At 41.4% G+C, this 70721-nt stretch overlaps 4 protein-coding genes across 13 annotated transcripts; 3 read left to right on the plus strand and 1 right to left on the minus strand.

Annotated features, from left to right (window-relative positions):
• Window positions 1-4385: 4385 nt before the first annotated feature.
• On the plus strand, window positions 4386-47690 carry frmd4ba (FERM domain containing 4Ba). 9 transcript variants are annotated; one of them, XR_013972729.1, is made up of 25 exons: window positions 4386-4665; window positions 23076-23141; window positions 23255-23349; window positions 23496-23588; window positions 23860-23944; window positions 25243-25299; window positions 25684-25706; window positions 29655-29738; window positions 30501-30566; window positions 31180-31237; window positions 31665-31751; window positions 36612-36688; window positions 40013-40151; window positions 41317-41458; window positions 41557-41690; window positions 41770-41886; window positions 42278-42506; window positions 42646-42702; window positions 42790-42925; window positions 43730-43894; window positions 43990-44753; window positions 44860-44983; window positions 45358-45590; window positions 45966-46113; window positions 46562-47690. XR_013972729.1 is itself a non-coding variant. In XM_080890997.1 (24 exons), coding segments are annotated over exons 2-24 (3045 nt in total). In that variant the 5' UTR covers window positions 4387-4665; the 3' UTR covers window positions 46563-47690. The 9 variants fall into 9 exon arrangements, 7 of the variants coding, with proteins under 7 accessions (XP_080747123.1, XP_080747124.1, XP_080747126.1 ...); XR_013972730.1 differs by having other exon boundaries at window positions 4387-4665; window positions 44857-44983; XM_080890997.1 differs by lacking the exon at window positions 45966-46113 and having other exon boundaries at window positions 4387-4665; window positions 44857-44983; window positions 45358-45600.
• Window positions 47691-51300: 3610 nt separating this feature from the next.
• arl6ip5a (ADP-ribosylation factor-like 6 interacting protein 5a) lies at window positions 51301-56021 on the minus strand. Its single transcript, XM_080891350.1, has 3 exons — window positions 55796-56021; window positions 52228-52445; window positions 51301-52054 (listed from the first exon to the last, which is right to left on the minus strand). The coding sequence occupies exons 1-3, from the start codon at window positions 55969-55971 to the stop codon at window positions 51894-51896; spliced, it is 555 nt and encodes a 184-aa protein (XP_080747476.1). The 5' UTR covers window positions 55972-56021; the 3' UTR covers window positions 51301-51893.
• A 63-nt stretch (window positions 56022-56084) lies between these two features.
• On the plus strand, window positions 56085-65515 carry trnt1 (tRNA nucleotidyl transferase, CCA-adding, 1). Of its 2 annotated transcripts, none has more exons than XM_080891349.1 (8): window positions 56085-56225; window positions 56410-56539; window positions 58439-58632; window positions 59564-59702; window positions 60360-60486; window positions 60602-60795; window positions 61560-61813; window positions 64256-64685. In XM_080891349.1, the coding sequence occupies exons 2-8, from the start codon at window positions 56410-56412 to the stop codon at window positions 64310-64312; spliced, it is 1095 nt and encodes a 364-aa protein (XP_080747475.1). In that variant the 5' UTR covers window positions 56085-56225; the 3' UTR covers window positions 64313-64685. The 2 variants fall into 2 exon arrangements, with proteins under 2 accessions (XP_080747475.1, XP_080747474.1); XM_080891348.1 differs by lacking the exon at window positions 64256-64685 and adding an exon at window positions 64702-65515 and having other exon boundaries at window positions 56086-56225.
• A 120-nt stretch (window positions 65516-65635) lies between these two features.
• avpr2b.1 (arginine vasopressin receptor 2b, tandem duplicate, 1) lies at window positions 65636-69024 on the plus strand. The gene is made up of 2 exons (XM_080892343.1): window positions 65636-66577; window positions 67046-69024. Exons 1-2 carry the CDS (start codon window positions 65713-65715, stop codon window positions 67252-67254), a joined length of 1074 nt encoding a protein of 357 aa, XP_080748469.1. The 5' UTR covers window positions 65636-65712; the 3' UTR covers window positions 67255-69024.
• The last annotated feature ends 1697 nt before the right edge of the window (window positions 69025-70721 follow it).

Below are 70721 nucleotides of genomic sequence, written 5' to 3' on the forward strand. Positions count from 1 at the left end.
TTGCCCATCTTTACTTCTGATAACCTCTGCCTCTCTTAGATGCTCTTTTTATATCCAGTGATGTTACTGATCTGTTTCCACTTAACCTGATTAACAGTAAAGTTTTCCTCCAGCTGTTTCTTTAAAAATATAAAATATGAGCTTATAAAATTTGCAGATCATTGGATTCTGTTTTAAGTGAGATTTTGCGCACCATGCCAACATTTTTGGAAGTGAAAGTGTGTGATAGGAACTGATTTGTGTTTTGTGTTGATAAGCTCCTATCTACATTTAAAGCTTGCATTACACATCTAGTCCACATAGTGGCACTGCAACAGCGTGTGAATGCTGCTTCTCTCAGTACAGCTGTTGGATTGAAGTTAAAATTTATTTTTAAAAAATCTAGTGTTGCACATTAGATAAGAAAACAATTAGAAAAAGAACACATTTGTACATAGGGCTGAACAACATTATAACACACAGCATGTGATTTTGTCCTGTCAGTGTGAGTGCTCTGTCTTTACTTGGCTTCCTGTTGAGTCAGTATCTCTCCAGCTGCGTCCTAATAATCTCAAAAACCTGCAAAAGGTTTCGATTCTCTGCCAGTGTGATCACATGAGATTTTGAAGACAAAGAAAAAGCAAAAAGATGTTTTTCAAGGGGAAATTACCCATCCCATACTGGCTTACCTTTAGTTTTTACTACATGATGATCATCATCATCACCTTTATGTATAAAGCACTTTAAAACAACCACAGCTGACACAAAGTGCTGTACATTGGAACTATAAATAAAATTACATGAGATATAAATAAAAACCAAATAAAAGAAAAGTAAAATAATTAATTAAATAACTAATTCAATTAAAAGAGAAACTAAGTCTCACTGAGCAACTATACAAGATATAAAACATGACTTTCTTGATACAAATACATAGATAGCCTGAAAAACATACACTAGAAGACATTAATAAAGGGGTAGAAATACATTAGGACATCGCTACATAAAGTGGCATCCTCATATCTCAGGGTTTTGTTTTTTATGCACATTTGTCACACTTACATGTTTCAGATCACCAAAGAAATTATAATATTAAACAAAGATAACTTGAGTAAGTAAATATTCAGCGTCTAAGGGATTACTTCATTTGTTAAGGGTAAAACGCTGTCCAAAGCTATTTGACCCTGTGCGAAAAAGTAATTGCCTTTCTTTGTTAAATTATTAAACAACTGTTAATGTTACATAACAAAATTACTCCAAGACTGCACTGACAATTCATCCAGGAGTTCACAAAAGAACAAAAACAAACCAAAAAAAATACGAACTTGCCTTATATTTGCCGGAAAACAAACATCTTGATGATCCGCTAGACTTTTGGGAAAATATTCTGTGGACTGAGAAGACAGAAGCTGACCGTCTTTGAAGGTTTGAGCCCCGTTATGTCTGTTATAAAAACAATACTCCATAAAAAGAACACAATATCAACAGTCAAACACGGTGTTGGTACTGTGATGGACTCACAAGCTAGTGTACTCATAGTACTGGTGCCAAGATTGGATAAATGGAAGCGGTGTGACAGCAAGGACAGAAAATCTGTACCACATCAAACTGGAGATCTGTCAGCTGTGGTGACGCCTCGGGAAATAAGGGAGCAACTCAAATTATCTACCTGTGTGTTGTGCATGAAGATTGCTGGAAGCCTAATTTTACCCTAAAGAGTCATCTCCCCTTCCCTAAAGAAATAATTACACAGCCTATAAACTGCATGTTTGCCATGAACGTTGAACAGCTAGCAGAAAGGAACGTGGCAGATGTTGGCAAATCATCAATATGGTTTGAGGAATATAATAAAAACAGCCATAATATTTAAAAATGCAAAAAGGTTTGTTTTTCTTTTTCTTGGCTGGTTTTGATTGTTCTTTAAATTTAAACTTCACTGTCTATACACAGTGTCTGTGTTCTATGATCTTTTTTCCCCCACAACAACGAACTAAAAAGCCCTTCATTTTTACAGAATATGTGGGGGTTGGGTTTCATTTAGTGAAAACCCACTTAATTAATTCACCCTGACCTGGAAAATACTAAAGACACGCTGAAAAGGCCAAGCTGTGAGGAAGAATGATAACTGGTGGCACAGGACCACGGCACAACAGCTTGAAGGTTTAAAAGAGGGGAACGGGAGGGTCAGTGCTCGTTTATTGTTGACTTTACTTATTGTCATCCAGTCTTTGTTCATATCAACCTATTCATGAGCATGTGGAGTTTGCTTGGAGAGGATCTTGGAAGTTGGCCGGAGTTAATGTCTGTCAGAACATAAAGGAAGATGACATTAGCAGCCCATCAAGGTCAAGGTTGGTGTTGGGTGAGTTAAGCTTTACTGGAGGGGGTGGGGGCAAAATGCAACCAAAGACCCAGAGGACAGGATACACACCAACAATGGGCCAATAACTGTGTGACAGTATGTCAGTCAGAGGCCACTCTCAGGAGGGTAGACTTGTCTACGTGCTAACATCTGTTCCACGAGCACAACATAATCCCTTTGTGTTTAAAATCCATGGCTTCCTCCCTGTGCACAAACTAAGGCCCTCTTTAGAGAGTTTCCCCATCTTGTCAGTTGTTTAACTTCAGCTTCAAATCAGCTGCTTCGCATTTATTTGGCTTAAACAGATACATTTTCAGTTTTCAGATCTTCAGTTTTCTGTGAGGTAAAAATGAGTTCATGTACTGCAAATAAGGGTTTTCTTATCTTGGTTATTCCATTTTCTTTTTACATGTATCTGCTTTCCCTCTGTACTCCATATAGGACATTTTTTTGTTACTGTTTTTCTTTGTCTTTTTTAAATAACTGGGTAACACAATGGTGCTGTTGTATTACCATAATGAGAGTACAGCTTATTTGAAGTGTCATCAGAACAATAGTGGGCTAATCTCAATGGGAGCCAAGGCCAAGCAGAGATTTGGTGTGCATGTGAGGAGGTTTGGGGGGGTTTGGTGCACACATGGCACTGGGGTGAGCCTAATCACAAGCTCACAGAAATCCTCACAAATAGGAGGGGGGTTGGGGATGTCCCTGGGGTTACTCATTTAGGTTTGGTGGGCATTTAGCTCCAGTAGCACAGCACGCCTTCGTTTAAACATGAGGACCTTTTTTTGTTCTCTCCTCCATGCATATACAAGGCTGAGGTAGCCAAGGGAACGTCACCTTATAGCAACACCAGCATGTACTTCAGCTGGTTCATAATAAAATGGACAGTTTCATCCCTCCCATTTCCTTTCTCCTGGAGTTTCTGTGGATTACTCAGCTTTCCTATTGTTGAGCCAACCCCATGTAGGCACAACAGTGTGGCACTCCTTTCCTTTCCTGTGATCACTGGAAAGTCTATAATACACTGGTGTTCTTACAGGCCTGCAATCTAACCTCAACTCCCTGCACAGTATTGCAAATATATTGTGATGTCAGATGGATAAACATGATGTGATGAATGAGAGTGAACCAAAGCATTAAAGCAGCCTGTCAGAAAAGCAAAACGGTGAGTAAAAACATGCTAAAAGGCTCCAAGGAGAGGAGCTGTGGGAAACTGGGGTTTGGATAGGGTTTCCCTTTGAATTTGGCACTGCAGGTGCTCCATTTGACATGAGCAACTAACATGAGCAAACATGAGCAAAATAAAAATGAATGATTGGTTATATCAGAAGTTGTTGCACCTGGCCGTCCCCAAAATCTACTGAAAACCTGGTGCTGTGGAGCTTTTTCAGCTCTCACCGCCAAAGTATTGTTGTTGTTGTCGTTGTTTTATTGATTTGTCATGTGGTGTTTTGTACAGCAACCTGTTTGGATCGGTTGGAGAAGACATTTAGCTGGTCGTGGGCCATTTTGCATCCCTGATCCTTTTCTAAAACTCACATTCATTTTTCCGTCGTGTAAAAACTGAGCTGTGGGAAATATATAACACTTTATTCCACTTCGACAAAACGCTTCTCTGACTTCTGGTAAAACTCGCATATGATCGCCATAAAAGCTGCTTGCTATTTGTGTGTCTATTGTGCACAGTTAACAACAACATAAATATATTGGGGCGGTACAACCGCCAGTGCGAAGGGATTAACTATGCCTAATGGACTAAAACTGGCTAAGTCTGGTGCAATAGGGAATACATTTAAAATTACAGCGGTCTTACGAACATAAATTGCTGAATCGCTTTTTAAATCTCCATTACTGAAAGTAGTTAATCTTGGGCTTACTCTGATACAGTGTTTTGTTTTTAATTGTCTCTTCCGCTGAGCAATGGTGGATTTGGGCAGCAGAGAGCGCCTCTCTATTGGCTCCCAACAGCAGCAGTGGGAAATTCATCTGCCCCATCAGGGCATCAGTGGAAGGTAGCGAAGAGGAGGAGGAAGCCGGCAGGAGGCGGGGAGTGTGAATGGATGGGACTCGCCGTGTGCGTGGAGTGTGGTACAGAAGGTTACTATGCCGAGCAGGCAGCAGCCTCTTCTCCTCCTGGACTTTTCAGCACGACTTCCTCTGAAGCGGCTCCTCATTTTAGCAAGAAGTCTCATTGTGAAGAAGCACCCGCTTTTAATAAGGAGCGCGTTTTTTTTTGTCCTTTCAAACTGACCGGTGTGCGCTCAGACGCTCTGCGGACAGACAATAAGTAGGAGCGATCACATCACAACAAAAGAAATACGGTAAGAATGGTTTCATTCGTACGGGAACATACCGCTTAGAACCGTTTGTTTTTTTTTCTGGAATAATCTAATGTAAACACAGTGTGAGGGGACCTGTAACAGGCTTTCTGGCAGCCACACCGTTTGTTTTGTTTGTCTTGGATTATCAGTATGTGCTCATGTGACACCTGACAAGATGTTTGCTCTTCACCATACTCCAAGCTTGTAAATTAAACACTTCATCAACTCTTTGAAAAACTATATTGTGTGGCAAAAGTTTAAAAACACAAATCTTATGACTGTGACTATGACTGGATCCTATGACTGTGCAACCCGCCTGCGTTTTCCGTGACTACTACTGACCCAGTGTCAGCTGGGTGCTGAACTGTTGACATGTCAACGTGAGTGACTTGCTGGTGTGTTTATGACGTTGTCAATGATTAGTGTGTCCCAGTCAGTAACAATTGTGGTGCGCCGTCAGGTCAGCATAAAACTGAACTCGTGAACATTTTTTTTTTAAAATGCAAAAGTCTTAAAGTACTCTGTGGTCAGCCGGTCATTCTCCTGTGTGTGAATATCCTGTTTCCTGGCCAAAACAAACAATGGTTATCCAAGCACGTGATATCCTGTATGGGTCTCATATGAGTGTATTGTGTAAGTGTGTGGATGGTGAAAAACAAAAATACTTTAAACTGAGCCTCTCTATATAAGAAAAGAAGTCAAGGCAAGAGTTTCTCTTCTCTTAAAGTGGAATTCATTTGTGATGATACAGCTCTGGCATGAGGAAACCCAGTGACAGGAAGTGTGTGAGTGATACAGAACAAAGGCACGGGGCTGCTTTGTATAGGTGACTATATTGAAATTGTGCCTCATGAGTGCAACATGTGCTGCCTGTCTTTCTCTTTTGACTCACATACAGAGGCAAACTGCAAAGGCAGCGCTGCTTTGTGTTGACTTTTAGTCTAGGATGTTCAGCTGCTTTTAATGGGGTCAGCGCTTCTGATTCAATAAAGCTATTAACTGTCGCAGAATATTCCAACGCTTGCCTCGGCACATAGGAGTCATTTGCCCATTAGAGTCCATTAACAGCCTTAACCACAGGGCTGGTTTTTTAAAGGGTAAACAGTAATAAACACCACGTCAAGTCCACCTGTGCAGTGTGACCTAAGCTGCACAGGTGCACGTCATTGAAGAGACGTGTTCTCACCTCTCCTCAATGAACCTGCTTTGTGTTAAAAGTTGCTCATCAGCATTTTTTTCTTTCCCACGCATCTAATCATGCATAGGTATGAATGATAACATTTGTCAGTTAGACTATGTGATACAGTCACCATGCAGGTTCATGCAACCCAGCACTTTCAGCAAGCAGAAATCCTGCCAGACTGGTCTGAGAGATGTCTTCCACTCTGGGAGATCAAACTTACTATCAAAGAGTGCCATGTGACATGATGATGTAAACAGCAATTCTTCCAAATTTTATACAGAAGTATAAAGTTTGCTTGCTCCTTTAGCAAGCTTGTGAAAACTTTTAAAAGCGGACATCAGGTATTTCAAGGGCACGAGATTCAGACAAAATATCATAAAACTAACGTAAAGTATATTTAACAGAGCAGGTGCCATCTTAATCTTAACTAGTATCGTTTGAGCACCAACAAAAATCTGCATTAGTGCATTAGTACTGTATTGACATGACATTTTTTAACACTTCAGAGGTACAGAATGCATTCTTCACTCATTGTAACTAAACGTGTGTAAATCCAATGCTTAGATAGCATTAGCTAACATAGTTTTACTGAAATGTTTAGATGCTGCCGGCCATTTACGATTTGTATCTACCAATTTGTGGTAGGTAGCATCAGTCTACAGAAACTCTAGCAGAATCTCTGTGTTTATGCTAACTTTGTTTTCTCCCTCTGTTAAAAGCAACAAATCACAGAAGAGTCTCTTGTGTGACTTGTGTTCAGATATTTCTTTTAAATTTAAGGAAGCTTGAACTCGTGGCCTTAAAATGCATTGTTTTTGTGCATCTCCTCATTTCCTTTAATTGCTACTGCATGAGGGACTTCTGGAGTCTCAATGACTGCATTAACGGGAAATGAGTGAAACTGAATTCTTCATTTGTAAAACGAGAGTTAGCTTTGCAGAAATTCCAAACATAAAATAGATGTTGCCCTTTGATCATCTGACAGTATTCAAGTGTTGGGTCAAAAATATTTCTCATAACTAAAGCAAAAAATGTGTGTTGATTAGACCTCTCGGAGTGCTTGAGGCCTAATTAAAAGGTCAGACGCTGGAGTGTTTTTCAGTTCAGTGTTTGTGGGTCATCAGTAATCTATATTCACAGTGGAAATCTATTCAGATCACCAGACCTCAGGACATCTGAATGAAGAGGTCATGCGGACGTTTAGTGAAAATATTTAGTCCTAAATGTTTTATCACTAATGTGTCAGTCCTCCAGTGTTTGCAGTAAATGACTCTAGTTCTTTCCATAACATAATCACTGAAAAGTTGTGTCAACAGGAATCTGTTCCTCATTGGTAGTGAAACAGCTACGCAGTGTGCAGACATCTCTTTTCCTTTCAGAAAGGACATCCTGAGTAAAACAAAGAGTCTGGACCACAGTTTCGCATTCAAAGCACAGACACTGGGAAATTTCCCACTTTAATTGCCAGTTTCAAAATTTGCAGTACCAAAAATGCCACATGTGTACAGTGATAGTTTTCGCTTGGTTGCTGAGGGATGCGGTCCTTTAATGCGGTGTGCTCAGACTCTGTTTGTGTGTTTATTTCCCTTCAGAATAAAGCAGAAAACACTTGCATCAACCTTGGAGAGTGGATCTGAGCTGGGTTTGGTATTCCTCTGGGAGTCTGTTTCCATATCATTTAGATAAAAGAGACTGCATTAAAACAAGCTCCAATCTGTTTAAGGGCAGGCCCTTCCCAGTTTGTGGACAAATTCCCCCTCAAAATGCATCATTCAAGACCACCTCCTTATGAATTATTTAAAGGATGGACACAAGGTTATATTCACGGGTTACCCACGCGTATCAGTGGCTACTGAACCAGGGACAGGCACAGAATAAAAGGGTAACATTTGTGGTAAAATAAATCACAGTTTCAACTGTGCATGGCTATACCAACATAAGTGTGTTCAAATTGGGCGAAACAGGCAGTTGGCGACCGTCTTGATAAGAAAGCTGGTCCACTTCAGAAGACTTTTGCACAGTATAGCACAGCCCACCTTTTTTTAAAAATCTTTATTAGATATTGCTATATAATGTTGTTGTTTTGTTTTTTTACACACAGCTAATGTATATACACTCCAGTCCCAGTTCAAACTCCCAGTTAAGTCCAAAAACTAGCTGTGATGCATTACATTCAAACTCCTGCTTTCTGGGTGACACCGCTGTCCTGTCAGTTTTTCTACTTCCTCATTTGACAAGATGTTTATCTGGAGCATAACCCTGCAGGCTGTACGGGAGCCCAGTGAGTTAACAAATGACAACAAGGGGTCCCAACAGTATCTAAAGAGATAGGGTGACAAGGTGCTGTTAATTAGGCATCTGAAATGTTGCAGTATCACTAAAGTGTCAGTGAATACAAGCCAAAAATCCCATCTTGCAATTTGTCTACTTGTATCACCAAAAGTGTTATTAATTCATTTTTATGGTTATATTTCTGCACCTTTAAGGGTCATGAAAGGATTCTGTTCAGGATCTAAGGTTGTCCACTCCACTGTTTGGTGTCACAGTCCAGTGCTTTATTCATCCACCGTCAGCCTCATCCTCTTCCCTCTAACGTTTCTTTGGTACATGCTTTGTTTATCCAAAGAAAGTCATTGCCTGTGACCATAATCCAGCCAGCGATAATGTTTGCCAACCTTGTGTAATTCGGAGAATAACTGAGGGTGTACAGATAACAGAAGAAGCAGTTTCAGTGATACTTGTTTCTATTGCTGCAAAACCCTGTCGTGGAATTATTATTATTATTATTTTTACTATGATTCCAACAGCAAGCGGGTCAGTAATGTTCCCATTTATTCCAGAGGATAAACAGTAAAACCCACATAAATGTGTTCGGGAATAACCGGTGTCCTTAATAAAGCTTCCGGGGAGATGCATAAGCTAGAGCGGACTCACTCATTTTATGACAAATGTGGAAATTATGAAGCAGTGGATACCAGTTTTTTGGCATCATCTGATTATTTTTAAAGAAAAAGCGGTGCTGTTAATTTGAGCCAGATACAAACACATAAACTCAAAGTAATGATTCTTCATCCTAATTTTAAAATGCAAAATGCAACTGAAATATATAAAAATCAAAGATTTACTTATTCAAATAATTAATAATGAAAGAAAATCTGAATGTATACCAATTAAGTACATTTCATTTGACCTGATTTTAACTAATTTCATTACACAAGTACAGTCAGATATTTATTATTATTATTATTATTAATAATAATTTATTTTGAGTGTATAGACCAGGGATGTCAACCACATACAGCCACCATGAGTAAAATTGCAGAAAAAAGTCACAATAGTTGATTCCACAGACTGTAGGAAAGTCTGTGCAATGAACTATCAGGACCTTTTTAATAAAATATAAAGTTTTTGTTCATTTATCTTTTATTTAATTTGGTGGAGTATGAATGGTAATGGGAGTGAACAGTCTTCATCAACAGGAAATCGTTGCACTCCTTCATGGATTAGAGTTTTTGTCGGGCCAATTCTGGCCCCCGGGCCTTATGTTTGACACCCCTGGTATAGACAGACACAGGCATTTGAATGCCACATTGGTATCAGGATAGGCAAATAACCATTTTTAAACAATGTCTCTCCATCCACTTACATTTCCTGGTTTTCCCAACTGTCTGTATTCATAAGACTTCTTGAATCATAACACTGTGTACTGCTGCTCAGGTGTGCAGTTGAGATGTGGATCTTCTAGCAGACCTGAGCAGAGGAGCGCCTTCCTCCTCCCAGTTTCAGCCACATCCTCGGGCATTTAAGGGAACCTTGAACCCAACAGCTCAGTGCACAGTTCCGCTCCAGAAGTGAACACCCCCGTTTCTGTTCTTCCTCCTGCTCCTCATCATTGCCTGTTTTTCCGACTAGAATATAATTGCTGTGAGGCTGAGAAAATGAAAATAACAACAAAGCAAAGCCCTCCACCACCTTTCTTTCTATCTGTGCTGCTGCTGTCGGCTTGCCCGGGAGGTTTTTTTTTTTTTTTTTTTTTTTTTTTTGGAGATATGGAGGGGAGTGACTCTCCCTGAAATGATGCCGCTTGTGCACCTCTCTCTATCTATTCAACAATCCCTCTCCTGTAATCATTCCCCATTTCTCTGTATTTCACTCCTGAATACACACTACACCCAAATTACACATTAGGAGAGCTGCGAGGTGGTGATGTAAAGGCGGGTGCTTAAAAGCCTGAATGTTCAGAATGAGAGTCCCTGCCCGGCAAATGTGTGTAAGGTAAAGGCGGAGGGATGGACGGAAAGGGCTTGAGTTGCTATTATTATCCTCTCAGGCACAAATGGAGAGGTACATGGTGGTGGAGCTGGAAAGAAAAAAGCAACCGTGCTTCCCAAGCAGACATACCCCACAGCTTCATACCCACAATGATCAATACTCCTCAGCTCTTAAAACCCCATGTGAGTGTTTCACACATTTAGTGCCAGAAGGGTTAGAGGCATGTTAAAGACACACACTGGAGACTTCTGTGAATATGCGATGCCCTCATAACTCCTCACAAAGTAATTTCCTGCTGAATTGGTTTGATTTTTTTTTTCAAATCATATCTCTATAAATTTATTTTGTGTGGGTCTGTGGCCGTACAGAGTGTATATATTGATGGCTGGATACTGCAGGTGCTCGCTCACTAGAGCGTAGCATTCATCATTAATAGAGGGGTTACCTGAGCTTCCTCTTGTACTGGGTTAATAGTGGAAAGCAACGCCCCCGCTCCAGCTAATACACATGCAGACACTAGCTGCTCACAGATCGCGTGAGTTTAGAAAGACAGAAATCATCCAACTGCGGTCACCTTCACCATGGCAGCTTGGGATGAGGGGAGGAGTTGGGGGCAAAGGGGGTGGAGGGTGGGTTAGAGCGATCTGCAGGAAGTAATTATCACCTGCCCTGTGGACCGAAAACGAGCATCCTGCTGGTTCACTCAGACAGATCAGACTGAGCTTTCGGACATGGATGAGCGTCTGCATTTTAGCTCTAACATGCAGGAAAGATTTAGGAGTGTGACACAATGACAAGGAAACTGCGTCATAGGGGGAAAACCTGTAATTCAATAGAAAAATACGACTTTGATCTAGAGGGTTTTTTATTTTCAAGGTTGCATTGTGTTCCTAAGAGGCTTGTGTACTGGGTTTGTACAATGTGAGAGTACCCTTTAACCTACTTTATACTATTGTATCAGCCGTGTGCTTACTAAGCACTTCACAAAAGTGTGCTAAGCAACAAGTTGAGGTCTTCCCTCAGCAATGTTACCTGCAGAATCAGACCTGGACTAGAAATAAATGATGTCAGGACAGCATTTGATGACACTCTACACTGGACTTGGATGGAAAGCTGATATGGGGGTTGTGTGCAGGGCACAGTTATAACAGGTGTCGAGCACACCGGGAAGAAAGATGACACTCGGTGTCCTCAGGGGCAGCGGTGGTTGTCATAGTGGCGAAGATGATCAGTGGTTTAAAATTTGTGTGGTTACATTTAAATGGTTTTCCAGAATGGACTTCTGAATATCATCAAAATTAATCACATTACATTTTAGGCATGCCAGAAGTACCAGATATTTGGTAGTTTGTGGTAGTACCAGTAGAACTGCATGAGTCTCGATATCAAACCAAAATTTATCCCATGTACTTAATAATTGTAAAAAAAAAAAAAAAAAAAAAAGTAGACTGGGTACTGTACTGTAGCGTTAGCAAGTTTAGCGTCATTAAGCTAGCTTACGCATTTAATGTTAGTCATTACAAACATTTTAGCGTATGGACTGCAGCAGCTAGGGGCAACACTAGCTGTCAATATGGTAAAGTGTATTTCCAGATAACATAAGCAGGATAATACTTTGGATTTTGTTGAATACTGGACTGAAACTTTGTTTAAAAAAATTGTTAAAAAGATCAAGATCAAGATATAAACAGAAGATTTAAATTTCTAGTTTATAAAATTTCACTTGCAGTCGTCACCTTTGGAAATCTCTCATCTTCCTCTCTTGTCCTGTGCTTCTCTCTCAGTCACACTTTAACATTCTACCACGTAGAAAAACGTTGCTCCGTTTACATTTGCTGCTCTTCTGTTCTACTAGCATATTGCTAAAGTACTGTTACCGCAACTTTACATCTGCCCCTTGAATGCATCACAGTGACGATGAGGGAAAAGGGAGGTTTTGAAGATGTAAGCAGGCTATGTCCTTATTTTCCGAGTAAACATCACCATGGCATCAGATGGAAAGGCATGAGAAATTAACTCATTTGACAGTATGAATTAACCTGCCCATCACATTTAATTGCTCATTAACTGAAGGTGTCAGAATGTCATTCCAGGCCTGTTTAACCTCTGGCCGTATGCAGCTTCCTTCAGTTCCAGAAGAATTGCTTCCCTGGTAGAAACGCTGCAATAAAAGACAAGCAAAAAACAATATCAATAATATACCACTGTGTTTTCAGAATTTTGATATTGAAAAGTATTGTGCTATTTATTCAGGTAACAACTCTGATTTCATGTCATAAAGAAAAAAATTCAAACATTTGCAACATTTTCTGCCTTTATTACTTTTATCAATATTATTATTACAACTCACAAGTTATTTCAATTCAAAAGGTGACTGGGCACCAATAATTTGCACTTTGCTGACAACTTTTGCATGTTGTCTTTATCATTTTCAGTCAAGCCACAAAATTAGAGTTCAGAAAGACTCAGATCCTGTTAATGTTTCTGCTTTGATGCCCTTCGTGTTGTTTTCTTCTTGCTTCTTGCTCGCAGACCACAAAAACGGTTACATGTCATACTTAATGGTCTCTCTGGTTTTAGCTCAGTTTAGGTCTCCGCCTGCTTCACTCACTTCGTCTGATGTTTTTTGCTGTTGTTGGCATCTTGGTCAGTCTGTCATTCTGTTCTGTGGGTCTCTCTGAGTTTTTTGGCAAAGTTGTTTTTTGGAAGCTGCAAATACACAGAAGGAGAGCAGCAAGTGAGGACTTTCAAGCTGTAAAAGCAAAACGATGAACTTAAGAAATTCTCAAATTTAACACAGAGGCAGGTGGTTTGTTTGTTTTATGACCTCTTTTTTATTTATTTATTTATTTTTAAACCAAAGAGTTATTTAAACCAGTTTCAAAATGCAAATACGGATTGGTTCAGCTTTGTGCTTTGCAATGCAGCCTAGTGGACTATATTTTTCAGCTACTGCCTCATCTCTCTTCCTAATCTCAATTTTTGGATGCTTGTGTGTTTCTTTACCACAAGAACTGGGTTCTTTGTCTGAGCTTTGAGCACTTTTTCTGTCTTCATGGCAACTCCTAAGAATATTTACAGTTAAAATTTTAATTTGCTCTCATGTGGTGTGTTTTCAAGTCAATAAAATATTGAAAAGCAATGAGACATGTTTTCCATCTGCTGTGTATCAGCTGTTTCAGAATTTGTGACCATATAAACAGTAAAAGTATTGAATTAGACATACTTGCAGCAGTAAAGCAGAAACAGATGCCCTGTTTTTTTTTTTTTTTATATTTAGGCTCTTTGCACTACAAACTCCATGCACATATAAATCCCCATTTGACTCGCAATGAACTCAACTCCACTTCAAATCAAGGCACCTCATGAAATTGCTCTGACAATGCCAGCACCTTTGGGAGCTCTCGGCCCGCTGAGAGCGCTTGTATTCATACGACAGGATAAAAATAGAGGTATTCTACCATATTGGTGGCTTAATACTGACAGTACAGTATTCCCATAAGACCTCCCATAAGTCTTTACTTTAAAGTGATGTCTCCGTGAGTCTCACGGGTTCTGCAGTGTGCCTGCGCAGGACAGGGGGGTAGACATGTGCACTTCACAGCTGCACATCTGTTGTGGTTTCTCAGACATGTGTTATATGGCCAGATAAGGCCATATCACTGATCTGATTATCTAGTCACTAAATTGGATTGGGAATGATAAGCCAGAGGGACTCACATGTACAGATGCAGATATCATCTGCCAGGTCTCTACTAATCACGAACCGTGGCCACAAAATGGATTTAGACACTTCAGAACGGAAATGTTTTGATTTAACAGATGGGAACGGGAAGACTCAAAGGAATTTCTAGTGTCGATAATTTTACGTGTGTTAAGGGCACAATTTCTGTTATCAGATGAAAACCTGCCAATACATCAGAGTATCAGATCACTTACCCGGGGTGAAAATCAGATTAAGAAGCAACATTAGGAATCAAATTGAACATCCACAAATAATGTAACCACAGATACTAAGAGTAGCATTAATGCAGGCAGGCTCAGCCACAGTACCAGCAGATCACATCTGCTGACATAATTCTAATAAATTCCTCTGGGAAATTTCTTATATAGGGCACCGACAGCTGCTGTACCTCTGCAAGCTGCTTGGCAACCCACCTTCTCCTTGCAACCTAGCTCTCCCTGTTATGCTGTATCCAGCTTAGTCAGTGTGCTGGGTCTCAGATATAAATGACTGCGGAGCAAAGATTGAAATGCATTTTTCAGCCAGCTGGTGAGCTGTTTTAAATATTTGCAAATAATTGTCTGTAAAGTGTATGAAATTTGTATGAGTTGTGTCATAATTTTCCCAGAGCCATCTTTTTAAATTGTCCAAAAGTAACTGATTGACAGCTGACTAACAGCTGTATTTCTCTTTAAATTCACTTGTGACTTCTGATTTCGTGGGGTTCCAAAGCATCATATTTCAGTTTTTTGTATTTGCAAAACAGTTCTTAGTGTTTCAGATCATAATACAGATTTAGATCATAATACCCTCTCAATAACTTCACCCCGTGCATGGCCTCAAGGCTCATTACAGACTGATAGTGTCTCCTCCCCTCCCCCCGCCCTCTGCTCCGTCCCTCTTTGTTTCACTGGGATGCCTGTGGTGATGTGCACAGTGGCCATTCATGTTTTTCGTCACTTGGATATGATATTGAAAACTTCTGACACTGGCTCTTTATGCTTCTTCTAAGAAATGCCTGGGCAAATCTGTGCACCCGCAGTCCCTTGAGGCAACATTTTGTCGTGGCAGTCAGTGTTGGGCTGTTGACTCATATTGTGGCCTCTAGGCCCCCTGCACCCTTCCCCCAGCTCCTGACCTCCTCCTCTTCATAGCATCTGGGTTATTCACACACATGGTTTGTCGTGGCCTGTGGCCTCCAGCGTGCCCCTAAGGGCCATCCTGTACAGCAAGAGGAGCTGGCCCCAAATCCCTAGTCACAACCCAAAAGCCGATAGGTGCATGGTGGCAGCCTGAAGCCCCGGGCCCTTGCCTCTTTCCCGGTCTTCTTTTCTTTTTCCATCCCCCACACTGCCCAAACACACACAGACACACACACGCAAAGCTTTTCTGTCTCACCAATGATTGCCAAATGGAGCTCTATCACACAGTGTTAATTGGCTGTAATTAAGATGTCTTGTGGTTTCTTAAACAGATGCGGTGACAATTTCAGTCAAGATGCATAATAGATATCTCTCACTTACGCTGCCTTGGTTGTCAAATCTGAAAGCTTTTGTCTTTAAAGGATTAGTTCTTTCTGATTTATTGATTTCAAGCCATGTGTCAGGGGGAGGTTAACAACAGTGAGAACACACAAGATGCATAACATCTGATAATCAGCGTAGCCATGCTTGCACTATTAAAGCCCTTTAAAAAGTAGGACATAGACTATGCATGACCAAAGATGGCCTTTTTAATGTTTTATGTTCCACATTTGTTCATCTGTGATGTATGATTACAAATCATGCTCTGATCGGGTGTCATGATCTCAGACAGCTGTGTCCACCTGCTAAATTTCTAACTACAACTGACAGTCGGGAAGCGTGATAAGTGTGTGTGGGTAGGGTCCTGTGAGGAGACGGTACTGTAAGTGAGAGTGCCGACCTGCGTGCGTTTGAATGTTTGTCAAGCGTACTGTCCAAAATGTCTTCCATTCAGTGTGTCAGCTGCAGTCTCTGTATGTGGCAAAGCTCGTCAGCTGCAGGCGTGTGTGGGTGACAGCTGTTTCCCTGCCCTGCTCCGGCTCTGTTCTGTTCACCGGGAGGCCTACCTCGTTTAGACTATTAATCTACCACTTACTGTACACAGTAATTGCCATCCCATGTTAAAAAGAGCCCCGGGACAAGAAACCGTGATGATCTTGGCAGCGTGGCTCCCCCTGTCATGCCCTGCCTTGTATTCTCTACAGATTCAAGCCTATTAACACGAAGCTTCAGGGATAGAATTTGGCTAAATTGTAACAACTTGCCTGTCTGTACTCTTATTACATTTTCAATCCACATGTCACAAGTGAAATAAGAGCTTTATGTGAGGAGAAATGGTGTGACATTGGCAAAAAAAAAAAAGCATGAGGAAAACCCTCCAAACAGAATAATTTACCACAAAAGGATTGCCTCCATTTGCCCCCAAGGGTTGTCTGACACCCTGTTACCCCATCTGCTGGCAATAAAGGTGCATTGCAGCGTCCGCAACAATGATCGTATTCTGTCCGAGGTGAAGTACAACAGCAGCTGGAAAAGAATGAGCCTTTAAGTGAGCACAGCCTTGTGAAAGCACATGACTAATTCAGAGTGACACACAAGTGACATCAGAGGGGGTGACGGACCATGCTGTGACCTCATGGTATTTACGGCTGCTGTGACAGTGGACGATAAGAGGGAACACAGGTGATAAATTCTCTCTGTGAAAGCATTTATTTAGCTGTCGAGTAATCACTTTACCTTGAACTGAGTGGACAGATTTGTACTTGCAAGCTTGTTTTGTGTGAGATTTCAGAAGTTAGAATGAGTGTGTCACTATGATCACCAGGAGACAAAGAAACCTATTTCAGGCATGCAGAGATCAAAGCTGGTTTTGTTGTCTTTTTATGTTGTTTTTAAGCTTCAAGCTCATTTGTGCTCATGAGTTTGCAGACACAAAAAGCAGAAGATGCGCCATTAGTCACGATTGGCCGACACCACAGAGCCCAAAATGCAAGTAACTTGGGAACATAATGGAGCAATTATGTGCTAATTAGCCACACATCCCCTCTAAGAGTTAGAGACTGAATGACTATTCAATATGAGATTTAGTATTTGAGTAGTTGTCACAAGGTGTATACAGTACTGCATCTGCCCAAAAAAGCAGTTATTTAAGATTTAACATTACTTACAGATCACACAGAGTCACAGAGTATCAGATAGATATTCTAAATATGTATCTACCCAACGGATGATATTAACTTTTATCTGGAAAAGTTCATATCAGTTAGTTCCTCTTTGAAACTTGGTATAGAGAGTAAAACTGTGTGTCTTAAAGACAGCATCTGCATGTCTATACACTGATAATTGTTTGTTTAACCAGTGTACCTAGCTAATTTATTGTTCACTCTACATAATGAATGTACCCACTACCAAATGGGTTAATTTAATTTTGCAAGAATCAAAGAGTGATCTTTTTTTTTTAATGCAAGAAATTGTTTTCAGGCAGTTTAAATGCTTATTAACCAGGCAGTTTATGTGACATGCTCTAAGTGGAAAGTCAAGATGTTTACATGGCAGAAATGTGTGCCACAGATGCATAAGCCCCTGTTCATGTTTCAGAATGATGTGGACCAGAACACATCGGCCTCCTTTGCACACATGGCAAGCACGTGTGTGTTCAACAGCAGCAACAGTGTCCACCATATGTTTGGCTCTCTCGACCGCTGCCCTCCAGGCAGCTGTGGCTTTGCACGCCTGTCCGTGTTTATTATAGTTAGCTGCAACTTTACATTTAGGACAGTGAATCCTTTCACTTAGAAGTAGATCCATCTGATTCAAGTGAGATGGATTACAACATCACATGTATTTAATCCTTTCTGGACGCTTGAAATGAATGCAAGAAAATGAAAGTGTATCCCTGGCATGCTGTTCGGTACAGTGATGGCACATTACCAATCTTTTGTTTGCCAGGGGCTGCCAATCTGAAAAAAGATGACTTAAATGAAGTAGGAAGGGAGCTAAAACAGACAGTAGCCTGTGCACTTCCTGCACAGAGACGGTGCATGCATAGCTGCGCACACAATGCATTTTAGATACATGGCGGCTCCTGATGGGTGCTAAGGTTGTGTTTGTTTACACACAAACCTTCACTTCCTGCCCTGCTTTTTCATTGGTAATTAATAATACACAATTTTCACTAATAGGCTCCTTCTCTCACCTCTGTCTCCACCCTTCTTCTGTGTTGTCATTGCAGATGTAGCAGACGGTTACATTGATCATGTGCATTGAAACGGCACCTTGTTGTCTGTGGCCAGAAACTGGGATCACATAGACAAACATCAGGATATTGCTTCGATGTGAGCCGCAGCACTCCCCCATCTCTCCTTTCGTGCTGTTTTTGCTCAACCTTCTCCAAGTTGTAGGTCTGACTTAGGTGTTCAGCTCACGCGTGAAGTTCACCTATTATTTACAGCCGTATGAAAGGAAGAAACAAGGCGTGTTTGCATCAAAGCCCTCCCAACTGATTTTCCCCAGACGGTATCACTTTTAGTTTTGCCTCGTCAGTTTTGCCAGCCATGCTGATCCAAACAGGACCAATTATTTTTAGTGTTTCTGCAGAATATAGAGGGTGGGAATGTCTGGACTCCTCAGGAAATTGCTCCCCACATCCCAGACAAAGTGACGGACCATTCCCACACCCTTTCTCAGACAATGAAACTGAAATAAATGCTGAAATAAAAAAGTAATGCGAGAGATGTAGTCATTCGCTTTTGCCCAATCCCCCCCCCCTCAAAAAAAAAATCAACATTATACTACTGTGAGCCACAGATGAACGAATGTGGGACTTTAGAGTGGCCAGCTGAGGTTTGTTCGCATGTAAGTTGTATTAGTATACAAGTGTGTTTATGTGGTGGGAGATGGAGCCTTTGCAGCAGGGGCTTTGTGGTTCTGTCCTGCCCTCCCCTGCGCTCTGTGAGGCAGTGTTTTGGACTGGGGCCCAGGACCAAGCCGGAGGCACGCTGCTCTGCTCCAGCCTCTCCAGAGCGCCGACTCTCACTGACATTACATCAGCTGGGGGAGACATAGTAGACTAGTGTGTGTGTCTGTGTGTACTGGAGTGTAAGTGCTCCCTTTAAGCTTGTTGCTCTCAAGCAAAACAAAGTGGTCCACAGATCAGCTCTTCTACTCATTCTGAAAGTGCAAGGTGTCACCAGTAGAAGAAGAAAGAAAGGTGGCCAGCGGAGAGAAAGAGCATTCGGACATGGCTGTGCGTATCATACGTGGGATGGAGGATCTGGTGGCATCGGGTAGCCAGCTTGTCTGGAGCCTGGCGCATCAGACACTGAGGAGCTGGTACAATCGTGGGCTGATGCCATGCAGACGCTTCCTAGAAGCCTGGTTCAGGATTGGGAAATGCTACCAGGTATGAGGGCATTAGTGTAAATATCTCAAGTGGGAGGAAGTCAGATAAAGCTGATTTTACTAGCTGCCTGGGCAGCACTTGTGATTAATTACTGTATTGGATTTTTATGGCCAAACTTTCCTCTGACTGAAGTGAGTCAGTGCTTTTTCCTCATCTGGCTCATTAGTGCATGCATGTGTTTATTTGTGTGAACGTGAGGAGGCACAGGCTGCCTCATGCTGAGTCACAAAGTCTGTTTTTTTAACAAGGGTCCCTCTCCCAGGACACGTGGTAATCATTTGGAAAGCAGCGTGACCGGCCGTTTGATCTCGGCGTCCGGGTAACAAGGGGCACTTCCAAAGTTTTCTTTGAAATGCGTGGTTCCTGGAACACCTGAGCGCTGTCTGCGTGGTTTACGTATCTTACTTTCATGGACGTCATCTGGGCAGACTCAGGTTTCTCTCTCGGGTTTTGCTCTTTCCCTGCATGCTATCATGTGAAGGTAAAGTTCATTTGTGTCTTTGAAAGAGCAAACAGAAAACCTGACACTGACTTCTTTGAAAAGGAGTTCTGAAAAAAGACAGGTATCACATCCCTTTAATTTTAAAGCAGCGCTATTTTCATTTTCATAGTACTTGAAATTGACTTCCTCAACCCCCAAAATGCACATAATACAACAATTAAATGTAAGCATTCCTCTATGTCACTGAAAAGTTTGTTGTTTCCTAGAATTAATCTCTGAAGCATCAAAGTGGGCCTGTCTGTGTAGCTTTCAGTCTGTATTATTTGTTTAACCTCTTCATATATTTATAATATTATAATTTTGTTTTCCTTTGTATAACCACTACTTATCCATGTCAATACAGCCTGTATTATTTGAATGAACTGATAACTAGATTGGGAAACCATGGGTTAATTTAGCGAGGTGATAACCTGATTTTAGTCATCATAAAGAACGATACAAGACCTTGTTTCTGCTGTGCACATTATTTTACGGAGGACAGGATACCGTTATAGACACTTTTAACAAATAATTAAACATTGACACGGAGAGTAAAAACTTATGGATGAGAGGCTTTGTGTCCCACGCAGTTTTAGATAGTGAGGTCACTTTAACGACTGGCTGTGAGTTTAAAATCGGACCATTATCTAAAGACCTTTGTCCCTTTCTTTCTGTTTTGATGTCCCCGGCTTACAACAATACAGCATTGATAGATAGGCTCTTGGAAGGACTGTGGCTTGGACAGCAACAACAACTCATAAAAGGGTTTCTATAGTGATTAATCCCTGTTTAAACAATGGACATTACTGTCATCTACTATAATTCTTATCAAGGCAAATCTTGTTATGTGTGGAGTTCAGGAGAGTCCTAAATGCAAAAATGTGGCTAAGAGGTAATATAACAATATCAGCTTTAATACGACTTACCAAAACTGTTGCAAGACACAGTTCAAACATAAACCAGCAGAAGGTCAAACAGCACAACACCAAATCAGAAAGGCAACCGTACAGGTGGCCAGTAAACAGATAAACTGATGACTAACAAAGGGAGGACAGGAGTCTAAATACACAGGGAATTAATGAGACTCTGGTCAACGCAATCAAGAGGCATGTGACAATAACAAGGCTAGAAAAAAAACCCCAACAACAACAAAAAGAGGGAGTAAAAACGTGACATGACGCACACGAAAAGATAAGAAAGAAACACTGACAGACACAGACAAGAAAGCCCAGGAGACACAAGACAAAAGAGAGCAAGACACAAAGAAGTATGAAAAGAAAACCACATAATGGGCAGACCACAACAAAGCTGCCAAAGATGTGTTTCTCATACAGTCGAGCTGCTGTGATTCTTTATGTTTGTCTTTGGCAGAGATTCAGAGGCTTAAACCTTTGGACACGTGCACAGTAGACTGAGGAGGTCGTTTTAAAATCTGGAACTTTACAGCTTTCAGCAAAATTATGGCACAATAAAAAGTTAGCATGACCGTACACACAACTGAACACACACATCCAGCTGTCTCTGGAAGCGTAAGTCTCACTGAGGTTTTGGGTGTTGAAAAACAGCAGCTTGGAAAAGCAGCCTGTGCTGTATAAAAGTGAAATGACTGCTCTGTTGTGGTGCTGAGAACAATATGTCCTAGTACATTTAAGGTTAAAAAAGTGCCACAAGACGTCTTCCCTGCCTGTGGTCTCCCTGAATGGAGGTCAGTGTGACCCTCAGTTACCTCCAAAGAGGCCAAATCCCAAAAGTTGTCACCTCAAGTAGGGTAAAGACCCTGCAATGACAGAGGAAAAACCCCCAACAATCAGACAACCCCTATGAGCAAGCACTTGGAGACAGTGTGAAGAAAAAAACTCCATTTTAACAGGAAGAAACCTCCAGCAGAACCAGGCTCAGGGAGGGGCAGTCATGTCCTGCGACTTGTTGGGGGTGAGTGGAGGAAGGCAGAACAAAGGACACTGTGCGAGAAAGCCAGACTTTCAAAATAAAAGATGAAATAACATAGTGGTGTGTAAACACGTGGAGAGTTCCAATGATGGAGAAATGCTCAGTGCGTCATAGCAAGCACACAGCAGCTGGGGCCTATTACATCTTAACTAAATGATCACCTGATCCAGCCCCAATGAGAAGCTTTAACATTATCACTATAAGCTTTCTTATATGTTGAGATTGTGTTTGCTGGCGCTTCTTCCCTCTAGTGTGTTTCACAGGCTCAGTCTACTACATGATATTACAAAAACCACTTTGGGCTGGTCAAACTAAGAGGGAATGAAGTTTTTGAAAGATGAAATAACATTGAACCATGTCAATGTTTCAGCTGTGCTTGTAGTCGAACTTCCTTTTGACAGTACCAAGCTAGCTGCTTCCCATTGTTTCCCATCATCATGCCAAGCTAAGCTAACAGCTGCTCATGGCAGCCTTATATGCAGCTACTCTACAGACAGGAGTGTTTGAATAAAGCCTGCAAATATGAAGTGTGTTCATAGTACATTGTAGCAGACCGATGCCTCCACTAGCAAGGAATAATATATGTTAACACAAGGAAATGAATATAGCAGTGTCGCTGCATTCCTCAGTGCTACATAGAAATCCCTTTTCTGTATTAATGGCACTTGGAGTGTGCACGTCTCAAATGATCAGAACCAGATCAAAGTGTTGGTGGCAGCTTAAAAAATTAAGTTATAAGTTATCACAAGACAATAATGTTTACGGTGCTCTGCAGTGAAAGACAGTTCTGCTGACTGCAACATAATGAGTCTTACAAACCATTCATCATAAACAATAGACTGGGAATTCAATTAAACTCTGGAGGAGGACATCATTGTCTTTCACTGCTCTTTCTTTACAGCAGAGGAAAAAGTGGGATGACGACATCTTAAATGTTTTCATAGGACTAGTGTTGATGCAGAGGAAGGATATGTGGGTGAAAAGGACACACCAGCAGACAGGATATGGGATCCTGTCTGGCGGCAAAAGAATCTCCATGTCTTTTTCTGAGATTCACTGTGGCCTTATAAAAAGCAGACCTGTGGCCAAAGTGTTGCCAGTGGACTTTTAAACAATAGTTTTCAGACATGTAAAGAGAATGATCTTGTGAAGACTTTGATCTTTGGGAGCGTGGGTCCCAAATGGGTGCTTAGCTTGTGGATTTTCTTACCTATTCACTCCTTCATCACAAAGCCAATCGTGACACTGAAGAGGACCTGAAAAGAGGCCTGAAACAGTGGAGGCACAGCTTTGAGCTGAGACGCACAGGTGGATGTGGAGACAGTGAGGTGTTCTGGTGTTGTTTTACAGGAGTTGTCTTTGTTTCTCCCCTCTAGATGACAGAGGGCCGCCTGTGCCAAGTTCACCTCCTTGATGACCGCAAGCTGGAGCTGCTGGTTCAGGTACGTCACCCTTTTAATTTATTTCACATTGTATTTATGGTGTTTTATGTTTAAAAAAATAATAGTAGTAGTAGTTTAAACTGAGCTCCTGCATATTATTTAAAACTTTACAGCCCAAGCTTTTGTCCCGTGAACTGCTAGATCTGGTAGCGTCACATTTTAATCTGAAGGAGAAAGAGTACTTTGGATTGTGCTTCATAGATGACACGTAAGTACATTTCCACATGTGTACACTTTAATGCAAAAGTGCACTTGAGGAAAATTTACTTTAACAATAAAAGGGAAATAATTGAAAAATAGCTGTATTGCAAAAATGATTTTCTTTTTTTTCTTTTGCAATTAATCCCTGCTCAGTGGCCAGAGTAACTGGCTCCAGCTAGATCGTAAAGTCCTCGATCATTACTTCTCCAAGACTTCGGGGCCTTTGGAGCTCAAGTTCCTTGTGAGGTGAGTGAGTGTTTTACTGGAAGCATCAGCCTATCATGTCTTATTGTTCTACACACTATAATAATGAGAGCCCCGTTTTGAAGCAACATCCACTGTTTCGTCATGACCAGCAGGTGGCAGTAATGGAACATGGTTTAAATCCAGCTGTATGTCTTCCAAACAGCATTACTGTGTTGAACATGATGATGTGCTTAATGCTCAAACACTGGCTGACTTGCACTGGCAATCTGTTTCTAGTAAGCCTTACTGACCCAAAATAAACTTTTCACAGGTTTTACATTGAGAAGATCACCCTCTTGAAAGACAACACAACAGTGGAGCTGTTCTTCCTAAATGCTAAATCTCTAGTGTTTAATGTAAGTGTTTGCGAGCAAAATGTGTTTTATATAATATATATGAGCAAAGAAAATCAGCTCACAGCAGGCTATGTGAAGTTGTTACATCTGAAGCAAAATATTTTAAAAAATTATTATTATTTTTAATATTTTGTATAAGGGTATCCAAAACTGGCATTTTAATAAATTGCACACAATAGCTGATTGCATTATGGGAAGGTGCATAACAGCTCTGGGTAATTTAATTTTGAGTAAATATTAAGAAAAAAAATCTACATGATGCACATTTTAAAAATAAAACATGCACTTTTCTACAGAATTAATATTGCCCATTTTGATTCCCTATTGTTTTAGCATGACAAATCACAAATTCCCATCATTTTGCTTCAGATGTAACAACTTCCCATAGCCTGCTATGCGCTGATTTCCTTTGCTCATGGTTCTTTACACTGAATTGTTGTGCCTACGTAATATTTATTCATAATATACTGTTATATCTCTCAGTAGGCCCTCTACCACCGCTCAAGAGCAGAATGCTGCTTTCAGTGGCAATTGGAAACCACCTAGTGTTGTTCTAATTTACTAACGGTGTTATCAAAGTCGAATGTTAATGTTTAGGGTACATTCAAACAGAACAAAAGGTTTCAACACAGAAATGAAAAACTCAGAGCTCCGGAGTCACTTTCCCTTTGTATTTTAGTTAAATTATTTATAAAAAAAAAATTAAGCAAAATTATTGTGCTACTTGCTGACAAGAGTTAATAAACGTTAATAGATACTGGTGTTTGATTATTTTTAATCATTTTGAAATAAACTTAAATGTGTGAAGTTCTGCGCAAATTTGCTAAAAGAGGACAGGGGAACGTGGGGTATACGAGGAGCACATGAAGGCAGCACGTGATCAAACGTTGCGGTTGCCGTTTTTTCTTTTCGCGGGGAGAGCAGACTGATCTCCATGGGAGACGCAGACTGTTGAACCTGCTTTCGGACCGTACCACTTTGCCGAGGGGGCAGCAACTTCAGTCAGGGCATTAACCCAGGCTCTCTCTGCACTCCGGTGTGTGCGTTAAGTTTTAACGAGTAAACGACAGGATAAATTCGGGGACTGAAAAACATGTTAAATCCTCTTCACGGGCAGTTTTTTTTTTTGTAACACGGGGTTGACTTTGCGAGAGTGGTTCAGTCGGTAACGGTGGGACCGAGGTACGGGACGGGAAGGTTTTTCTCTCAAGTCAAGTGTTTCAAACGGGCTACACATTGTCTTTTTAAATACCCTTGCCAATTTTTTCTTCTTCTTCTTCTTCTTTTTTTAACAACAGGAGACCATTGAAGTGGAGAGTGAAAATGTGTTCAAGTTAGCCGCGTTCGCATTGCAGGTAAGAAAGATTTTGTCGCAGCCTTTCCAGGCTAAAGTGTTGTCACTCAGCCCAAACGAGGACGCTCGGTGGACTCGCAACATTTGAAAATAGTTGTCTCTTGAGGGGGTGGGGGGGCTACAGTCGGAGCTGTTGTTACCCAAACTGTGCCTTTTTATATCAACAGTGACGTCTAAAATCACCTTATGCTTCGACTACATGCTTGCTTTTAGCTATTAGCTATTGAAATGAATGAAATTCAAAATTAAACGTGTTGATGTTTACTATGTAATGTTGCCTTTGTAGTGACTGACCTCTGCGGTAATGTTAGCTACTAGCACAGTTTATTAAGTCTTGACTTTTCTAGCAATATTTTCACTAATTTCTTTGTTTTCCCATTTTTAGGAGGCCAAAGGAGATTACAGCAGGTAAGAACCCCTTGAAATATTGCCTGGCTCAAAGGTCTTTATTACATCAAGTTGATTTTCAATCAAAACAGTACTTACTATCTGTTGAAGTTTAGAAAGATGTTTTGATGTATTGGATAAACGGATTTCCATACACATTTTTATAAGTTAAGTTATGCACTTGAATGCAGGCTTTGCATAATCTATAAAGTATTTGTTCCTGTCATCTATAAAGGAAGCAGAGTTTGCCAAGTTCATTGGTCAGTTCTGTTTGTTTAAACGATGGCTGTCTGTTAATGTACAACTTGCTGGCTCAGATTTTGTATTATGGTGGACTTATCTGAGTTAATAATTTTGTTTTTTCTTTTCTTTTTTTTTTTTCTGGTTGCTCTTGTGGCATTTACCTGAACCTCATGTGGCTTGGCATTATCCACATAGTGCTTTCAAAGACAGATTTACTATTAATTCCTGCCTTTGCGTATGCAATTGCAATGATGCAATGTGTTTGTGCTCTAAACATATGGAACACTTTACAGATTTACTTTTTGGCATGTAGTGATGGCGTCATCTATTAATAAATGTCACGTGCCCTAACAAACATGGCCTGAATGACACATGTACAAACATGGGACGTAGTGTACACGATTGGGTCGATGACACTGGTGGGAGATTCTGTTCCAGAGCTCAATAATCTGTTCACTAGTTGTGATAATGCTTTCATAGTCAACTTGCTCTCAGAAGCCTGCCTAGTGATAAAGTGTGGGGGGGGGGTTTGTTTGTTTTTTTTGTTTGTTTTTTTTTGTTTGTGTTTTTTTTTTTTTTTTTTTCCCCTCCAGTCATAGAAGTGAAGGACATTTGCTGCCACTAGTAAACACTGGCCTGTCTGATTGAATGAGCAAGCAGCTTGAAGCAGCCTGAACCTGCATGTGTTGTCTCTTTGCTTTGCCTCTAAAGGCCTCTCCGTCCATTGTGCAGAAACAAAGATTTGTGCTTTGTAAGGCGAGTGCGCTTGTGTTGTTTGAATGGCGATATATATGCAATGCTGAAAATGCAGTTCAACCTCTTGTCAAACCTTTGCCTTTGTTCTCCTGCAGGAAAAAAAAGGGAAAAACACAACTTGGCTGCATCTGCTTGTGCTCATTAACTTGCTCCATTTTCTTACAAGCGCGACTGACCTGATAAATATTAATTACCATTTATTATAGCTTCAATGCAGATTTATTCCTCTTGTGTTTCATTTCAGTGTGTTTTGATTTCAGGCTTGTTATATCCTTAAAGTGTAACATGCACTTTACTGTCTGAACTTTCAGTTCATGTGGGTGTAGGGATGGGCTGTACTTTGCCCTGACTCTGAAAGCACAATAAAAGAAAACTGGCCAACAAATCTGGAAGAATCAGAGAGGATGATGGGAAGTTTCCAAATCAAACAGTTCTGTTTTAGTTTTTTGGGAGTTTCGTTAGTCTGTATTTTCAGGGATATCTACTTGCATTGTGGTTGCTAGATTTTAGGCTGTAAAACACAATAGATTTTGTTTACTTTACACATTAATAAATAGAATGGATTTCCCTCAGTGGCAAAATACTTTTTTCCTTGTCTGACTTGATCATAGCACCCCCATCCCATTTATCTACCACTATTATTGTCCTGGTGCATCCCCCACTTCTCTGTGGAAGTATTTCTCATCCCTGTCAGTGATCTCCTTTATTTCTACTCCTGTGAGAGAATAGGCCAAGTAAATCCCCTCAGGAAGCATATGAATGTGCCTCCCATATACTGTATCAGCGAAGGGTCCTGGAGCAGTAAAGATTAGCTGCGGAGGAGTCAGGGAGCCCTCCGCATACAGACACAGCTGCCTTAAGAGGGATGAGCCAGACCCACTGTCCAATTGCAGACAACTTGGCGTCAGGAGGACTCACTGTAGTCATGCTTTTGTTTTGGTGTGGGCTGGCCCCCTGCTGTGATTTGAATTAATGCGCCATCAGGTCTCCCATTGTGTTCTGTGTTAGAATTCCTTTTCCTGTGCAGTATTGCATACTGATTCACACTTTATTGCTGTCCTCTCCGCACCTGCAGGTATAATTCACAGCAACAAGTTTCAGCAGTTCTCTGGGGTTTGGTGGAAGCATTGGAAATCACTGAACTGATTGATGGCTTTAATTATGCCTTACAGTTTAAAGAGCGGCTGGGGATTTTTTTTTCTTTCTTTTGAGTAATTGTAATTTCCTTCAAACGTAATCTTCAGACATTTGTCTATTCATCTGTTGATGATTTCGAGTTAACTTGAGTGTCTGTTTAGTTCAAAATGTGCGGCGCATAAACCGGCATTACACCCAGACAGTTTTGGTCTTCAGTTCTATTTGCAGGTGTACCCTGTAGTTAGTGGTCGATTCACAGCAACCAGCTCTCTCATTGTGCTCTCTTCCAAACTCGCCATGTCTCAGCCCTGTGGAACAGCTGACACATGAGCATTATCGCTCCCACACTGGGTAGGCTGCTCCGGGTTGGGCTGCACTGGGTGTAGGAATTGCCCCCACGCTGCATTCTGCGGGAAGATAACAGACATAGTAATGAATTCCAGATTGCTGACACGGCAGTGCGGCTGCAGAGTAGATCACCTCGACAACACCAGGCCCCAGCTCCCCATAAAATGTATGCCATCAAACACACAGCTAAGTGCCGTGGCAGCAAAACCCAGTCAACCTAGGAGAGGTAACTACAGGGGAGAATGAGTCAGGAGCCTCTGTCCTTGTGGTGGTTCACTCTTTTCCTTTGGTTTAGGGAGCAGGTTCGCATAGCTGGATCGTTAGGGTTCCGTCTTACCGTTTGATTCCATTACTCTCTGAAGAAGATGAGCTAAAGTGATGACCACAAAGTCAGCTTGAGGTTAAATGGTTATGATCTTAAAGTCATTCAATACTTATTTTCAAGGTTATTGTAATTTAGTTAGATAGCACAAGAGCTGAGGATGTTCTAATAACTTTATATTAAATATGGTGTGATCTACATATTAATATTATAGGCCTGTCTGAGAAGACATGGATTGTTTTGTAATAGGACTGGCCCATACAGTACTTTTCAACACAGGCAGAGGCTGCCAAGTGCTTGTGAATGGCTTTTGTTCAGGTCTCCAGTGGACTGGCCCGCCAAGCCTGAGCCGTTTTTGTCTGACAGAAACTGTAGACCCAGTGCTCCCATCTACAAGAGGCTGCAGTGACTCATGGTTCAGTATCAGAGACCTTGACAGTCAGTAACACCACAGTTCTGTACAGATAAAGTGATTACAACAGTTGGTTGGTTTGTGCATGAGAACACCCCTTCTTTGGCTTACCCGTGAAGAGGAATCGATATACTATTATTTACATGCAGTAAATTACATAACTGAAGTGGCTTACTGCGGAGAACCTGCATAGAACGGCTTTGATATTTTTTAAGAGATTATTTTTCTCCAAGCCCTTTGTGACTTAAAAGCTCTGCATGTGCTGCGCAAATGAAGTCTGGCAAGACATGAATAAAGCCCAAGTTTTGTCTTGGCGGGACGTTATACTCTTTCTACCTCAGATAAGAAAGATGAAAACAATATCCTGACAGTGCACCTTTTTTAAAGATCTACAAGGGTGAGTTATTGCTGCCATGCCTTAAGATTGAAATCCAAAACGCACTGTGAAAGTCCGAACATGTGGAGAAATGTTCTCGACACATTTTTAGACTTTGGGTTGAGATTTTTGCATAAACACTGAAATTTTCTTTACTCATGGTCAACACAGGCCACTTACTTTAAGGCCAAAACAGGATACCTTGGACTTCTAAGCATGATTCCCATGTATAGGAAGTCTTGTACACTATTGTGTGTTAACAGGCAATAATCTGTGCAGTTTTGGTGCTTTACTGTCACACTGCCAGCAATAAAGGATAGCACAATAACTTTTTCTGTTACTGTAAATTAACAGAATTTTTTTTCCCCACTCCAGTGCTGAAACTGCTACATCAGACCTGAAACAGCTACCAGTCCTGCCCACCAGAGTATTAAGGGAACACCCGTCTCTCAACTACTGGTAAGATATCTGAGATCTTGTGGTCTGAGAAAACCACAAAATGCACGAGGATAATGAATGATTAAGTAGTTTCGGATTAGCACCAAAGAAACTTTTAGCCAACACCACAGCCCCTTTCTTCACGACTCTAACAAATCTGCTCACTGGTCAGCAACGCCTGGTTGAACACAGCAGTTAACTCTTCTGATGAGCTTTTTTAGGTGTCAAGGTTGAATGCAGACCTAGTCTCTTATTGTCAGAAGCTTTTTCCTCTGACAGTGTGACTCATTAGCGTCTGGGTCGTGTTAATTACGTTTGCTCATTAGTCCTGGAGAGCACTGGGAGGTGCTGACAGCCACAGACTGTCTGAAAGATCACTGTCTGCCTCTTCAATCCACTTTGCTCTTGCTTATCTTGGTCATCTGAGGCTGCTACAGTCTCTGAAGCTGATACAGCAGTTTAATATCCTAATTAAAATTACATTGTTATGGTGCTTGGGTGACCACATGTACACGTCTGTCGTTCTCGCTTTCTCTGTGTGTTAAGTTTCAGTATGTTTGCAGTGTGGCTGTTAAGAAATGATTACAATGGGATGTAAATGTGAGGCGTTTGCAGGAGAGGTAGACGAGAGCCATTAGCAAGCCAGTAGGGCAGACTGCATTTTCTGCATGAGCAGTCAGAAAGTGTGTTGGAGAAATGGCCCTCGCACAGCAATCCCTCTGTGGCTTCAATATGCTACACTTGATGGATTATTCATTAAATGTTTTATCTATCCATTTACAGTGAGGAAAAAGTGATTGAACATTACAAGAAGCTGATAGGACTGACCAGAGGGCAAGCCATTGTTCAGTAAGTCATGAAAACAACTGTGTGTGTGTGTGTGTGTGTGTGTGTGTGTGTGTGTGTGTGTGTGTGTGTGTGTGTGTGTGTGTGTGTGTGTGTGTGTGTGTGTGTGTGTGTGTGTGTGTGTGTGTGTGTGTGTGTGTGAGTGAGAGAGAGAGAGAGACTAAAAATGATTTAAGGCTGAACTTCTCTTCTGCATTACAGCAGCTTCTACGTCAGGTCTTACTCTTTAACTTAACATGTCTGCTCTGTGGTGGCTGTTGTTTTAAGAGGTGACTGTCACCATGCCAGAATGTGTCATTAATTAGAGGAGGTGCTCTTAGAGTCGGCAGTTTGCCAGCCAGCCTTGGGAGAGTGTCAGCCCTGCACTGTTTTTCCCAGGACTGTAATTCTGTGCAACCCTGGGTCATTTACACTCCGATGATTTCTGCCCTTGAACTGATCAATGGACTCTGTCACAGCCCTGAAACAAATCGATCAGCTTGCCACTTCAAATGATTGTGGCTTCTCAATGGCTGTAGCTTAAATCCCACTCAGTCTGTTGTATTACAACAGCCAGATGACAGTGATGAAGTGTAAGTGGCTGAATTCCTGTTAACCTGTTCCTCTTTCACTGAAGGTATCTGGCCCTGGTGGAGTCCCTGCCAACATATGGAGTCCATTATTACCCAGTGAAGGTAATGGCAGTGCCTTGTGTCATACAGTAGCTTAACATTAAAACAAGCTTACGTCTACATCTAGTCTAAACACATCAATCTAACCCCTATTCCTACTTTTTTTTCCTATGATGGTTGAAATGTGAGCTTTTTGATTCAGCTAAGACAGCAATCTATCCATTCAGCTTTTCTCACTTTCTTATTCATGCACAGTTTTATTTTTCCCTTACCAAACCTAATTAAATCAAGGTGTGTGAGGAGATCAAACAGCAGTGTTGAAGTTTTAAGAGCTTAAATGTATTTGATCTCTTCTTGAGTTGCAATTGTTGTGAGCCTAACAGGGTAATTACTTTGGTAACAGGCCTCTTTCTTTTTTTTAGACACACCAATAAAGTTACCTCTAAGGAGTGAAAGTGTGGTTTATTTGCATGTGTGTGCTTTCCTGCAGGACAAGCAAGGAATACCGTGGTGGCTGGGAGTCAGCTATAAAGGCATTGGCCAGTACGATTGGCAGGATAAGCTGAAACCTCGACAGGTGGGTTGACCTCTCGTTATAGCTGCTGTATTTGCCACAGTTGCTCTTCTTTCTCTTGTCCTGTCTTTGGTGAAGGTATACTTGTACTGCATTCATCTGTTTGTCAGATGAATCTACTTTGCCAAATTGCATGAAACTTTATGGAGACACAGAGCCTGAACTAAAAAAGGGATATGTTAAATTTTGGTTTGGATCTGCGTTCCTATTTATAATTTACTTGTTTTACTTGTTTGTTGCTTTTGTTTGGTTTGCAAAGTTACTCAGACTAGCTTAGGGTGTGGGCTTTATAAATAGACCTGGCTTTCTTACAAGTGCCATTTAATACTTGATCAAGTCACTCATCGAATGTAAAGTTGAAAGCTCTTAAGTTTGTGGAAGTATGATGCATTGAGGGTCATTGAAAGGCTTTGTCTGATGACAACTCTGCTTCCACTCATGTGTTTCTTGCTGGCTGGTTAATGATCCATCCAGACTGTAAATAGGTGTAATTAAGCCTCTGGTTCCCATGCCAGTCAGGAGAAAGAGGAACACAGATAGGGGGGGGGAAATATTTTGGAGTGTCAGTATGTGCGTAGTGCTTTCAAGGCTGCAGGAGTAAATACAGTATGGACCAGTATTAGCAGGGGTGGAATGCAGAGTGGTATGGATTATAAAATCTGCTTGCTAAGTTTAAGTGGTAAAATACACAAAGACCTACACTTTGAAAAAATAGTGTCATAGTCCTTTTTTGATTAATTCTAAAAATATATCACCAGGCCAGTGTGTTAAATAAAAATAACAGCTCTTGCAAAGCTGTTTTTTTTCTATAATTTGTAGCTTACTCCAGTTATATAAGATTAGTGGCTTTAAAATTATACTTATAACTTGTACTGAATTTGTAGTGGTGTGTGTCTTAAAACATCACTCTGGTAATAATGTAGTTTGTATAGTATCCATTGCAGTTTAAAGATTCCCTGCTTATAGGGCAAACGTTCTTAATGTGTAGCTGTGTCCGTGATTGTTGTCTCCTTTGTCTGGGAGGTGTCATTTAATAATGTTCTACCCAGGCATTTTCACTGGCCTCTTTCTTTAGTCTCATCATAGCTGCTTTTATACAGTATGAACCTGTTGACATAGCAGGGTGTGCAGTACTGAGGCAAGGCATTAATGGGCAGACGCACAGCGTGGCTCTCCCAGCAGTCCTATAGGAGGGGTAATTATGGTGCTCCAGGGAAGCAGCAAAGCTTTGGGACCAGAGTTTTCTCCTCGATAGCCAAGTGGATAGGTAGAATTTGTATTTTGGGATGTTGGAAATGTTCATCCAAAGCAAGACTGCCTTTTTGCCTTTTCTAAGTCTTCTACTCAGGGCAGGAGCATAAAAACTTCATAAGAGTTTCCTGTTGGGGGGGGAGAATGTGGCTTTTTTTTTCTTAATAACTCTTTTTGTTGTTCTTGCTGGTAATTAGAAGCCTCTGTTTCCCTCATTTTCCTTTACCTTGAAGGGAGGTCTCTATATCCGGGTAGTATTCTTGTCTTAGTTCATAGCCCTTGTATTCCACCCATCCCATCCCTCCTTGCCTCCTGCCCATCCCCTCTCAGCATGCTGCATTCATTATGGTAATTATGTGTGTGTGTGTGTGTGTCTCAGAGGGAACACAATTGATCAAACAAAACAAAACAGTTATCTGTGGATGTGGGTGAGGTGCTGGATTTTAGTATTAAGGGGAGGTCAGTTGACCATCACGGCAGTTTTAAATGTAATTTTCAATTCTGTGTGAACATTTTCCCTTCTCAACAATGTTGCTTTGAACAGTTTTTCATTAAATAGATAACAGGAAATTAGTACTTGCTGCCATTGTTGTAGTGCTGATTTAAAGAGGACAAAACATTTGCTCAGTGCTGCTTTTTTATTTTTTGATTGTATAAGTCTAGTAAAACTAAAAAGCAGCTATGATAGCGTAACCCAATATTATCTTCTTTCCACACACCCCACTTTGATCACTTTTAACTGAATACCCTGAAACTGAAAAGGCCCCTTTCCCTGCTGTGCTTTAGAAAAGTGACATATTTAGTAAAGTGAATACTCTCCCGCTTCCATTATGCATACATAATGGAACTGTATATAAGCATGTAGATAACACCCACTGATTATCTATCCCAAAGATCTGAATGTGGAATGGGAGGAAAAAGATGCAGAATTGTAATTAGGAAGCCTGTGATGCTTTAATATGAAGGAGCAAAACTGGAGTGCCACAACTGTTTCTGGGACTCAGGCAGATGGCAAGTCGACATTTAATTTCTTCTTAAATTAAACCAGGAGTCAGTCTCCCTCTCTCTCTCTCTGCGTCACTTGGGCTCTCTCCCTTCATGTAATGGGACCTCATGCTGGTCCACACATACGATGAGCCAGCAGAACCAAAACCAGTCTTCAGGTCATTACGAGACAGTGTCAGCTGGGGGTATAAAAGTGTTCTCACTCTCTGTTCAAGAAAAATAAAAACTGAACAAGCTTCTTTTCTATGGTGTGTGTTTTTGTTGTTTTCCTATTTTCACTCAACTCACCTCACTCCTGTTATGAAATAAAACAGGATGTTTTTTGTTCCAGGAGCTACATTTTTATCAGTTTATCACTACTGTGAGCTGTGTGTCATGTTGTGTCATGCCATGGAAATGTACAGTGTTCAAGTAGAACCCTGGTATGTGACGTACTCTGTGATGGGTGTGGCAGATCTTTTTCTGTATTGGCATGTGAGTCAGGGCTCCTTTTTAAAATCCATGTATGATTTTTGAGGACTTGTGGCCCTGGGGGTCCTTGGGCTTGTGGGTGTGTCTCCATGAGAACAGCCTGATCCCATCTGAAACCACAGGCATTTCTGGCACACTTCCACCTGCCTGTAATGACACATTTGGCAAAAACAAGGAAGATGACAGAAAATGAAGACAGAAAATTTTTGTGTGCTGTTAATTCCGGTTAGTTTTCTGGTTTTAGCAAACTGATTCTGCTTTCTCTAAATGTGATCTGGGTGATTTCATGGACTGTTTCCTCTTTGAGAGGTCTCGTGATTGCCGAGTTTGAGGTGTGTCACATCTCTAACATTTTTTCGAGCAGTGGTTCTACCAGAAGCCGCCTTAGAGTTTTATTATGCGCTGGCACACAGGTGTGAAGTTTCTCTAGCAGAATGAGTGAGCCAACACAAGTATCAGTTGTTACTGTGTGATTGATGTTAAATGGTAGTGACTAGACAGTGGTAATTTTCGTGAGGACCTCCACAAGAAAATTAGGTCTTTAAATGTGTCTACCAGCTGCTAGGAGTGCAGTATTTAGTGGAATGATCTGTCATGCTGGAATACCCTGTTTGAACTAAGCATTTATGTACAGTTTCAGTATTGTAGGCTCAGGTTGTAGGGTAATTTGGGCCATGCTGTGTGCTCACTTGCTCTCACAATGGCAAAGAAAGCCACTGCTATTAATGATTATCCCAAAGTTACTTATTGCCAGCATGTTTTCTTGGTGGGGGAGATGGTTGTAGTGGATTATTATACATGGCAGTGCTCAGTCTTCTGTTTACAGTAAGGGCGGCAGAACACTTCCCACATTTAGTGTGGGGCATTTAAATGTCTGTGAGTGACAGTAAGCAGAGCAAAGGTGAAATATCTGGTTCATCAAATAGTTGTGTACAACCTGCTTATCTGGTTTGACCAAAAAGGAAGAGAGCTGCGTAGAAGAGAAGGGGGGGGAAAGAGAGTGCAGAGCAGTACTAAGCACTGGAGGCTGCAGGAGGTGTCCCTGCTATCGTAGGAGGAGAGAGAGGTGGAGGAGGGGTTGGGGTTAAGGAGGGGGGTGGGGGGGGCGTGGCTATCTCAACCAAAACTCTTGCAACACCTATCTGGCTTCACAACAGACAAGAGAGAGTATTGTTCGAAGAAGCTCAAGCCCTGTGGGAAAGTCAAAGGATTCAATACAAGTCCAGAGAATTCCTCAGAGATTTGATAAGCACAGATACAACGTTCACGGTAAGCCATGTTGTGGTGTCCACTAGTTACCTGTCAGGCTGATTTAAATAATCTTTAAGTTGGCATGTTTTAGTATCTTTGTGCTCTTCTCTAGATTGTTAGTGTGCTGTGCTTTCTGTAATGTGTAAAGCATTGTGTCTGTCACTGCTGTGATGTGCTGTACTTGTTTTACTGAGAATAAACTCTGAAAATGGAACTGGATACTGGATTCTTAGCCCGAGAAGCATGTGTGTGTGTATATATATACGTTTTTGTACAATGGGGCGTTTCAGTCCTTGTCTCGTGAGTTGGTATCAGGTAAAGCAGTTTCTATGAACACTGGCAGCCCCATTGTTTTGGTCTTATTATTATGTTTTTTCCTGTACGTGAGCAGAAAAGAGTTCTTGAAAGGCAACAAAAACTTTAAATCTGTTTGAGTTGTTTCCGTATCGGTAGAACAGATGTTTCTTCTGACACAGAGAAGTCGTGTCTGTTCTCTTCAACAGAGAGAAATGAAAAGCTGGCTTGCTGCCTGGCACAGTTTTGTTCCTGCAGTTGCAGCAGCTTCATAATTACTCTTTTGTTAGCCTGAACTTACACCTGACTGGCTGGCCCACTGAGTCCCATTCATGACTTGAGCAGTTATTTTGTATACGTTATAAACCGTGTTCACAGGCAGGCTGCTGTGGCTGAATCTAAGCCAGTTTTCTAGATACCCACCTCTCTGCTTAGTATCTTTTGGTGGTATTGATTCCTCTTTTTTGTTCATGTAATGTAAATCCATATTTCTATAGTGTTGTGTTGGCTGATGTGTGCTCAGTGATGTGTAATCTATCTCTGTCTGTCCCTTCCCCTCCTTTCCGCCGAACCCTCTCTGTGTCTCTGCAGTTGTTTCAGTGGAAGCAGTTGGAGAATTTGTATTTCCGTGAGAAGAAGTTTTCAGTGGAAGTGAACGACCCGCACAGGTCAGAAGACAAACCCACTTACTTTATCTTCACTTAACCTAATAGCTGCTTTCCTTGTATTCTGAAGTGTTCCCATTTTAGCAACTGCTCTTGCTTCCTTATCCTACACCTTACACACTGTGAAGGTCATCTGCAGCCACTGGCCCATTTAGGACACCTTGTTAAAGCCTTTTAACATGTCTGTTAAATGAGTCTTTTCCTGCTGCTCAGTGGCTGTTTATTATTCTAAGGTTGTTATAAGCCCTCTGCCCTTAACACAAGCTTTAATGTGCCACTTCCAGCAGTTAAAGCCATTATTAAACCTAACAGACAGCTTCAGATTTAAAATTATTCCTCATATCTACTTAGTATATTATTACACAGAGATCTAGAAGTTTTAATTATTAGTTTTAATTAGATTTAATAATATTTTTGTTCTCTTTGTGCTGTCTAGTTATTTCTAATTTCCTTTGATTTGTTATATAGCTGTTATGTATGTAACGGGTTCTGTAGTTGGATAACAAACACTGTTGCTGAACTACGTGAAATGCTTCGTTGACACTTGAGCCCTTACTTCCTTTATGTACCCATATAAATGTGTTATCCATGTTATCGCTCTGTAATCAGGTTAACTAGCTAGCAGCTAGTTTGGCACTCCCTTAAGCATAGAATGACTGCCTCGCATTCTCCATTTTCGCCAACTTGCTAGAGCTGTGTCCACTAGGTCTGACTTTAAAATGTTTCATCCACAAACAAGCATGTTCTTTTGCTGCCAGTAAGAGCTGACTTTTAGAAGTTTCTAATGCTCTCTGAGAAACTGAGCACCCGGTGGATTAGTTTTTGATGACAGTGTCCTCACAAGAATAGGAGAGTCTGTAGTTGCACTATGCTGCGAGCTAATGTGGCTGAAGTAAGCATTTGATCATTTGCCCACAGGCCAGAGCTAAGTGAGCACCGTAATACTGAAGGACAATCAAAAATGACTTTAAGATTGATTTGAAAACAATAAATAAGAATTGGCTGTGGGTTACTGTTTTTTCTCTTTGTGCTATAGTGGAAGCTAAACTTGGCTGGATTTTTTTTTTTCTTTTTTACTGTCATTCCCTTGTAATATATATTTGTAATATAAATACATGAAAAACAAGTTGATTAAAACCTTGTGCTTTATGGGATGATATGACGAGTAGTCTTTTCTGGATACATACCAGATTCATACTGTTGATACCAGCCAACAGATCTTAGACCAGCATTAGTTAGGGCCCGAGCACCGAGAGTGCGAAGGCCCTATTGTATCTGCTCCGTTTCTTATTATTATTCACCCCAAACAAGGGCCTTTTTGAGGGCCTAAACATGCTCAAAAACTCATGAAATTTTGCACACATGCCAGGTTTGGTGAAAAATTTTGTATTTTAATGGTTTTACATATGAGCACTGGGAAATGGCTCTACAGCACCACCTATGCCTTGTTAAATGCAGCCCTACGACCACATAGTTTGAGCTACATGTATGAAATTTGGCACACATGTGTATCATGCCGAGTCGAACAAAAAAGTCAGTGGGCCCATTGATGCAAACCCAACAGGAAGTCCGCAATTTAGAAGTGAAGGTGACATTTTGGCTCTAATTTTGCCATTTTCATGCCTCGAACTTTTTCGAACTCCTCCTTGGGATTTGGTCCTATAAACTTCAAATTTGGACAGTGTGTACTACACCCTTGTGCCATGTTAAATTGCGGAGCTTTTGAGTTTTCACAATACTATGAGGCCGTGGCGCCATGGCGAATTTCGATGACTCGCCATGAAAATCTTATTGCCTCTCATTCTGTCATACATTTTCTGACCTTGACCAAAGAGCACACATATGATAAGGCTCCACCCCTGAACATATTTCAAGTGCCATATTTGACATAAGGGCCAGCGCCACCTAGTGGGAACAGGAAATGTCATGTTTTACACTTTGGGGTACAGTATTGTGATGGGTGACATCTGCAGCCTCATATTTCTCCAGGAAAGCCTTAAGGAGTTGGTCTTGGGGTACAGTGAAAACTGTGAGTTTTCGCGAAAGGGTGTGACCCCAGCAGCATGGCGAACTTTGATGTCTCGCCATGAAGAAACAAATTAGTATAACTCAATGAAATCCAGTCTGATCAGTACCAGACTTTACAGGCGTGATGTCAGACCCGCCCTGAACAGATTGATGTGCCCATTGTCAGGAATATGAAGAGCGCCACCTAGTGGGAACAGGAAATGTCATGTCTTACACTTTGTTGTACTGATTTTCACAGGTTCATCGTGGCCACCTCAAAAGCGGTGAATATCAACATCAGTCCCTCGTGATGTTTCAGTGCAAAAATTGTGACTTTAAACTGAACGGCGCACCCTGGTGGCAACGCGGTCCACCATGAAAGATGAAGTGGCTTTTGAGGGGCTTGGAAAGTATATAGAGGCCTTAAATTTAGCACACACCTCCAAACGGATGAAGGCTTTGTTGTCATGTGATCATTTTCATTGAATAGCGCGAAATGGCTCCACAGCGCCCCCTACAAAATTTCAAAACCACAGCCCCAGCTCTGTGTTTTATGTATGAGTCTGAAACCTGGTAAGCTTATAGGAGATACCAAGATGTACAAAAAAGTCTCTTGGAGCAATATCCCAAATCCAACAGGAAGTCAGCCATTTTAAAATTAATGTGCAATTTTGGCGACATTTTCTCCTCTTTTCAGGCACCGTGCTTTGACGTACTCCTCCAAGGGATTTCATTAGATTGATGCAATCTCCTGTGTGTGGAATCTAAAGACCTTTGTGATGTTAAATTGCGAACCTTTTTACATTCAGGGAAATGGGGTGGTCATGGCGGCACGTGGAGTTTCAATCACTCGCCAAAAAGCAGTAATCTGCTGTCACTCAAAATCAAAATGTTCAATCTCTCCCAAAGGTCGCAGGCGTGATGAGACTCGAGCTAGGAAATGTTTGTTATGCCATTTGTCAGTAATGGTTAGAGAGCCACCTAGTGGGACGACTATAATCATGATTGAATGAGATGAAATGATAGCTGGTGGTTAAATGCATGAATTCCATCAATGTGACATCAGATCGGAGGTGCTGGTTTTAGGTGTTGGGCGTGGCTCGACGCGCCGGGGGTGCGAGGGCCCTCATAACGCTGCTTGCAGCTTTAATTTGGCTTATATTTCCTGGGACTGTTTGGGGCACACTGGGCTTTAGGTACACACCCAAAATAAAATGAGGAATCTTTAAATGAACATATTATAGGCACTCGAATTTAAGCAATTAAACAGATTGTATCTGCAATACAGCAAGTATTGGATGTCCATCTTATCTTCTACAGAAGAGCAGTGACCAAGCGAACCTTTGGACAGTCTGGCCTGGTTATTCACACGTGGTATGCCAGCCATTCACTAATTAAAACCATCTGGGTGATGGCCATCAGTCAGCACCAGTTTTACCTGGACATGAAGCAAAGCAAAGTGAGTGTCTGCCTGTTTTTTCTCCTCCATGATTCACTTTGCTTTGTTCACACTGTCTGCCAGTTTTTCTATTGTGAAACACAAAGAAACAGTCTACACCAGTTTACACCAGTAATTTACACTGTTTGATGTGTTTAGAGAATATGCATGGTGGTTTCTCGGAGTAGAGTCAATCATAAGATTGAAGAGACCATAATGGACTTTTTCCTTGTTTTTAGTTTTTAAATTTTGAATGCTAAATCTTCTTGTTATTTGCATGTTTTTAGTTTGTCTTGTGGTGTTGACCTATTTTCAGTAGGCTGTAAAAGGAGTAACCTCTAGATGGATTGCAACAAAGAAAAGCTTGCAGTCTTTTTCAGTTTGAACAGTGACCGAATGATGTTTAAACGGTTTGTTGTGTCACAGCCTTTTACAACAATGACTGTTCTTCATGTGATACACTGCCTGATCCGTGTCCCTTACTCGTGACTAGTGTAAATATCTTGACTCAGAGTTTATCGAGGGCTTCCAGTTTTAAAGTAAACAGATTCCATGCCATTGAGTTTTATGTTGGAAGGTTGTTAGGTCTTAAGTTTAAAAGCTGTTATAATTCATGTAACCAGACCCTCTCTAATTCACTTTTGCAAAATGAAACTGAAAGTGCACAAAGTGCTTGAAATTGCACCCCAGGAAATACTTTTATGATGTTGTGGATATAGTATTCATTATAGAATTGTAGTATTTGACGTATTTTTGTTTTATTTGTAGCTTAAGGTGGGGGGATAAGGGATAAGGCACATGTGCACAAAGAAAGTATTTAGTTTGGAAAGCACAGAAAAGTAAAATACACTGTGAATTAAAAGCAAAGATCCTGGAACAAGTGTTCAACTCTTCCGGAAACGCACACTGGGCTTGAGCACTGAGGCAGGTGTTATGTGTGTTATGTGCATTTCATAGTTAAGATGGTTGAGTGTGTGCGGTTGCAGTTATATGAAGTTATTCAGGCTATGTCTTGGAGGCGCATGGCATGTCAGGTTTGATGCCATGCACAGGAAGTCAATGAAGTCAATTGATGATAAATATTTAGCATGCCACTGCAGCTGTCATGATGCACTGTGCTATCAATAAAATTAAATACTATCGCCTTCCCTTTTCTCCTCCTAATCTTCTCTTTCCTCACTTACAGTCAAAGATGACCACTACCAGGAGTTCAGGAGACATCGCAGTAGACCTCACTGAGATCTCCGCCCCCCGGATCACTAAACTTTCCAGTATTGAGAGCAAAAATCACCTAATAATGGCCAGCAATGGAAGCCTAATCTCAACTGGTAAGCAGACAGATAATCAAATAATGACTTCTATTCTACATCAGATTGATAGGTGATAATGTATTAATTTTTTTTATTTTATTTTGTCCCTGTTCCAGGTTCTGCTGACTCTGAAGTCAGCGAGGAACAGAAGAAAGAGAAGATCGCTGAATTGAAAAAGAAGGAAAAGGAACTTCAAGACAAACTGTCAGCGAAACTTGAAGAACTGAAAAAGATCTGCTTAAGAGAAGCTGTGAGTGTCTGTCTTACTGGATTTGTTTCCAAAAGTGTCAAATTCTCAGCTGACTTCTGGCTGCTATTCTCATTTGCAGGAGCTTACAGGAAGATTGCCTAAGGAATATCCCCTGGCCACAGGTGAGAAGGTTCCTCACGTGCGACGGCGTGTTGGGACAGCCTTCAAACTGGATGATCTTTTCCCCTATGATGAGGTGAATGCAGATATTTGTTTGTGCTGTGGTTTTGCTGTGTGAGGCTGCTGTGACACTTGAAACACCATTAGTGCCCCACTGTTGTTGTTTAGCTACGGCTCATTTAGATCAGCTGACTTTTTAAAGTGAGGCTTTTGGAGTTCAGTTCTGTTTTTGAGGCCTACACTGTGTAACATATCATATGAGACTCTTATGGGGAGCTGTACCTAGTTTCTGTCTTTAACTAAAGATGAGTATATAAAATGACTCTAAAAGACTGATGTCTTTGTGTTTTTAGCTTTGAGTGCTTTATGTCTGTTTCTTTGTTCATATGGGTGCCTCTACTCCAACAAGATCTGTGTGTTTTTTGGAAAGTCCCCATTAACTGTGTCAGTCTTGTGTTTTCCTACAGGATCCACATCTGAGGAATCTGGAGAGTCGGTTTGCCTTGCAGCAAAAGATTGTGGAAGCAGCCATGAAGCTAGCCAATGAGGCTGACCTGTGCAAGACTGTGAAAAGGAAAAGGAACCACAACTATCTTGACGCTATGAGAAACCTGGAAGAGATTGAGAAACAGATCAACGACTACAGGGTCAAAAAAGGACAGAAACCCACTCAGAGAGCCTCACTGATCTTACGAGGTAGATTTCACGAACAGTGGCAGTGACACATACTTGCATATCAGAGCTTGTAGAACATTAGTCATAGTGAGACAAGACTGTGGATAATAATATCAGAGACATTTCTTAGAACACTTGTCTCTCTCTGTCCTCTGACCAGATGATCCCCAGCCTTCAGAACTCAGCTCGCTATCTGACAGCCTCACTCTGGATGATGGTTAGTGTGCTCAGTGTGCATGTGCTTCCTAAATCCCATCTCATTTATGAATGAGTTATACTTAAAACAATGACTTTTCACTCCCAGATGATGAGCTTGGCTCCCAGAGGCAGCGGTCTCGTTCAGTCCAATACTCCCCCAGACCACACCACGCAGACACTCTGGATGCTCATTACAATAAAGACAGACGAGCCTCTGCCAATGACCAGCTCGCAGACAGCAGGTATGCGACCAGCACCCACACTCATGGAGCATACTTTATTAGTGTCCTAACACTGTGACTGAAGAGGAGACTGAATGTGAGCAACTACACAACTCTGTTCAGACACAGTATACAGGCAGAGCTCAACACACAGGCAGTTGGAAGTATGCGTGTAAAATGCTAGAAAATAAAAACAATGATACATGTAGGCAAGTTGAGAGAACCACTGGATTGATGGGTATGATGACTGATGACAGGGAAACATGGCTGAACTGTTTTTCTGTGGAGATACGCAATGCCTGTTGTTTCTCCAGGGGCCTGAAGCGTGAAGCTAGTACAGACCTGTAGAGTAGATCCAGAGCTACATTCCTGACAGTCAACCTCCTCCCTCCTTCTCCTGCCTCTCCAACAGTCTGCTTATCAGCCCAAACACACCGGCTTTAAAAATAGATGAAAAAACAACATGTCTCTGCCTGTAAAGGAGCAAACAACAATCCCAAGCTGAGAGGAAAAGGGAAACAGAAGGCGGTGCTGGAAATGTTGTTTAAACACCAGCTACTGCGTTAGTGTTTAGAGTGGTGCGGGTGATGTTTTACTCTCAGGTTCATTTAAAAGAAGGGTGGTAAAAGTCATAATGCTTGCTGCTGCATGAAAAGATTAATGGTCTATGCAGTGGAACTCATTCAGGTGTAAGGAATGACTAAAGTGCCGCAGTCGAGCAAACCCTGTTTTGTTTTTTCCTTTTTTTTTTCTTCCTTTCCTAGATTTACTGTCAAGAAGATAGTGGTGTTAATCATCTGAACATATTTCCTATCTGTGTTCTAGATTACATTATGACCAAGACCAGGAAGCGCACCATTACAGTCACAATGACACCTTATCGGTCTACAGCAGCCCATGTAAAGCAGCTTCCAGGCAGCCACGTGATGCACGCAGCATGCCACCCACTCCCCTCCTCACCCGCAACGCATACAGCAGCACACAGCTGAGGTATGAGCTTTATGTAGTTCTTTCATTATTTTGAAGACCCGCTTCATAAATGGCTCTTATGCATTACATTCACTAAACTTTAATTTTAATTGCAGATCAGAGGATTCTCCACAACACTTCCGCCAGCGTAGCGGGAGTCTGGAGTCACAGTCTCAGCTCATGATCGAGACCAAACCATCCATGCCAACACTGACTGTCCCGTCAGCTCGACGCAGCAACAGCACCGAGATGCTCGATGACGGTTCCTCCTACACAAGCCAGTCTAGTGTGGAATACAGCGTCCCTGGTAACCACCACACCCACGGGCGCAGAGTGCGCGGGCGCCACAGAAAAGACATGTACGCCAACACGGGCAGCATGCCCAACCTGGCTCAGCCAGACACTCGGTGCTATGGCTACCAGCCTCGGGCTCGGCCCACCACAACAGCCTACTATGTCACAGGCTATCCCAACTACGCAGAACCGGAGCCTTACTCCAATGGAGTCTATGTTTACGACAATGAAATGGAGGGACACTATAATGTTAACCCTTCCTACCACCACACCCAAACAGCTTATCAAAGCCCCAGCGTGTATGGTCACTACGGTAATGACGAGATAGACGGTGCATCACAGAACGTGTACGCCACGATACGGCCATCCAGGCAGCGTCCAGTGCCTCGAAGCAACGAACAGATCAACAAGAACATCCAGAAGGCCCTGGTGGCTGAACACTTGAGAGGCTGGTACAAACGTAACACTGCACAAAAACAGGCTGCGTACGACTATGAGTATGACAGAGGCTCCCAGCAGAGTCTGGGCTATCCAACCACACATGCACCACAAGCCTACAGCAGCAGGAACCTTTCCTACTCGTCAGGTTAGACAATTTCACAATGTCCTCTGAATTATGTTTCTAACACTGGTTCTACATGTTGGTGGGTTGTTTTCTGACTTGTACCATTTTTCTGCCATGTCCTCAGTAGCCTCCAGTGGAAACTGGCACAGTCACATGACCGGCAGTGCTATGCTGGAATATGACATGCCCGTGCATGCACCGCAGTCTTTCTCTTACAGCACAGCCTCCTACGCCCACTCCACCCACAGCAGGTAAGATGGGAAAAACCTGGCCCTCAGCTCTTCTACTTATCCAATAAGCCACTCCCTGATCCTTCTTATCCTCAGAGTTAAGTGCTAGTGTTTAATTACCTAGAGGGAATGGCTACAGAAAACACGAGCTGCTATTTGGTGTTTTATCCCTTACACCCATCAGCAATGTGAAATAATGTGTTGCCAATTTCATCTTTTCTTTACCTTCACCTATAAATTATGAAACTGAATCCACAAACAGGCCAGTGTTTAATTTCACAGCCGTATTCATTGATGGGATTAGAGGATCTGTGCTGCCCGCAGTCAGTTCCTCCTAAGAGCTTAAAAATGGTTCTGCTCTCCCTAACTGTCCACTGGCCCCTGCTCTCTTATAGATATGGCGACTCCTGGCACAGCCCTGATGGCCAGAGGTGCTGTGCCTTTATCCCTGCTAGTTCTTCCTCCTCTGGTTATCCTTCCACTTCCTCCCTGCCCTCTTCTTCCTTTCCCTCCTCCTCCCCCTCCTCCTACTACTCCCCTGGCTGTCGGGTCAGGCAGGTGGCCTCCAGCCCTGCGCAGCCACAATCCTCCAGAGGGCACAGGCTCAGTAAGGTGTCTTTTTCTAAAGGTAGCTCATAGTAAGTAAACAGCATCGGCCAGACCCCGTGCAGTTGCTTCTTTTAGTGTGCCCGCAGTCTGACTCGTGAGTCTGCTTGTTGATGTTTTGAAGTGAACTTTGCATTTTTGAGATGTTTGACTGATCATTCAGTGTCATGTCTGATACTGTGATTGCATGGCTTCCTTAAGAAAAAATATAAAAAAATATAAATATGCTTGTCCTACTTCCTCCTCAACTGCCACATTGTCATCCAGTGGTCACATTTCTCCGCAGTCTTCCTTTACTGTCAAGATTTTGTTTGTTTTTGTTTGTTTGTTTTTTCCCTCCACTCTTTGCCCATGCGCTTTCATTCACCACTGACCTTTGCCCCCCTCTCATGCACAGATGTCTCCCAGAGTTTGAGTGGCGAGGATGTGATAGGATGGCATGCCCCCCTGGGTATTTAGAGAGGTGTGGTGGTGCTTCCTATGCTACTGACCAGGAAAATTATCCCCTCCCCCCCAATAATCAAAGTCACAGGAGAGAAGAAAGGGTGAGAAAGTGTAAAAACTTCCCCACATGGTGATGGTGATGTGTTAATTTTTATGCATAGCAGGGACTGACAGAAAGCACCAGATCATTTGATTTCACTGACGAACTTTGGTGCCTCGTGGTGGTGGTGGGAGAGCACTTGTGTGGCAAAGGGAAAATGTGACCCCTGAGCACTGTTGCATTGGAAGGCCATGTGTTTGTGTATAGACGGCTATTGTGTCTGTGTGCATCTGCCTTATAACTGGGTGAGAATGTTTGACCCTGGCTTTGAAATCAGCATTCACATTACAAAATCTGAAACACAGGTGATGGCTCACATTGCTGTTTTATATTGACATTTTACCTTTGTAGTTTAGATGCACAGCCCAGGGTTAATCGATTCTAACCCCGTAGTCAGTCACAGTCAGCAGTTTGCAGCCTAATGTGTTTGTTTTGTGTGTTCATTACAGATCCTATATAGATGTCAGCCAAATGGACTCCCACATCAACAGCCAAATGCACACTAACATGGACCCCGAAGAACAGCTTTACTGGCATGAAGACTCAAAACCAGGAACAATAGTTTAGCCGGATACCTTACAACTGTGCAAAAACTTCACCTTGACAAAACGTCACTGTGCCTTAAACTGCACTTACCTGTTTTGTAATTTCCTTGTAAAAGGAACCCAAAGAATGAAGGAATTTAACTTCTGTGGAACTCAGCACGTTAAATGAAGTATTCTCATTTCTGGATCTCTTGAACGCAGTTGCCAAACTGATGCCCATCCCTGTATTTTAAATCACAACAAGAACCCCATTGGAGTGTCTAATCATGGGGTTGCGAGTGTTTGTAGTGATGGGACCTGTGCACTGAAACTATACCAAGCCCTGCAGTGGACTGAATGGTATAGCAAAGGGTATAGCATTACTCTTTAGAGATACTGAACCAAGGACGAAAACTGTCTCTCTAAGAGGATACCGAGCGGCAATGAACAAAGAACATGACTGATCCTGTTGTGCTACTTGCACACTCATATGAACACTGTAACCATGAAGGATTAGACACGGATTTATAAGGTCATTAATGAAGCACTGAACTCGTTAAATAGGAGTCGAGAGAAAAGGCTACTTCCGGAAACATTCTGCAGTCACCTGATCCACGTTTCTATTACAACATCTGTTACCGTTCCGGTCTCTACACTCGTTTGTCATTTACAAAGTATTCAGTTTGCTTCACTGTCAATACTTACACCATAATTGAGCCAAATGCTTATTTGTTGCACCACTTAAGTATTACCTGAGTCACCAGTTTCGAATATTACTGCCTCTGTGGGAAGACAGAAAAACCAGTTTTGTTTTGTTTTGAACATGGTTATTTCATCCATGCTGGAAATCATGGACTGGTGCTCCAAATTTCTCTCAAGAGATTAAAACTGTGTAAATGTTGGTATGTAAATACACTGGCTTAGTCTTTTTTTTATTATTTTAGAGCATTTTTATGTATTTGAAAAGCATGTAATATATAGTAAACAATTATTGTTAAGCTGGTTCTTAGTAATTTGTATAATTACAATGGTTTGGATTAAAAAAAATTGAATTTCCCAGTGCTTTTGTTTGTGGGTGATATTTATTTAAAACTGAGCCTTCGAAGCGTCTTATCCCCCTTAGTGCAGGACAACACAGGATTTAAATCCAAATCCTTTGAATTAGCTAAATGAACGTCTGCTGGGCCAATTCAGTTAATGAAATTGGGTATAAAAGTGCAATAATCACCACTTCCAGAAGGAAAATAGGTAGAAAACCTAAAGTGTCATTTACATTTAATGACTGCAGAACACAACACAAATGAGTTTTCCTCATATAAATGGTTTGGAAGCTGCTTATCTGGTGTTCATTCAAGGAAGCAGATTATAGTAAGAGAGATAACTCTAAAGTACTGGGTTTTTTTCTTTTGAGCATCTTAAGAATGAATGAATACAGAGCTGCAATCACTCATAATGACAGTCAAGTGTGAATAAATGAGCCGGTTTTAGAAACTCACTGCTCTGCAGAGTTCTGTCGCTCTGCTGTACTTTCTCACTGCCTTGCTGTGTAACCAGGCGCTTTTTTTGTGTGTGCGGGTTCTTAAGCTGTAAACCGACCAAATCAGTCTTTAAAGGCTGTCACACCCACTATGGGCTATAAAACCTCTCCTTGTGTCTTCTGTGTGAATGACAAGCTAGTGTTTATAGCATCAAACCCTCCCTGCAGGCATTCATGTTATGAGAAGTCTGTTTTACACATGTTATCCGAGCCCTCCTCCCTTCACATTGTACTATAACCTTTCACTACCATTCCCCTTCCTTTCCTTCCTGTGCTGCTGCACATTTTCTATCGATGTATCCTGCCTCGGGTCCCCTCTTTAAGACGGCCAGAGTTGAGCAGCTTTCCTTGCTCAGAGTGCCTCTCAGTTTTATGCTTCTTGAGCAAGCTCAAGGGAGGTCTTGGACAATTCCAGCTCCTCGGGCAGCGAAAGAGGGGGAGAGCTCTTCATCCAGCTGTCTCCCTGTCTCGGCCGCGCCACACCAGCTGTAGTTACACATCATGGGAGGCTGTTCCAGCTGACACTTCACTACATAAACAATAGATTTCTATTGACTTTCTCTTTATCTAAAACGCAACACACAAAACTCTTGTAATGCAGAGTGGATTAAGGCTGTACATGGACTCCAATACCTGTGTGACTAATGGAAACGTCAGTTACGCAAAGTATTGAAACCTGTCAAGTACTGGAAGTACTGGCATCAAATATCTGTATTACAAGTTCATTGACTGAATGGTTTCTGATTTAAACCTGCACTAAACAGTGTTGAATAGTGTATTAGATTACCATGAGAACCATAGATTGTACATAAATGATCGACACAGCTCCTGGATCCTGAAGTGCCTTAGACCTGCATTCTGCATAGAGGCTTATGGGGAAAAACAACCCTTGGGGCAAACTAGGGAAGAGAGTGGTTGGAGACTGCAGCACAACCCAAATTATCATGAATGTGTGTAATGAACTCCTCACTTCGTGTCCTTGATGGGGTCGCTTCGTAGACAGGGACCATGTCTACGACCACTTGCTGTCAGTTGGCTTCTTCAAAAAGACTTTGGTGCCTTGATGTGGTGATAAAATGATAAGATGGAGTCAGTCTGCTATCAGTTTGCAACTGAATGAGGTCAAGTGGCAGTTACAAGCAATGTGTGAAAATACTGAAATGAACTATAATAAACTGCAAATGTGTTACAATCAACAATGGGAACAGAAATTTCAAACAGCTCCAGAAGGACAGTGATCCAAGTGGAAAATGACCCGCCTGCTGGGCAGCCTTGCTTTATATAGGTAATATAACCAGTATAACGGTCATATTTTGTGTATGACAACTCATGAGTGGGTACTGTCCGTTGATTTTCTGTCAGGTCCCCCCCCCCTCGTTCAGCAAGTCTGTTTCCAAAATGACAATAGCAATGGCGGAAACACACGCACGATGCCTGACAACTGGACTTAAATAAACAATGGGTGGCGTCATGGTGGCATGGTGTCCATCTTTTGTATACATTTTCTTTTGTGTAAATAAGTTCAAGGAAAAGAAAAACTCACCAAATCCCCTAAGCTCCATGGCTGTCCGTTTTAGGACCTTTCAGCTTCTTGTTTCCGCATTACAGCCCCGCAGCTAATATGTTTTAGTTCAGTTTCACTTTTTTCATTAATCCTTGATTTTCGTCAGTGCAGGCAGTTATATGATAAAGACTGTAATAGACCAGCTGTACACTGAGTGATTATTAAATATAGAATGTACAATGTTCCCAATGGTAGCACACACAGGAAGTGTCACACATGAAACACTAAACTGAGCAGCCACAGGGCTCAGCCAAACTGAGATTAAAATGGCTTGAAATCATGCTGTGCTTACTCCCCGAATCCTGCGACTTCCCCAGGATTCAGGGAGTAATGACTCTGACAAGCTATGAAAGGTGAACGACTGGATTAGCTGACCAGGTCACATGCTCTCACAGCTCATTCCTGTCTCTTCCTTCAAAAGGAGGCAACAGCAACAACAAAAAAAAACAAAAAGCCCATGGACAAACCGGAAGGTGGAACAGCTCACATGAGGATACAGCAGACTGCACAGGTCATGGTGGGTCATCATTAATGGGTCACATGATCGACTGTGGTGTAGGTCTAAGCAGCCGAGATCTGCTGAATGACAGGCTGTTTGAGTTATGAGGCTAGCTAACCAGCTTAGCTAGCCACAAGCCAAAGCCTCTCAGGGAAAAGGAGGGGGGTGGGGACGCAGGGGTCAAGTGGAAGGCAGCACAGCAAGTACGCGTAACCATGCAAAAGCAAGCACTGTGTACTGTACATTGCTCAGTGACCCGTGCAAGAAGCGCACAGCAGGTGAAAGCAGCTGATTTTTGCCCAGAAATGCACAGAAACAAGATTTTGGTATTGTAGAGTGTAAAAGAGGCCTCACTCCTGGAGAGACTGTGAAGAAGAAAAGACCAAACACACACACCTGTTGGGTGTGCAGCAGCACACGTGCCGATACGATCTTCGCAGCAGCTGCATCAGCAGCTAGAACAAGGGCTTCTACTGTGCCCTCTGAGACATGACTTTACTTGACTAGACTGCCACCGGTGCTTATACTCACTCGTCCAAGTTTCACAATATGGATGCTGATGAAGCACCGCAGGACATAAATCAGTGCTGAAGTACAAAAAGGAGGGGAAACCCAGCAGCTGAGTCTAACTGAGCAATGCGAAGAGATCATCATCTACAGCAAACTTAGAAAGCAAAGGGTTAACATGGACCATCCTCTCGTTTTCCCCTCGCTGCCGCTTCAAACCGAATAACAGAGCATTAGGTTCTGGATGGATTCTTGTTATCTGCAATCAATTTTAAATGGAATCCAATAAAAGAGAAGCTGACACAGCGACTAAATCAGGTTTGGAGGTGAGTGAGTGCAGATGAATCTACTGTCAGCTCTCTGCACTATAATCTACTGCAAGCCCACTGATTAGCATTTGGGGTAAGTGGAGAGGAAAGTAAAGTTAACCAATCCATCACTGTCAAGATGAAGCACTCAAAGATTCAGAGGGAACACTGATGGTCACGGGTCACCTTTGAAGTCTTTATTTTACAATATTGACAAAGCAGTTTGACTTGAGACACAGCAGTCCTCTCTCTTTTGTCTACTTTTTATTTGGATGAGCATCGGGTGGGCTGGTGGACTGAAGCTGGTGTTACATTTTACGTGAGCAGATTATTCAATCCAGCCTCCGAGCTTCTTGGCAGTACAGCTAAACTGAGCGTGCACTCTTCATTCTTTGTTAAAAGGCAACACTCGTGCTGCTTTCGCAATTTTAGCTGAGTACAAACAGACAGGGCTGACGGCTGTTTCTGAGAATGATTGAACACAGATTTCGTACCCAGGGTTAAGTCTGCAGCTGGTTTTACAGGAACACTTGCACACTGCATAGCAGAGATGTGAGGCTGCACTCACATGCCCTCATCACTGTTCGGAGAAAGAAAAAAAAAAAAAAAAAAGTACCCTGACGAGTTCTGGGTAGAGTGACAGAAGCCCTGAGGTAAAGATAAAGCCCTTTAGATAACAATCTTTCATTTTAAATCACAAGCTGTGCATGAAACTTCAAGGGGTTTAGACTGAGAGAGACAAACGTATGAAATCTAAGCAAAATTAAAAAAAAAAAAAAGTCAAAATCTTTGGCACACAGATGTGCATTTGGTTCTTCTCAAATCCAGTCACTCTTTAACTTTTAATTCAGAAAGTTGTTTATCTTTTGAATGGTTTCCTCCTGCTGACCCAGAGAATCCAGCAGAATGCCCATAAACGTCTTCTTCAGTCCAAATCCATCCATCTTGTTCTCCAGCTTATTCTGCATATTGCGTTTGCGACATGAAGCATGTGCAAATATTACTGAAAGACAAACCCGTAGAAAAATGTCAGCTGTAATATCACACTTTGAGGATCTGGAAAATGTGTTTCATTGATTTTGAAACATTTCATGATGTCACAAATGCAGTGATCATTATGCTCTGAAGAATTATTAGACATTCAATCACCCAATCCCCTCTGAAAGCCAAACTTACAAGTCAGGGGTAAAGTGATGGCCCACATGAATACCAAGATGCTCCCCAGCATGGAAATCAATATGCAGCTGGTAACCATGATCAAAATGATGAACGCTGAAGGTTTCTGCTTCTTAAAGTTGTTGATCGCAGCTCCGTTCTCCCCCACCCACACCGAAACCACGAACACGACCGACACCACGACTATGGCTATGAGCGTCTCCAGAGGTTTCAGGATCCTGCAAGGCAGCAGCATAGAACATATGAGGGCAAGTTTAACGTACAACCCTTGTGTGCAATATTCGTCTGCCCAACTCCAGGTCCTACCCCTCGGGTTATACCTCCTTATGTGCATTTTATAATATGTAAAATAACTTGTGTAAAGTGCGCTTTTCTACTGCTCAGCTTCACACGATTATGACACTCAGGTATACACAGACATACACAGCCAGTAAATAACTCATGTTCAGTCCAAGCATGCAAAAGGCCCACTTTCACTGTGTACATGCTGCATATAATGTATTTTGTCAGTATATTTATGTGATTTAAGGCTCTTTTTTTTTTTTGCCTTAATGTCGTTATGCTTGCATAATGACAATAAACAGTCCCGAATCTTGAATCTGACATGCAGCTGGAGCACAGGCGCTGTTCTTGTGTGCTAACTGGCTCCATCAAGTGGTCAGATGCTGTGTGTGCAACAGCAACTGCTGAGTGGATCAGATTGGTTTACAAAAATCAAATCTCAGATTAGTTTAATTGTACGAAACAGCAGTAGGGGCAAATCAAGAAAAATTTAGCGAATAAAAAGAATTAGAATAAAGTCAAAATTTCAAGATTAGAGTCGCAATTCTATTTCGAGAAAAAAGTCGAAATGTGGAGATTACAGTTGTTCAAGACAAAATGCCACGGTTGCTCTGCCCTCTGAGTTGGTGAAACTACTTCAGAATCAGTTTTAGCAACAATGAAGGGAATGATTTCTCTTTTGAAACAGCTTGTAATGGACAGTTCGTAGGGCATCGATAGTTTCAATATCAGAGCATGTATGTTGTATCACACGCTGGCTGATCACTAACTCATGTACACAGGCAAACGTGGCAGTTTGTCTTGAAACAACTCCATTTTTCTTAATGTGCCCCTAATACTTATAAGTGTGTGTACACTTGGGATGATTAATATTTTTCCACTGAAACTGAGAAACGCCCCTTGCTGTTTGCAACCTGATGCCACTAAACCTGTTTCATAAAAGAAAAATGGAAAAGTTGTGAAATGCAAACAAAACAAAAACAGACAAACAAAAAAACCCCAAACAACTCTGGTGGAACATTTCACACTAAAACTTAGAAATATGACTTGATAGAAAACAAGCATCCAAAACAGGTTGAGTTTGCCCGAAGTGTTGCTGTTAAAAGATTCAGAGAAGACAGTCCAAAAGTGTGGGGGTGTCACCGAGTTAGCTGTGACCTCTTCAGACCCTTGCGCAACACTGCATAATAGCACAGGAACACTTCTAAAAACTACTGATGAGAAATAAATTTTAAACTGGTGCATCCACAAATGCAAGTTAAAACTGCATATAAGCAAAACCAGAGCTGTCCTCTTTGCGCTGACCACATTCAAGATGGACTGGAAAACTGTGCTGTGGATATTCTCAGGACTAAAGAGGAAAAGCAGAATCAGTGATGGTATCAAGGTGTGTTAGCGCACATGTGCATGCCTTCATGCATGTGTGAAGGCCCTGATAACGCTTAACGATTTAAATACTTGGAGCAACATATACTGCTATGCACATGATATCCTTTTCTTTTTCTTGTTTCATGGAAACTACAGACAGTGCAAAAGATGCCAAACCACATTCTTCAACAGCAGGGCTGCTAAACTGGCTCGTCGGCGGCTCAGATGTCTCACACACTAAAAACATTTAGAGCACTAAGGAACAGAAAATAGAATTAACTTTTGTGAGGCTGAAATCTTACAAATCCAGGATAGGACAATCTGAGCATTTATTACATTTTCAAAACACAATAACACTTCTCATTGTCCAAATTTGATATAATCACATTGTCTAAGGTTTAAATAAATCAGCAGATTGAAGCATTCTATTCTCATCTCCATCAAGACATCAAGATATCTCTTGTGCCTGTGCAGACATATTTGCTTTGTGATAGATCCAGCCTTGGCACGACGACAGTGATGCCACCAGGCCAAGTCCATGACCTCAGTAAATGTGGCTAGTGGCCTGCTAAGCAACTTAGTCAGGCTTTGTTGGATTACTGGCATCAAAAAAGCTCAAGAAAACTTCAGGAAACACGGCTTGATGAAGGTGGAAGCGGTTAAAATGTAGCATGATCAACTCATTGTCATATGCAGATGTTCGTCCTTTTATAGCAGAAAAGTTAATCTCCACAAAGTCCACAGAGGCTCTTTGGGCATTCTGTAGTACTTTTACTTGGAACTTTTCCTTTTGCAGTGACTTTTTCTTTTAATGTCTTGTTACAGTCACCTCATCTATACTTTGACGGTTTAGCTCTACTTCCTCATATTTAGCTCTATTGTTTAGTCAACATGGAGAGCTGATTTCTTGCTAATTTGTAGGAATGTTGCTCTAATCCTGAAAATCCTCTTCTTCTTGTAGGTTTGGTCTACAGGTATAATACTGAGTACACTGCACATAGTCCCTACTTAATCTGCCTACACTGACTTTTAATACTTCTTTGGTAAGCTTGCAAAAATGCCTTCAAACCGTACAAACAGTATAATATTACACTGATTTATTTTGTCCGAGTTATCATATATCATATACAATAACACTATAAAACAACTGTCTTTCACAAACACACAGCACAGAGACTGTTTGCTCTACACTGAATGGAAATAGCATCACAGGGTTTTCTGATGTTAAGTGGTTAAGCCATTCTGTCCAACTTGTTTGAACTTTGACACGTCTGAAAAACCAGACGTGTCAAAGTTCTCCCTGACAAATTCTCCAGTGCTCACTAATCAGGAGACTGGGGGCCTCTGATTAAGTTGCTGTTTTATCACCAGTGCTATCTGCAATATAACAGCTGACCAGAAGGCTTATGGGGCTTTCATGACCACAGCAAGTGTTGTGGCACAGCTCAGTGGACATCATTATTTTTAGCAGGCTGGGCTTTAGAAGGGGGGGTAGTGAGAAGCAAAGCCACGATGTTTTAGATCAGAGATAATATATGTCACATCTACCTTGTATGTAGTTACAAGATAATAGACGACTTCAGAAAATTCCTTTGCATAGGCACGTGTCTGTGCATGGATCTTGTTTTAAGTTATTCTACTTAAGTCCATTCTCAAAATTGTTTGCAGATACCTGTTTCACTGTTTAGAGCAGCCCCCACAAACGCAGGCTGTTTCTCAACTATAGAGTTAATATATGTGCATTTTAACACTGCTTAAATTACATTCTCATTTAATGATCGGTCGTTGGTTCTGGCACCAAAGAAATAAAAGTTCATATTCAGAATATAACAATAGCAGTGCATCACAGTCATTGTACTTTATGCGAGCTGGGTAAATAAACAAAAAAGACGAAGTTCTCTGATATAACATTACTTACCCGACGAGGAGGAAAACGGAGGTGACCAAAGACAGATAATTAGTTTGATAATAAAGCAGGTTGCTGACGACTCTGTTGTTCCATTTCGTAAAATCTTTGTCTGGTTTTGCGAATCTATTTGAGCCCGGAAAGAAGTCGGTCCACGGTCGGAGCGGTGCCACCTCCACCCTAGCCATCACTTCTGCCCCCTTTACTAAATCTGACAGCGCACAGAATCTGACAGACAATCGCCCTTAACTTCAAACCAGAATCTCGCGAGACTTGTTGTTGCACGTTCGTTAAAAACACTGCCTGACGAAACCTCGCGCTATTGGTTAGTAAAGTGCCCGGTATGGAAACTCTTCCGGCCAGCTTTCACGAGAGATAACAGGACGGTGTTATGGGAAATAGTGGCGATTTATGCGCATATAATCTCCTTGTTAAGTTGTAGGTCAGTTTGTCTGTTGTTTTTGGTTACACATACGTTGGCGTGGAAAAACATCAACGTGAAATGTTCACGAGAGCTGCTCGAGCGCAGGAGCATGCGTTCAGTGACTCATAGCTAGCTAGCTCGATAGAAGTAGTGATACACAACCAAGCAGCAGCCCGTGACAACGTGTCTTTTGTCTGTGCAGATGTGGAGCAGGTTACTGAGTCCTCGTGTGAGTGGTAGAGCAAGTTTGTGTTGGAGAAGCCTGTTTACCATGCAGCTAAAGACCAGCGAGTTCCAGTCCCTGTTCACTGATGGACTGAATGGATTGGCAGGTGAGGCACAGCTGCGGAAGGACACGTGCTAGCTGCACGGTCACTTAAACCTCTGAGTTTTCGCCTATTTGTGAAATGTTAATACCCGTGCACAATGACAGAGTGACTGACAACTTGATCACTTCCTATTAAAAATAAATGGGGACACTCGGAGAGCAGTTAAGTAACGAAGACCGCCCGTCGGTCTGTTACTTACTTTCTTATACAATTAATTATTAATGCAGTTTTTATTCAACATCGAGGTTTTTTATTAGGTACAGGTTTATTGTTTTAATGCATTGCGCTTCCATGGCGAGAAATTGAGTTTACTATACCGGAAAGAAGGGTTTGATGATGGTTCTTCTATGTTGATAGTAATAATTGCTTTATTTATTTAGTATTAAAACAGAAAGCTTGGAAATTGGGACCAAATATAAAACGGGATTTAAAAAGAAAATAAATATTAAGACAGAAAAAGCACTGCATCAGAAACGTATTATGTTGTAAGAGCCAAAAAACACACGAAGCACTCTGAGAGCCCAAATCTCCACCAAGGCAGCTCACTCGCTGGACAGTAAGAAACACTTTTAAATAGCTCTGTGTAGCATTATTATTGTTTTGACCTTCAGATCAATCTACTAACCTTGAATGAGAGGTTTAAAGCCCAAATGGGACATGAAATTCTAAATCTTTATACAGTGCTAACCACACTTGTAAAAATCATAGTTTCTAAGTTATAAAGCTTTTTGTCAGTTTATGACCAACAAGTCATTAAGTTGACCTTGAAGACCTCAGTGGGTCTAAGCCAAAATTTAATGGATATCATAATTAATGTCAAACTTTTGAGCTATCGTGTTTACAGACAGAAATACACACGTGCATAAACAGTACCAGAAACACAAGCTCCTTGAACGAAAGCAAAAGAGAATTAAAAACCAAATGAGAATATAAAGCAGCAATAAGAGGGCGAAAGACAAACCAGAGAGATCAATGATGTCACAAAAGCAAGTTTATAAAAATGTGTTTTTTTTAGTGATTTCAAGTAGTCACCAATTTTACCTTATCTCCTTGGGCAGATTGTTTTCGAAAGCTTGGGGCTGTGATGGCAATAGCACGGTCACCTTTAGATTTAAGTCTTGACTTTAGAGCAACCAGAAGGGCCTCAGCTGCTTTAAAAGTGACTAGTAAAATAATTTAAAACTTTTAAAACACATTATAAAACATGTAGAGAGGTAGAAGCAGAGCTGCTGCATTTTAATCTGGTTGGAGGCGAGACTGACTTTTCATTTATGCCAGAATGATTGAATAGCCTGTGGATGTTATTTTGAAGAAGCCGGGCCAAATAGGTTTTCAACGTTTGCGTGAAAAGTCACCAAGTTATAAGAAGCTGTCATTCCCTGATGTTGTCCCTCAACCTGCCTGAATAAATCCTGTTGATTAAAACAGCCATAGACCCTTTTTTCACATATTTTGATGGTATGAAAAGCAGAGTTGGATGTAAGTGGGAGTCACGTCAGTAAAACATGATAGTGAACTAATCAAAAACAGAACATACCCCAGAGTGACTGATTTAACTGATATTTGTGATGATGGCTGCATTTCAAACTTCACTTTAGCATCTTTGATGCAGTGCTTCACAGATGATGCAACTGTTCTTTCTCTTCTGTGTCAGAATGTCTGCTTCAGGACCAAAGCAGTGTGTAAAACTTGCCCCCCTTTTTTTTTAAAGGTATATTTAGACGAGAAAGAGATCGTGAGATGTAAAACTCCCTGTTTTATTAACAGACTAAGGATGAAATAGTTAAAATTTTTAAACTTATCAGGTGATTTGCAAGATAGCAAATACACTGCAGAGGTCAAAACAACCTCCAGGCACAACTTCTGAAAAGTTTCCTGAGTGTGTTTGCACGGTTTTTCCAGAGGTGTTTGAGAAACACCAGCATGAGCTGAGGATAGCTGGAGGTGCTGTGCGGGATCTGCTGTCTGGGAAGCGGCCTGAAGATGTGGATTTTGCTACCACAGCCACTCCAGAGGAGATGAAGCACATGTTTCAAACGGCTGGGATCAGGATGATCAACAATAAAGGAGAGAAGCACGGGACTATCACTGCACGAGTAAGAGGCTCTGCTGTGTAACGCTGATGAAGTCTTTCATTTGTCTAAATAATGCTAAAAGCTGTTTTGAACACAGTGTTAAACTTAACTGTCAGCGACTGCTTAACCAAACTTGCTGTCCTGGTATAGTTATGGTAGCTAATGTTGTTTGAAAGGAACAATAACTTTATTACTGATTTCTTAGAAAATGTATATTTTCTGTCTGTTTTTGTCTAATAGAAAATAAAATGCACTTAAGAAAATAATAAGTATTTAGACAGCTACATTTGAAGTGTACTCTATAGATAGATGCTGGGTGTCATTTTTAAAGATTCGCATGAGGTTCAGATTTTAGAGTTGGTGTTTATGGTAAATATGGGTGAAGGGGAGGTCATGTGAGTTAACAAGGCAAGAATTAGTGAAGCTTAAAAATGCATCGCAAATATTAGAGCTAGTTTGTCCAAATCAACACTTGTGATGATTCTTAAAATAAAAACCAAATGAAAAAAAAACAAGCCAGTCAAACAAGGTTTTAGGCTGAATGAGCTTTCTTCATAATTAGGATTAAGAATTAAATGTTTTAAAATTTAAATGAACAAATCAAAAAGTTCGTCTCATACAGTAGCTGTTTTATATTTTAAGGTAAATAACCTACAGAATTACAAACTAAAAGTGTAATTGTCCAGATTCTTCACATCTGTTTATGACCACGTGGTCATGTGAGGGTCAGTTATAATGGTGGAATAAAGTAAGTGTGCAAATATAAAGTAAATACGTGAGCAAAGATTGTGATGATTCACTGAGCAGCCAGCTGCATCATCAGTCTGATCAGTCAAATCTTAAATCTTAATGGAAAGATTGTAATGGTTGAACGGCCCTGATGCATTGCATAAATAAGCAGCCCACTAACAGGATGATCTTGATGAGTGTTTCCTTTATTGGGTGTTTGCAGCTGCACAATGAGAGCTTTGAGGTGACCACACTGCGAGTGGATGTTCAGACTGATGGACGTCATGCAGAGGTGGAATTCACAACTGACTGGCAGAAAGACGCTGAGCGGAGAGACCTCACCATTAACTCCATGTTTCTGGGTAATTTCCCTTCTTCTCCACTGAGCCTAAAAATGGACTGTACAAAGAATTGATAACACTGAGCTTCTTTCACCTGTACCTTCACCTTCACCCAAAATCTAAAAACCATTTTCATCTAGCACGTTTTATTTTTTTTTAATTATGATGTTTCAAGTATTGTACAGCTGTGATAATGGGACAGATTCACCATTTAAGAAATAAATCTGGTCTCCAGAAAAGTGAAGCCAAAATTAGGAATGTGTTCTTGGTGTTTTTCCTGAAATCTGTTAACTGATGCTTGACAGTGAGTTCAAAAGGAAGCTTAAGCCACAGGAAGCACTCGAGCAGGTTGTCCAGAATTTTCTTGGCAATCACAGAGCAGAGAACTTGAGTTTGTATTGAGAATAAACACATTAAAACAGTTTTGGAAGTACTTAAAATGTCAGAAATTATGTTGCTATATTGATATTTAAAAATGTCAAAACATCAGTGATGTGCATCTCAAACCTGCCATGCAAGCTTAAATTAGTTTTCATATGCGAAATCAATGTAAAAACAAACAAATTAAAGAGAACTAGAAGAAGAGTCGGTCTGAAGTTCCCAGTTGCAACCAAAAAGTATTGTTTTTGCATTCCAATTTTTTTGTGACAAGTTGTGTGACTCTGCTTCCTATAACAGGTCTGGACGGCACATTGTATGATTATTATCGTGGATATGAGGACCTGCAGAACCGTAAAGTGCGGTTTGTTGGCAGCGCTGAACAAAGGATCAAAGAGGACTACCTGAGAATACTACGATATTTTAGGTAACTTTCTCATTTCTTTTTGTATCTACTTGAGACTGTGAAGTTTAAAAAGCAGATTGTCTTCCTTGTTTGACGTGAGCCTACTAACCACCTCACTCCCATCATTTTGTCGCAGGTTTTACGGCCGAGTTGCTTCGGAGCCCGGTGACCACGAGTCTGAGACACTGACTGCCATCAGGGAAAATGGTCACGGACTGGGCGCTATATCGGGAGAGCGAATCTGGGTGGAGCTAAAAAAGTTGGCGGTCGGGAACCATGCTGCTCACCTGCTACAGCTGATCTATAGCCTGGAACTGGCTCAGTACCTTGGTGAGAGAGGGAGGGCACGGCTGGGTGTCTTAATAATTAATAACTCCAGATAAAAAATGTTTATATGTTTATGTTCAGCTGTTTTTAAAAAGAAGAAAAGGTAAATCTGACATTTTAAGAGTTTTTCACATTATATCCAGCACTACCAAAGATGAATTAGAAAAATTAATTATTTTAAAAAGGAAATCATGATGGTTGCAGCTCAGATGTCAACATTAGTTTTTCCCTGTAGGTTTTTTTTTTTTTTTTTAATTTTATGTATTTATTTAGCTGACGGTTACACATACACTCATACTCATAGAACTGGTTATTATTTGTGAAATATGCTTTTTGTAGACAACATTTTTTACCCAATATGGTCAAATTTGACCTCTTTGTGTAGAGCATGGTATCCCTTTTGCCTTGGCACGGATCCTTCTTAAAAGTGGGCTGAGGGGATGGCAGTGAAATCATTGTTTTCTTAGCATAGGTCTGGACATAATGGATCAAATGTGCCAACCTTTTTCTTGCAATTTGCAGCTGTTTATAACTGGGAGAAAGTTTTGGTTTCCTTCCCTGAGATAAAGAGGATTAAGTGCCTCCTGATGTCTGTGGTCCTCTGAGCTCTATTATTGTCTCGTATCTAATAAGGTTCTATTTCCTCTGATTTAACTCTTGTTAAATTAGTATTTAATAGGATTGAGGGAGAAATCATTCTACCAAACATTTTCTGTCTTGTTACACGTCAGTTCTGGTCACTCCCTCCTGTCCCTGCTGCTCCTCAGGGTTACCTCCAGATGGCGATATTGACGAGATGAAGCGAGTGTGGCAGAACGCCAAAGACCGCTCTCCCAAACCCATGACCATCCTGGCTGCTCTGTTCCGCTCCCCAGAGCAGGTGGAAAAGATGGACATCCGATTGAAGGTGTCCAGAGAGGAGAAGAACCTGGCACTGTTTCTGGTCAAATACAGACGGGAGCTCTGCAAGAGAGAAGATGAGCCAGACAGCCTCAAACCTTTCACTGACTTTATTATTGACGTAAGTTTCTTCTTCTTCCACTCAGTCTGTACAGAGAATATTATTTCCAGACCAATGTGGTCACTGATATTAGTCACATATGTGTTTAAAAAGCCAGTTTCACAGACATTAATTAACCCTTTGAGTCTGTGAATGTTCCCTACCATAGCCTGTGTCGCTAATGTTCAAGAGTTGCCAGCCTGCAGCCGTCATTCACAACAGACTGCAGCATGTTCTCATCCGACTGTTACGGCTTTGTTTTCAGAGGCAGGAAGTATTTAGGAAATGTGTGGCATCGTTAACCAGAGCTGAACCAAAACCACTGCTGATCTTTGATGAAATATTTATCTTTGCAATGTTTGTAGAATAAAAAAAAAAATAGTTTCCAAAACATTCTGGTAGTTATTTTTGTAAATGGTGCATATTTCACAAATCTTAGCTGAACCTTAGTTTGTGTTATAGCAGTATTTGTTTTAGCTGTTATTTTAAAGTTGTTTTGTTTTTTTATGTGGAAATGTCAACATAAATCGCTCTGGTGTTTAGATTTGCTAAATTGATTTGACACTAGTTTAAGCTTTGATCAGTTTTCGTTACAACCCAGCTCATAAGCTGAAACACACCGGAGAGAGACTGACACCAGAGTTTATAGAAACATCAGTTTTATTTTTAATTAGTTTATAATCTCATCTATCAAAGCCAGCCAACACTGTGCACTGCCACTGCAGGAGAGCAGGGGGTAGCAGAGGAGCCTAGAACAGGTCAAAGAGCCGAACCAAAACCAGATCTGTTAGGGTCAAATACTCTACAGCAGGGGTATGCAACTCCAGGCCTCGAGTGCCGGTGTCCTGCAGGTTTTAGATCCCACCCTGGGTTAACACACCTGAATCAAATGATTAGTTCATTACCAGGCCTCTGGAGAACTTCAAGAAATGCTGAGGAGTCATTTAGCCCTTTAAATCAGCTGTGATGGATCAAGGACACATCTAAAACCTCCAGGACACCGGCACTCGAGGCCTGGAGTTGCCTACCCCTGCTCTACAGCTACCAAAACACTCTGCTAGTTCTTTCTGTAGTTAGTGCATCTTTCACAAACCGTAGCTCAACTTCAGTTTTAGTTGTAGCAGTATTTTTTTAAAACTGTCATTGAAGTTCTTAAAGACATAAATATGAAATTGTGTTTAGATTTGCTAATTAGACACATGATTCCACATTCAAGCTAAAGTATAATAGACAATTTCAACACTATAAAGCCTACATTATTGACATTCTACACTTTCTTTATATTTCCATGTATAACTAGACATATATGCTGGGCAGTATTTATAAGGGAATAGTATTGTCTTTTATATGTAGTTATTTTGTTTTCTTTGTTCTTTTTAAATGTACTTGAAGTTTAGTGCAGTAAAATTAACACATTTTAGGGACTAATTGGAAAAAAAAAAGTGTTGCCAATGCAAACAAAGGCAGCAGGATTTTACAGATAAGACATTTTATGAAAGTTTAACCTAACTTGACCGCAAAGAGAGATCAGAGGTACAAAGTACTGTGATATTTAGAATCCGTATATCAGTCGCTATATGCTTGTGGTCAGTACAAACAATGGTAGTAAGAACCATAGTTTTAAATGGCTCTATACAACATTATTATTATTACTTTGACTTTAAGATCAGTTTATTGGCCAGGGGTCAAATGCGACATATTTTAAATCTTTCTACAATATTTTCTATATGTTGAAACTACACACCGCACTTGTAAGTATTGTTTCTAAGTCATAAACGCTCCCGTGCTATGGAAATGTGCTTTGCTACCAGCGCGAGTAGTCATGTCTTGAGCTGGTGACAAAACTAATTATGGAAACTAACAAACATACTGATTGTGACATGAAAGCCTCGTAAATGTCAAGATGAGGTAGATTTTTACAATGTTTTGTACACAGACAGTAAAGAGTATGACCATCAACAGGAAGTATCCTGAAGTTTAAAAAGAGCCATCAAGACATTTATGCAAATATAGCGAGTAAAGGAGGGAGTTGGTTTATTTCTGGTTCATTTAATCCAGTGACTCTTGCTTCATGTCATTCAATTAGTGAATGAAAATCAGCTGAACAAGTAAGAGTTTTAAGTTCCACCATTTAATGGTTGCAGCTTTCTTTAAAAAATAAAAAGTGATCGGTGCAGAGTCAGCTTAGGCCAGGAGGGCTGCCTGGTTTATAACATGCTGGTGGATCCCTGACTGTGAGCGAGGAAGTGAACATGTACAACACCTTGTAGGATTAAGCAATAATTGAAAGATGGCATGTTTACTGAATATATAAAAAGTCAGTTTGGGAGAGACAGTGTTCTGTTCTCACCATTTTTCTAAAGTTATTTTCAAAACCAAATTTAGTCGTTGTATCTTAAGCTGTCACTTTTTTTAGACTGTTTTTGTTCTTATATGTTTTAATTTAATTTTTGTTTTACTCAGGTTGACATTGATAAACAAAAACACAACCCTTCCATCACCAGAGGCACCACTGGATAAAGTAGACGGAGAAAGAACGAAGACTGGTTTCTCTGGTTTCTCACTGGGCTTGTCTCGCCTTATAGAGCAGATTTCTTTATTTGGGTTTTGCTGTGTGCATGTTGGTTTGACGTCGGCTGAGAGTCAGTTGGAAAAATGTGCAGCTGCATATTTTTAACCACTCAGGATTTAAGAGAATTTGAGTCAAAACGGTGGCGACAGTTTAAGATTTGTCTGCTTTTGTTGCCAGACCGCTGTCAGTCAAACCTGATCAGACCACAGTGTCCTGAACAGTTCAGCCAAGTATTTACTGTAAATGGTAAACCTTTCTTACTGTTGCTTGTGACTGGGATGTTCTAGAAAATCCCTCTGTGGTTACTTCGATTCACACACATGTCGCATCCTTTCAGAGTCGGGAGCTGGATTCCCAGAGTAAAGTGTGCGAGCTGCTCAAGTACAAAGGTGAGGAGAAGCTCCTGTCAGAGCTGAGCAGATGGTCCATCCCTCGCTTCCCCATCAGCGGGCACGATCTGAGGAAGCTGGGCATCACCTCGGGCAAAGAGATAGGCGCCACCTTACAGAAGCTCCGTGACATTTGGAAGAAGAGTCATTACCAGATGGACAAAGATGAACTGCTGAGTTATGTAAAGCTATAAACAAGCAGAGGAGCAGAAATGTTTTTGTTGTGTTTAGATGGTAATCACATGGACGCTTGATGCTGCGACTGCACTGCTCCTGGGTATTGTTTGAGCAGCCTGATGCTCAAACAATCAGAAAGGACGCTACGGTGAGTGAGACATGAAATCGGGCGGAAAAATGCTCTTTAGCCTGAGCCTGCAGCCTTGGGCCACTATTGTTGATGCTCAGCCAGTTGAATTCTCATCTTTTGCAGTAAACTCGCTCTGACCTGTAAAGGACGACAACACATGGAATAAATTCAGTTTATTCACAGTAGATGTTTATTTTCATTGTTCACATGATGATAGGAAGCAGAGGAATGTTTGTGTCTGTGGCTTTTTTATGTTGACTGTATTTCTGTTTTCTGTACAGATCATTTTACACTTCTACTAAAAGGTTGTTTTCATGGCTGCCCTTTTCTGCATGCTCTGTACAATAAAAGGTGGCCCCTGTGTGTGAATGCTAATGTTTCTGGCACTGTGAGAAATAAATTTTTCTGTGCTGGAGTGAGATTGCTCCTCCCTCCCACAGAGATGAGACATAAAACCCGCTGATCTCCTTTACTACCGCTCTCTGTGTATGAAGAAGCTCAACAGTTGTTCAGCCCGTGTCCCTCCCACCGTCGTTTTTACATTTCGATGAAATCGCCAAGAGTTTTCTGTATCGTTCGCATGCCGCCTCTGCCGCTGGATTCACCTGGAGTGGTTATTTAATCCCCTCTGTGCTGCGCTTGGGTTGAACGCATGGCTTGGATCGGTGTAAATATCAGTAACGTCTCTTCGGAGAGTGCACTGATTGGTGACGATCCTCGGGATGAGCGCTTGGCGCAGGTGGAAATCGCCCTTCTCGCCATCATCTTCATCACAGCGGGGATCCTAAACTTTGGGATTTTGCTGGTGCTGTGGAAGCGCAGGAAGCCGCTTTCCAGAATGCGCGTCTTCGTTTTCCACCTGTGCGTCGCTGACTTGGTGGTCACATTTTTCCAAGTCTGCCCCCAACTCATCTGGGACATCACCGACAGGTTCATCGGTCCAGATGTGCTGTGTCGGGCGGTAAAGTACCTGCAGGTGGTCGGGATGTTCGCCTCCACGTACATGATCGTAGTGATGACTATAGATCGGTACCAAGCCATCTGCAATCCCATGGTAACTTTCCAGAGGCGCAGGGCGCGCTGGAACGGTCCGGTGTGCGCCGCCTGGTGCGTCTCCGTCCTCTGCAGCCTCCCGCAGGTCTTCATCTTCTCTCGGGTCGAGGTCGCTCCCGGCGTGTACGATTGTTGGGCGCAGTTCATCGAGCCGTGGGGACGGAGAGCCTACGTAACCTGGACGACTTTGGTGATATTCGTCCTGCCAATTCTCACCGTGATCGTGTGCCAGGTGCGCATCTGCCGCGCAGTGCAGCTTAACTTCCACATGAAGACGCACCACGTCGGGGAAGCGGTCAGCAAGCCTCCGTCATCGAGGGCCAGCAGCGTGGCAGGAGTGTCCAAGGCCAGGGTGAAGACGGTGAAGATGACCGTGGTCATCGTGCTCGCATACATCCTCTGCTGGACACCTTTCTTCACCGTGCAGCTTTGGTCTGTCTGGGACGACGAGGCACCCACACAGAGTAAGAAGACAGTGATCCCACAACACGCAAAAAGGGCACAGTCTGACATAAAAGTCACTGGAAAGCAAAAAAAAATTGTTATTACTGCAAGTTTAAGTGGCTACAAACGCCATCATGCTCAGGAAAACAATAGAGGAGGAAACTAGAATTTTAATTGCTTTGAACTCATTCCACTTATACAATCCCGTTACACTTAATACATCCAGTAAATTACATTATTTCTAACATCTACACCTTAAAATCTCTTAGTATTACAATGAAAGTGAACTTTAAAAGTGAAATTACGAGGGACGGATGCCCTCTCCACTTGAATGAAGTCACTGTAATCGACAGACAGTACATTAGGTCAAAGGTTAATGGTCCTTAATTTCACAAAGCATCAACAGATAACTTAAAATAGCCACAAATCTGTAAGAGACAACCAAGCCCAAATAAAGTGACTCTCATGTCCTCCTCCTCTATCTCCAGGTGCAACCTTCACCATCTTGATGCTGCTTGCCAGTTTAAACAGCTGTGTGAACCCCTGCATCTACATGCTGTTTAGCGGAAAGCTACCCAAAAGGGTGGTCAGCCTGCTTTGTGTAGGTCAGCCTGACCTGAAGGAGTCCATGCAGGAAGAAGCCACTGTGGTCAGCTCCATGTACATCAGCCTCAAGAGCCTATCGGACTGCAGATGAAAGCCCCGATGATCACACACTGATTACACCTCATTTCACATGGTGTGAAAGTACGGCTCCCTCATGGTAAAGACTGAAACTCTTCTAATAAGTGTGAAGGCAAACAGCCTAGCAGTGTAATGTTCCTACTCTACAGATGATCACTGCATACAACGCTTTCATACAGAAAATGCCAGACACACGATCTTGCACATCACATTTTGAAAACATTTTTCAAATTAAAAGAACAAAAACAATAAAAAAAATAGCTGTGACTGAAATATGTCCTCAAGTACTGGATAAATTCACTAAAATCCCAAATTTGACATTCGTGGTGCTCAGAGGAAGAGTCTCTCTGCAAGCACTAACCTGAGCTTGAATATTACTTTGACTTTATTAGCAGGAAATGCTCAGATATGAATGGTCTCCAGCTGATAATAACTTGAGCAGTAGCGTTTTCGTCTGGCACCGTTATCAGGTAGGAGTTTTATTTTGTCTGAGACCAGCTGACGAGTAAAAACCTCGAAAGCCAATAATCACATCCCCACCAGCTTCAGTTGTGATTTGATTAAAAAGACTGTGGTGTATGACTCAAAATGTTGTTTCTGATATTTTACTGCGTTGAATATTTTCCACAAAAAGGTTGTTTATCAGCTGATCTTGTGAAATGTTTCACCTAAATGCGATTGTTCCCATGTCTGTGTTTAAATATCTCGTATGTCATCTGAATTAAATACTTCAAGCTCCTTTTACGCCCATGTGTACATACGATCATGTGTATGACAGTGTCCGACCTACACTCGGTGGCTGAAATAGTTAACAGGCGACATCAATAGTACTTATTTTCAGACACTCTGTGTTCAGTGCCCCTAGAGAGTCATTGATACATGTTGCCATTTTTCCTTTCATCCCCCAAGAATCTAGGGCTGTGATTTCTGATGACTTGTTTCTTTCTTCCCATCAGCACCGTCACGTTGAGAAAAGAAAAAATCCCTTTGGATTTAAAGCTCAACTGTTTATTTGCACTCGGAGGCCTCGGTTACACATACTTCTGTTTGCTCACTTTATATTTAGGCCTCAAATTTTCTGCTGAAGATCACTTAATAGCGTTTCCATCTTCCACGTGGAGGATGGAATGCAAGCGTATGTAATTATTCAATCGTGCGCTATATATTATTATGCAACATATCATTAGAACTCACGGAGAGCGAGGTGGGAAAGATTAGCAAAAACCCAGCATGCGGCACATCTTTCTGAAGCGAGCGGTTGAAGATGTGCATCTTCTGTGTGTAATTTGCTAGCCAGGAGAACTTAATAAAACATTTCTGTGAAACATCATTACGGCCACAAGAAATGCGCTTCTGTGCTTTCATTAGGCTGCACAGACAAATCCGACACAAATTGTCCAACAATAAATCTGCTTTTACCCTCATCAGCGAGCACCCAGCAGGGACTCGGCAGGGACATTTAACAGTAATAAGAACAACGGCTGCTGGGCGCTCGTGAGGTCATTAATATTTAAACCAATCAGCGCACCCCCTAAAATATAAATGGTTCCCTACACCAAGACCAAAAGTTCACCATAGAACTTGATAAATAAAAATATTGGCCACCCCACTTCAGTTTTCATGCATTACAGGGTCGCATTTCAGTTCTGCTTGGTAGTGTTTATAGTATAAAACACTATGACGTGTCCTTATTCTGGGATTATACTGACCACATACCCAGCATTCAATTGGAAATTACTTACAATAACTGACATAAAATAACGAAACACTGACAGCTCAGTAATGAAATATATAAAGGCCTACTTGTAACAATTGTGTGTTGTCTAGAAAACCTCAATAAAGTTTGTTTGTGCTGGCCTGTGCTCCCTGACTTCAGTTTCTATCATCACATGCATCCGTCGTCGAATCCTAAAGCTATATTAATGTTCTTCAGTGTCTCATGATTGGTCACAACATTTAAACTACTTGTACATGAGGGCATTAAAATAGACATGACTTGAAGGGAAAAAAAAATTATGCACCAAAGTCAGCACACATGTGAATGTGATTAACTCGTCTGTTCACTGTGTTATTCATCTCCGTCCTTTAAAAAAAAAAATCAATCTCCGTCCTTTAATGCGAGTATTGAGCTGATTATTCTGTCTGATATTTGCTACTTTTGCGTCTTCTTTGAGGAAGCTTGAATGTGCATGCGTTAACTACTCACATCAGCGAAAACGATAATTATTACGAAGGTTCACTTTTTTCAGCATCCTCCTGTCTGTCTCAGATGTGTTTCAGCAAGAGTTTTGCAGATGCTCAAAACATTCTGCGCATTAAAAACGTACCACACCTGAGTGTTTTTGGGATATGTAGGAAATGAGCACATCTCAGCCATGTTGCTCAGCCTGACTGTAAACAATAGAGACAACTTTACCTTTGGTCTGTTAGAACAACAGAAATATTTCTGTGATCCAGCCCCTGGACAGGGCTCAGCACAAACAGTGGCCACATGAGGCCATTTTCATGTTTCCATGTTCCTAACAAGCTTGAAAGCCATTATTTGCTATGACCACTTTTATTCTTCAGCACAGTCTGAGCTCTCTTATGTAAGCTTTTCTTGTCTTTTTTCAGTGCTGTGTCAAACTCTGACAGTACCTTTCTGAGTTTGTAATTCCACCAATTTTGACAAGGTCCCCAGCACCACTGATTGACATGCAGCTTGATACCATGATGCTGTTGTACCTCTCTCTTGACTTCCCCAGTTAATGATATTAACAATGATATGAAATAAAAAGGTGAAATTTGGATCAATCACTCCATAAGCTCTTTTCAGCCCAGTGCTTTTGTAATTTGGCATACATCAGGGGTTTTTTCCCGTTTCCCTTCCATTCAGTAATGGCTTCTGGACAACCACCCTTCCCCTGACACCGAAGTATGCCAAGTTTTCAGTTAATGGCTCTTTGGGAATCACCTTATTGGTGCATCAATACTATTTTATGAGTGTCAAACTGTGTTATCGTTGACACTTTTCATAGATTTATCTAAAGAAAGTGGATATTTTTTCCAACATAGTAACAAAGAGTTAAAAGATACAATTTAAAATTGGTTCTCTGCTAAGTTCTCTGTTCATTGCTTAAGTTAAGGAACCTTGTTTATTACTGAATGATTTGTAGGTCATTGGTGGTCTAAAAAGAAGCAAAAGCAAAAAAACACAACCCCCCCCCCCCCCCCCCCCCGAAAGACCTTTAGAAAGCCTGCACAACTATTGCTTAAGACCACTTTAGAAATCTGAAGAAAATCTGGCTCCTTGGAAAAAAGCAAAAAGAAAGAAATGTGGGTTTGCTACATTCGGCTTTACTATAACTAAATCAAGCCTTATACGTGAAAGAATGACTTCTAGTCTCTTCCTCACAGGGAGGTATGCAGTTTACCGACTTGATAATGGTACATACCCAAAGCCAGGACACGTGTGTGTAGGTAGCACTGAAAAAACATACC

This window comes from Rhamphochromis sp. 'chilingali' (assembly GCF_963969265.1).
Source record: "Rhamphochromis sp. 'chilingali' genome assembly, chromosome: 9".
Taxonomy (NCBI): Eukaryota; Metazoa; Chordata; class Actinopteri; order Cichliformes; family Cichlidae; genus Rhamphochromis; species Rhamphochromis sp. 'chilingali'.

Bases quoted from the DNA above. Each gene is read 5' to 3' on its own strand.
- frmd4ba (XM_080890997.1), top strand. From the start codon at position 23,076: ATGACAGAGGGCCGCCTGTGCCAAGTTCACCTCCTTGATGACCGCAAG. The intron at 42,507-42,645 runs GTAGATTTCACG...TCCTCTGACCAG, and splicing joins AGCCTCACTGATCTTACGAG to ATGATCCCCAGCCTTCAGAA. The intron at 44,754-44,856 runs GTTAGACAATTT...CCATGTCCTCAG, and splicing joins GAACCTTTCCTACTCGTCAG to TAGCCTCCAGTGGAAACTGG.
- arl6ip5a (XM_080891350.1), bottom strand. From the start codon at position 55,971: ATGGCTAGGGTGGAGGTGGCACCGCTCCGACCGTGGACCGACTTCTTT. The intron at 52,446-55,795 runs GTAAGTAATGTT...GCTGCCTTGCAG, and splicing joins TCCGTTTTCCTCCTCGTCGG to GATCCTGAAACCTCTGGAGA. The intron at 52,055-52,227 runs GTAAGTTTGGCT...TTTGTCTTTCAG, and splicing joins CATCACTTTACCCCTGACTT to TAATATTTGCACATGCTTCA.
- trnt1 (XM_080891348.1), top strand. From the start codon at position 56,410: ATGTGGAGCAGGTTACTGAGTCCTCGTGTGAGTGGTAGAGCAAGTTTG. The intron at 56,540-58,438 runs GTGAGGCACAGC...CGGTTTTTCCAG, and splicing joins TGGACTGAATGGATTGGCAG to AGGTGTTTGAGAAACACCAG. The intron at 58,633-59,563 runs GTAAGAGGCTCT...GGGTGTTTGCAG, and splicing joins ACGGGACTATCACTGCACGA to CTGCACAATGAGAGCTTTGA.
- avpr2b.1 (XM_080892343.1), top strand. From the start codon at position 65,713: ATGGCTTGGATCGGTGTAAATATCAGTAACGTCTCTTCGGAGAGTGCA. The intron at 66,578-67,045 runs GTAAGAAGACAG...CTCTATCTCCAG, and splicing joins CGACGAGGCACCCACACAGA to GTGCAACCTTCACCATCTTG.